Source organism: Pituophis catenifer, unplaced genomic scaffold (genome assembly GCF_029215685.1).
Source record: "Pituophis catenifer annectens isolate HBS135680 unplaced genomic scaffold, rPitCat1.0.hap2 SCAF_15, whole genome shotgun sequence".
Lineage (NCBI taxonomy): Eukaryota > Metazoa > Chordata > Lepidosauria > Squamata > Colubridae > Pituophis > Pituophis catenifer.
In genome coordinates this window covers 8112269-8184357 of record NW_027256895.1, presented here as the reverse complement: position 1 = coordinate 8184357, position 72089 = coordinate 8112269, and the positions used below count along the sequence as shown (strand labels likewise).

Below are 72089 nucleotides of genomic sequence, written 5' to 3'. Positions count from 1 at the left end.
CTATGACTGTGTTCCATGCCCAGAAGGGAAGATTTCAAATCAAAATGGTAGGGTTTTAGCAAACTTTAATATATTACTTTTATAATTTCTAATAATTTGGAATACCTAGATGACAAATTCCTTGACTTTTCTTACAGATATGGATGACTGTTTTGAATGTCCAGAAGATCATTATCCAAATAAAGAAAAGAATGGATGTATCTTGAAACTGGTTGTGTTTCTAACCCTTGAAGAAACTTTAGAAATCAGTTTAGCCTCAGTAGCTCTTTGTTTCTTCTTCTTGACCTCTTGGGTGCTTGGAACTTTTATTAAGTATCGGGATACTTCCATTGTCAAAGCCAACAACAGGTTCCTCACCTACACCCTGCTTGTCTCTCTTCAGCTCTGTTTTCTCTCCTCTTTCTTCTTCCTCAGCCAACCTGGCAAAGTGACCTGCCTTCTCCGACAATCAATGTTTGGCATCACTTTCTCAGTGGCCATTTCTAGTGTACTGGCCAAAACCATCACTGTGGTTGTGGCTTTCATGGCCACTAAACCAGGATCTCAGATGAGGAGATGGGTGGGGAAAAGATTGGCTTTTTGGACTGTCCTTTCTTGCTCTCTTTTCCAAGTATGTATTTGTATTCTTTGGTTGTCAACATATCCCCCATTCCCTGAGTTGGACATGCATTCAGAGCTCCAAGAAATGATTTTACAATGCAATGAAGGATCAGCTTTCTTCTTCTACTGTGTCTTGGGCTGCATGGGTATCTTGGCTATTGCCAGCTTTATTGTGGCTTTTCTTGCGCGTAAATTACCTGACAGCTTTAATGAAGCCAAGTTCATCACCTTCAGCATGTTGGCCTTTTGCAGTGTGTGGATCACCTTCTTTCCAGCCTATCTGAGCACAAAAGGAAAAGCCTTGGTAGCTGTGGAGGTCTTCTCCATCTTGGCCTCCAGTGCTGCATTACTGGGATGCATATTCCTCCCAAAATGCTACATCATTGTTTTACGGCCTGAGCTAAACCACAGGGAGCAACTCATAAAGAGGAACTAATACCCCATGTGATCTTTCTGATTTAGCAAAACTTTAAAAAAAAAAGAATAGAAAGACTGCTGCCTACAGGAAAGTTATATACAAGTTTCAAAACATAGACATTTTTATTTCTGTTAAAGGAGGATTTATATAGGATATTTGTGATTATTAAGTTTTATTATGTTTGGCCATTCCAAAGTAAGTTCTCATGTTGCTGCATTTCCATCATATTCCAAGTTTCCTTAACCTTTATCCTTTCCCGATTTCAACACTCCTGTTGAACTTGACTTTGATCTAGTTTTCTTAGTTGCTATTAGGATATTTCAGATATTGACTCAAATGATGTCCAATATTTCCAGTGACATTTTCATGGTTTTTATACTTTCAATTCGTAGAGCACTATATAAATATAATGAATCTGATTACCATTTTGTGAATATATATTTAACACAGTATTAAAGGATCATAGTTTGGATTTTTTAGGGTTCTTTGAAAATATACGTTTAGTATTAAAATTGTTGAAAGCCACCACATTTATTTTCTACCAGTTTTTCACAAATAGAACATGAACATATCCAGCAGATGTCAATCTTTCAATGGATGTATGTTATGTGAGGAAGGACCACACAGAACCTTTTAAAAAAAATTACCTTAATCTCACTTATTTATTTATTTATTAGTTAGATTTCTATACCGCTTAAGTGTTTTACAGCCCTCTCTAAGCGGTTTACAAAGTTAGCATATATTGACATTTGCATATTGCATTAGTATATTGCCCCCTAACAATCTGGGTCCTTATTTTACCTACCTCAGAAGGATGGACGGCTGAGTCAACCTTGAGCCTAATGAGATTTGATCTGCTGATCTGCTGAATTAGCAGTCAGCTGAAGTAGCTGCAGTACTGCACTCTAACCACTGCGCCACCTCGGCTCTTAAGACTTAAAGTCTTCAAAAGATTTCTTGCATCAAAGTCTTTAATATTCTACTGCTAATAGTTTAACATACTCTAAAGACTATGATTTCTTCTCCCTAAACTAGGAACATTTGAAAGAAAGAGTGGCTAACATTAGATAGAAGGAATATAGATATAAAGCCTATACAAAGGCTGAAACATGTGTGTGTGTGTGTGTGTGTGTGTGTGTGTGTGTGTGTGTGTGTGTTTACGTATGTATATTTGAAATAAAGGCTGTTCCTTAATTTCAATTCATAAAGTAATAAACCACGCCATCAATTATGAGATCACCAGCTTACATGGGGCACTCTATGGGGCTTTCCCAGTGGTGGGATTTAAATAATTTAACAACCGGTTCTCTGCCCTAATGATTTCTTCCAACAACCAGTTCACCAAACTGCTCAGAAAGTTAACAACCAGTTCTCCTGAAGTGGTGCGAACTGGCTGAATCCCACCACTGGGCTTCCCTTGAAAAATATCCAAAAGCTCTAGTCGGTTCAAAATTCAATCACTCATATGGTTATATTTTTATTTTTTTTAAATATTTTTTATTTAGAATACAAATAATACAAACATAATGTCAGGTTTCGAGGTCATCTCAAATAAATTGCATTTCAAACAAAGTCTTTGTAGAAAAACTCCAATTTATTAAGCACGACATTCTAATTCCGACTCCATCGCAGCCAACACTGACTTCCAGACCCCAAAACCTCCCTTTCCGTTCCCCACTCCCCTGCACTCATTTGCCATCTTCCAAGTCACTCTACCCCTAATCTACTGCTCCAGCTCAAAGGAATTTCCCCCCTCCCATCCCATCTCCTAGGGGATGTTATCTCCAGGGAAAATAAGTAGGTGAAAAGTCAAACGTCCCTTTCCAGACGCCTCCGCTTCTCCTTCTTATGTCAGCACTAGAGTAAATGCAGCTTGAAGTGCTGACCCATAATACATATAAATCTAAATACAAAAAATAGATGAAAAAAAATGCAAATATTACCATGCACACACACCCAACCCCGGAGATCATCTTTATTATTTATATTTCTCCTTCTGTAACTATTAAAAGATATACAATATCTTCCAATTGTGCCCTTATCCCCTCCAAAACAACATATATTCTTGAGAAGGTTTATTCCCTTTGCTTTCCACCAACGCTGTTTTTATAAAAATCCCCCCTATATTTCATTACATTTATTTACTTTAATCATCTCTTTTTTAAATTTTATTTCTGTTGTTAATTTATCACTTTTTGGTTGATTTATCGCTTTTCTAATTTTTTCCCCCAAAACCTAACTTCTCTATTAATATCTTCAATGTTGGCCATTCCACACAAAGGCCTTAAATAAATCTAATGCTCATAAACATTTTGATAGTGAAATGTTTTCATCTAGAAAGTAATGTTTTTGTCTCTTTTCCTTATTCGTTTTTTGCTGTATAGGTGATCATTAATCTGCGGATATATGCTTTTGCTGTATCCCAGCGGTCTGCAACCTTAAACACTCAAAGAGCCATTTGGACTTGTTTCCCACAGAAAAGAAAGCACTGGGAGCCACAAAACCAGGGGTAAAATCCAGCAGATTCTAATAGGTTCTGAAGAACCGGTAGCGGAAATTTTGAGTAGTTCGGAGAACCAGCAAATACCACCTCTGGTTAGTCCCAGAGTAGGGAGGGAATGGAGATTTTGCAATACCCTTCCCCTGCCACACCCACCAAGCCACACCCACAGAACAGGTAGGGAAAAAAATTGAATTTCACCCCTGCACAAAACCCTTCCCGTGCCTGAGTATTTCTTGAGCAGCCACAAAACTAGCAAATGTAGTTGAATTAAACATTCAGTTTTCTTCTGAAACTTTTCTTTTCTTGGATTTATCCATGGCTGGGCTGTTGGGGGTTGAAAAGCTCAATAAATTGCGTGCTGGCGGGTGTCGCACATTGGAGGTTGTAACAGATATTTTGAGTGACAGGGAGCCACAGCAGAGGGGTGAAAGAGCCACATGCGGCTCCAGAGCCACAGGTTGCTGACCCTGCTGTATTCCATACATTTTGTAGTGAAGTCTCATCTTTTTTATTCTCCTTGAAAAAGAAGTCTATTTCTTTCTCCATTATTTGTATAAACTCCTTATCATTTAGTATGGCTTGATTCAACACCCATCTCATTTTTTTTCCTTTGACCTTTCCATTTTATTTTCATTGGGTTGTGAGCTGCCCAAAACTTATAAACGAATGGTTGCAGGATTTGGGTTTGATTAGACTAGAGAAAAGAAGGACTAGGGGAGATATAATAGTAATGTTCCGGTATTTGAGTGGCTGTCACAAAGAGGAGAGGGTCAATTTATTTTTCAAAGCACCAGAGGGCAGGGCAAAAAACAATGGATGGAAACTAATCAAGCCGAGAAGCAACCTGGCATTTAAGAGAAACTTCCTAGCAGTGAGAACAATTAACCAGTGGAACAGCTTGCCACCAGAAGTGGTGGACACTCCATCACTGGAAGTTTTTAAGAAGAGACTGGACAGTCACTTGTCTGAAATGGTATGAATGCTTGAGCAAGAGGCTGGACTAGAAGACCTCCAAGGTCCCTTCCAGCTCGATTCTGATTCTGATTCTGATTCTGTCTGTCTTTCTGTTTGCCTACCATCCAACCATCCATCCATTCATCCATCCATCTATCATCTATCTATCTATCTATCTATCTATCTATCTATCTATCTATCTATCTATCTATCTATCTATCTATCTCTGGTTTATCTATCTATCTATCATCTGTCTGTCTGTCTGCCTATATCTATCTATCTATCTATCTATCTATCTATCTATCTATCTATCTATCTATCTATCTATCTATCATCTATCTATCATCTATCTATCTATCTATCTATCTATCTATCTATCTATCTCTGGTTTATCTATCTATCTATCTATCTATCTATCATCTATCTGTCTATTTGTCTGTCTGTCTGTCTGCCTATATCTATCTATCTATCTATCTATCTATCTATCTATCTATCTATCTATCTATCTATATTTATCTATCTATCTTCTCATCTATCTCATCTATCCAATCTATCTACATATCTGTCTACGTGCCTGTATACCTATCTATCACCTCCATCTAACAGAATACTCAAAATTTTCCTCCAGGTATTTTTGTCTTTCTAGTCCTTCCCTCAGTCAGAGAAGGGTGTGGCTGTTTTTTGTTTTTTGTTTTTTTAGAATTTGGGCTGAACTTCATCTTTGATTTTCTTGTAAAATACCAGACTTCTTATTTTAATCAAATCAAATCAAATCAAATCAAATCAAATCAAATCAAATCAAATCAAATCAAATCAATCTTTATTGTGGTCATTGATAAGGATACACTTTGAATTAAGGATGAGACAGAAGGAAGAATACTGTTGCAATATTTTCAGGATCAGACTCAATAAATTTAGTAAGAGTTAAAGGTTTAAATATTTCTCCTTTTATTTACATTAGGCATTCTATATTCACTGAATATTCACAGATAGAAGCAAGGAAAATGGGTGCATACAGCTCCTTATATATACAATGGGTGGAGCTATATATATGGGAGTGGTGAATTATGAATACATTAAGAAGTGAAGAATAAATTAACCCCTGATACCCCGTTCATATACTATTTACACATTAGAGAATAAGGCATTTACATCTGACAAATCCCCCTCTAAATGCCGATTCGTTATGCTACAACAATTACATTCAGATTCAGGACAGTACAAAACATATAACTTAGAGGTCAAGTATTTATGCTGCTTAGAAGGTAAAGGCTTTGTCAATATGTCAGCTAATTGTTCTGAAGTTTCACAATGCACTGCTTTAATAAATCCATCTTGAGATAATTGTCTCACATGTTTAAATTTTATATCTATGTGTCTGGACCTTTGTCCAATGGCGTCAGATCTAGATATTTCAATAGCTGCTTTATTGTCTTCATGCATAACAAAAGGTAAAGCAGGTTTTTTCCAAACATCTGAAATTAAATCATTAAACCATACAAGGTTATTTGCAGCTTTAGATAAACAAACATATTCTGCTTCTGTCGTTGAAGTGGCCACTAATTCTTGTTTACCAGTGTACCAGTAAACTGGACAGTCATTTAAGAGGAATATATAACCAGATGTACTTTTTCTACATGAGGTGTCTCCAGCCCAATCCGCATCTGCGTAACATGTGAGCTTTGGTTCTCTGTTATTGTTAGGTTCTAACATTAAACAAAAGTCTAATGTATTTTTCAGATATCTTAATATTCTTTTAACAGCTTCCCAGTGGTACATTGTTGGCTTGCTGACATGTCTGGATAATAAATTGAGGGGTAAAGCGATATCAGGTCTTGTCCAATTAGAGATATAAAGAAGTGAACCTATGACTGATCTATAAAACGTGTTATCTTTGAATTCAGGGGATGATTCATCAGCATTTCTTAGAAAGTCAGTCTGCATAGGAGTATCACAAGGTTTGGCATCACTTAGATTGCATTTGTTTAAGAGCTCTATGATCTTATCTCTCTGAGTAAGTTTGAATCCTCTTTTAGTTTTATTAATTTGAACACCAAGATACTTATTTACTTTGCCTAAAGATTTCAATGAGAAATGTTCATTTAGCTTAGTTACAAATGTTTCTCTTCTCTCTTTATGTTTTCCTATGTATAAAATGTCATCCACATAGATCAATACAAACTCTATGTAATCATCACCCTTTTTGACAAAGAAACAGTTATCAGCGGTGGTAGCATTGAAGTCCATAGTTTTAAGTACTTTTACTAAACAATCATACCATCGTTTACCAGATTGTTTTAACCCGTATAAACTCTTGTTTAACAACCAAGTCTCATTCTTGTTTGTGTATTGACTGTGAGGTGCTCTTACATATATTTCCTTATCTAGTTTTGCGTGTAGATATGCAGTCTGTATGTCATATTGGAATACATCGAGATTGAGTGCTGATGCTACTACTAGAGCTGTTTTGACACTCTCAGTTCTTACTGTGGGGGAATATGTGTCAGTATAGTCCTCCGGATATTTCTGTGCATAACCTTGTGCAACTAGTCTAGCTTTGTATAGGGTATTGCCTCCCTCTAAGTTTTTAATTTTATATATCCACCTAGTACCAATAATTGTTTTATCTTTTGGTGCAATTGCAGGTGTATATACGTTTAATCCTTGTAAACTTTCCATCTCTTTTTTCATTGCTAATTCCCATTTTTCTTTTTCTTTACGAGGAAGTTTTAACACTTCCTCATATGTATTAGGTGTAGTTGACTCACCATCCATATGCATTATGTAATCTTTGTATTTATTTGGCATCTGATTTCTGGTGTTTCTAATTGTCTTTTCAGGTTTACTATTATTATCATGCAAATATCTTGCTTCCTTTTTTGTTAGTGTATCTGTCTTTATTTTGTGTTGGCTATTTGTCCATGTTTTGGTTTTGTTTCTATGTTTGTTGATATTTTGCTTTTCTATAGTCCCTTTCTCTTGAGATTTTGTATCTTTGTTGTTACTTGGAAATATTTCATTAAGATGTATTTTAGACCAGTTGGCCTGCTCATGGAACACAGCTGTTCTGGAAACTATAAATTTGTTATTATTATCAATGAATCTGTACCCTTTAGTGCCTGTCTCATATCCCATAAATCTGAGTCTTCTGGACACGTTTTCTCCCTTTCTTCTTAATTGCTTAGGTATGTGTACGTCTGCAGTGACTCCAAATATGTGCATGTGTGCCAATTTTGGTTTCCTATTATACATCACTTCATATGGTGTCTTATTTACAATGCTGGACCAGGTTCTATTCTGTGTGTAATTGGAATAATGTAGGGCTTCTGACCAGAATTGTTTGCTTAAGCCAGCATCTTCCAATGTGCATCTAATCATGGTTTGTAATGTTGAGTTCTTCCTCTCTGCAATTCCGTTCTGAAACGCAGAAAATGGACTAGATGTGTAATGTAACATTCCTTTGTCCTTCAACCATTGGGAGAATTCTTTAGACATGAATTCACATCCCCTATCTGTCATGATTTGTTTTATTTTGATATTGTGTTGTGTTTCTATGCGTTTATAAAATTCTTTAAATTTCTGAAAGGTTTCATCTTTGTGTTTTAATGTATAAACAAATCCATAGCGACTATAATCGTCCACTATGGTCAAGAAGTAACGTTTTCTATAAGTGATTGATGGAGTTAGTGGACCAACTAAGTCCATGTGTACTAAATCAAAAATTTTGTTGGTTGACCTAGTAGATTTTCTTGGCCTGGGGCTAGTTTTTAGTTTTGTAGATTTACATACTGAGCATTCCAAATAGTTTTCACAATTTTTTATTTTAACACCTTCTGCGTGTTCAGTCATTTTTTGTACTACAGGAAAACTGGCATGTCCTAACTTCCTATGTAAGATGTGAGCACACTCATCATGAATTGGCTTACCTATTTTTGGTTTTTTTTCATTATGTGCATCTTTGTGATCATGAGATATTTTACATTCATCATTGTCACTGTTGCTAATGTTTTCATCATCTACTTCAATACAATCTTCCATATTTGAATCAATGTTGTGCAACCATTTTTCCTTTGTTATTAGATAAGGTAGGCCTCCTTTAATCATCACAGTGCCTATATCTATTTTATTTTTCTCCAAAGTCGCTTTTCCTTTAGAAAAAACAATGTTAATATCAGAATCCCTGCTTAGTTTTATGGCACTTAGTATGTTATGAGGTATTTCAGGTATTAGTAATACCCCCTCTATTTTTCCTAGGCCAGGTAAGGTTACATTCCCTCTACCTAATACTTGAACCTTTTCTTGGTTAGCTACCTTTATTACAAATTTATCTTCTACAAATGAATAAAATATATTTTTGTTATTAGTGGTGTGATTAGTTGCTCCAGAATCAATAAGCCAATTATTGTTCTCATTCTGCTGTATGTTAATGTTGTCTTGTTTATTTAACCCATTCAGTGAACCAGATTTTCTATCCTTTGAATTATCTCTGCCCCCTCTATTCTCTTTGTAATTTGGTGGGCTTCTATATCTATGTCTATCCATGGAAGACTGTCTATAATTGTATTTGTTTCTATATTCTGACCTATGTCTTTCTTTTGAAATTTTGGGGCAATCTCTTCTATTGTGTTCCCTGGATCCGCAGTTGTGACATCTAAATGTCTCATTATATTTTTCTTGAAAAGCTACTTTTCTATATGGTTTGTGTTCTATGTGATTGTTAGAACGATTCCTTCTTGAATTGTCTTCTGCTATTAACTTATTGGACAGACTTTCTATGGATAAGTATCCTAGATTGATTGTGTCTAAGTGTGACATATAATTATCCCATGATGGGTCAAGTGAGTTGATGATAACACTTTTCATTGTTTGGTCTGAAATCACCTCCCCCCTTAAATGCAGTTCAGCTCTTATTTTGTTTAAAGATATTAAGTGCTCACTTATGGAAACCCCTGGTTTTATCCTAGATGAAAAGAAATCTTTAGACATCCTTGTGGTAGTAGCTACACTGTCACTGTGAAACAAATTGAACATGCATTGAATAATTTCTGAAACAGTCAGATTTTGCTTAATGCTGTGATACATTGCAGGAGATACACTAGAAATTAATAAGAAAAATGCTCTATGGTGTAAACAGTCTAATTTTAGAGTCCAAGGTCTTTTTGGGGGACTAGTGATAAAAAACAGTAAGTTTTCTTTCATAAAGACAACCTGGAGCTGCTGATACCATTCTTGTAAATTAATGCCATCTATCCTCAGCTTTGGGAAGTCACTGGGTAAATTTCCGACACTATTAGGTCCATTACTTACAACCTGAGGTAGTCCGTGGTCTCGTAAATGCTGAAAGTTACAGAACGGCGTGGGGATGCTCGCAACGAGCCTGCACGGTCTTCTCAGCAATTCATGTCTTCCCGGACCGTCTGCGTAGTCTCGCGCATGCGCGTTGTCCATTTCGTCCCTGGAGTCGTCGTGAGAGGTTCTCGTCGTTGCGGCTCGCTCGTTCTGTTCCTCCTCAGACGAATCGGTCTCTGGCTCGATCTTTGGAGTCCTGACGATGGTGGCTGCTCTTCCTCTCCTTTTGAGAGCGTTGGTGCTTGCTTCGGTCTGTGGCGTGGGGCGGTATCGGCAGGGCTCTCTGGGTTCGGGCGTCGGCTCTCTTGTAGTCAGGATGGGAGCGGGTAGGTCTTGAGGCACTGGCTTGCTCGCTCGCTTCTTAGTTAGCTTTTTGGTAATTTTTAGTTTTGGCCCAAATGCAGCAAAAAGCGTTTTCATTGCTGATTTTATCTGATTATTTGTTGAATCACCTTCACTTTCCGATTCTGATTCTTCTGAGGTGTTTGAATCTTCTTTTTCGTTTTCGTTGTCTGATAATGTTTTTGGCGCCAGAAATTTTGAATTGAGTTTTCTGATTGGCTCTGCTTCGCTCACCCTGGAGGTCTGTTGAAACCAAGATGGCTGCCATTCAAAATTTCGCGCGGGATCACCGTTTTTCTTCTTCACAGTATTTTTTTCTGCAGTCATATCACTCACTATTTTTGGGTCTTTTGGTTTTTCATTAGTGATGTGCTTCTCTCTCGCTGCTCTGCTGTTCTTCAGCATATCTTGGAGGTTCGCGATGAGGCTTTCATCATTCTTCTGGCTCTTTAATAGTTTTAATATCTCTGACCTGAGTTCGTTGTTTTCTATTTCGATTTCCTCCCGATCATCATTTTCATCTATTATTTCTTCGTCTTCAGTGGTATATTCTTCGGATTCTCTCGAAATCGCGTTTGTGGATTCGTCGATTATTTCTTGGTCCGTTTCCATTTCTTTGCAGTATGCCCTGGTGTTGGGCCTATCTCTCTTAGACATTTTTAAATTTTTTATTGAGTCAATTAACCATCCTCTGCTACCAGATTGTTGCAATATTTTCAGGATCAGACTCAATAAATTTAGTAAGAGTTAAAGGTTTAAATATTTCTCCTTTTATTTACATTAGGCATTCTATATTCACTGAATATTCACAGATAGAAGCAAGGAAAATGGGTGCATACAGCTCCTTATATATACAATGGGTGGAGCTATATATATGGGAGTGGTGAATTATGAATACATTAAGAAGTGAAGAATAAATTAACCCCTGATACCCCGTTCATATACTATTTACACATTAGAGAATAAGGCATTTACATCTGACAAATACATTTCATATAATTTCACTAAATGTCCCATATTATTAATACCTGATAACAGGTTACATCCCTTCAACCCCATCACAGCTTATTTGTGGAATCTTCAAGAAACCTATAATTTCAGCAATGTAACATGATGTATCTTATGTACCTGCTTTTCAAATCCCAGAAATTTGTCCCTAACTACAAATGAGATAGTCAGAAGAATCTCATGGCCATCATTGGAACCCTGGTTTCAATGATGGGATTCAACTAATTTAACAACCGGTTGTTCCTAATGAATGGGTGGACGTGACTGGGAGGGTGGGGTGTTTTGTGACTGAGTGAGCGTGGCTAACTCAAAGTCACATATGGCACACTACTTCTGGCCTTTCTTGGTGCAGCTGGGCATGACTCTGCCCCGAGACACTGGCCTGCTGCCACCATCACCTCTTTGTCGGTGTGAATGGCCTGCAGCTGCTGCCTCTTTGCTCATACAAACAACCTGCTGCCATTGCCTCTTTACCAGCATGAATGGCCAGCAGAAGAACTGTGGCAGACTTCTTTACAACTATTTGGAACTCATCTGTGAATGAACAGAGAATAAACAGGCTCTGAATGAGCAGAATTCACAGCCATTGAAATAAAAATAAGAGCCTTGATAGTACAGGGGTTTAGTGCACCCTGTTATTAACACAGCTGCCTGCAATTTCTGCTGGTTCGAATCTCTCCAAGGCTCAAGGTTGACTCAGCCTTCCATCCTTTCTAAGGTAGGTGAAATGAGGACCCAGTTTGTGGGGGCAATAAGCTGACTTTGTATAAATATACAAAAGAATGAAGGCTATTGCTTAACACATTGTAAGCCACCCTGAGTCTCCGGAGAAGGGCGGCATATAAATCAAATTAAAAAATAAAATAAAAAAAATAGGGTTTTAGGAACTCATTGTGTGCTTTTACTGTATCAGGAAGCCTAAGTCAGAACAGGGAGGGAGAGAGATGTCCAATGTCTGCAGAGACATTTTTATGGTTTTTCTACTTTCAATTCATAAAACACTACATAAATTTAATAAAAAGCTTATTATCATTTTATGAATAGGTATTGAACACAATATTATATGACATCAGTTTTGGACTTGTTAGGGTTCTCTGAAAAGTCAAATTTATTGAGTTTGTTAATCATGTGCATTTACATCTATTTATTTATTTATTTAATTTTATTTTATTAATTTTATTTCTATACCGCCCTTCTCCCGAAGGGCTCAGGGCGGTGTACAGCCTAATTAAAAACACAAAGACAGACAAAATTTAAAAATAATTAAAATTATTAAATAATAGGCCCAATTTGTAAAACCCCAAATTTAAAATCCCATTTAAAACCAATTAAAATCTTTACATTGATAGCCCAGCCTGGCGGAACAACTGAGGGCACAGCGAAACACACGGAGATCAGAGATTTTACGAATTTCTGGGGGCAGATCATTCCAAAGGGCAGGGGCTCCCACAGAGAAGGCCCTCCCCCTGGGTGTCGCCAGCTGACATAATTTGGCCGATGGCACCCTGAGGAGACCCTCTCTATGGGAGCGAACTGGCCGGTGGGAGGCTACTGGTGGCAGAAGACGGTCTCGAAGGTATCCAGGTCCAATGCCATGGAGCGCTTTAAAGGTGGTAACCAACACCTTGAATCGCACCCGGAAGACCACTGGGAGCCAGTGCAGCTCGCACAGGAGGGGTGTCACGTGGGCAGAATGAGTTGCGCCCATAACCACCTGCGTGGCCATATTCTGGACCAGTTGGAGCCTCTGGGTGCTTTTCAAGGGGAGCCCCATGTAGAGAGCATTGCAATAGTCCAGTCGGGAGGTAACAAGGGCGTGAGTGACTGTGTGCAGGGCGTCGCGGTCCAGAAAGGGCCGCAACTGGCGGATCAGGCGAACCTGATAAAAAGCCCCCCTGGCCACGGCCGTCATATGTTCTTCTAAAGACAGCCATGCATCGCGACGCCGGGATTTAGAAAAAGGGTTTTGTATTGAATGATAACTATTCACTCTCTACCCATCAATCTATTTCCAGAGCAACCTGTTATCAGATATTAACCATAGGGGAAATTTAGTGAAATGAAATGAAATGTATCCTGCCTTCTGTTTCATGCTTTACTCAAAGTGTATGCTGATCATTAGAAAGAGTGATTTCAATTAGTTTACAATAATTTACAATTGCTCAGACTCAACCCTTTCAAGACCGAATGGCTGTGGTTCCCGGCGTCCGGTATAGTCAGCTGGTTCCATCACTGACTATTGGGGGCAAGATCTTGGCTCCCTCAGAGAGGGCTCGCAACTTGGGTGTTCTCCTGGATGCATGGCTGTCTTTGGAAGATCATATGACGGCCGTGGCCAGGGGAGCTTTTTATCAGGTTCACCTTATACGCCAGCTGCATCCCTTTCTGGACTGGGATGCCTTGTGCATGGTCACTCATGCCCTCATCACATCCTGTCTGGACTACTGTAACACTCTCCAACTGGTCCAGAATGCAGCCGCGCGTGTGATTATGGGGGCGACACGGCGCACCCATGTAACACCTTTCCTGCGCGAGCTGCACTGGCTCCTGGTGGTCTTCCGGGTGCGATTCAAGGTGTTGGTCACCAACTTTAAAGCGCTCCATGGCTTAGGACCTGGGTATATACAAGATCGCCTTCTGCCATCGATAGCCTCCCACCGGCCAATACGCTCCCACAGAGAGGGGCTCCTCCGGGCACCATCAGCCAAACAATGTCGACTGGCGACACCCAGGGGGAGAGCCTTCTCTGTGGGGGCACCAGCCCTCTGGAATGAGCTGCCCCTAGAGGTTCGTATGATCCCCAACCTGCGTACCTTTCGCCACGCCCTTAAGACTCTTTTGTTCCGACTTCCGGTTTGCTGCTTGTCCCCGCTGGACGCTCCTTCGGGATCGTCGAACCCACCGCCTGTAAGAGCCGCCTTTTTCAGCGGAATGGCAGCTCGAAAAAACTCCGTTTCCATTAGGAAACGGAGATAGAGCCGGCTGGGGTGGGTAGAGTCCTCTACCTAATCCCAAAAGTTTTTTATTTACTTTTGGGAGGGAGCGGAAGAGACTCCCCGTATCCCCAGCCGATGCTCCGGGCTCTGGGAAATCTCTGCTACACGCAGAGCTAGGGGGCAAAAGCAAGCCTGTAAATCTGTCAAATAAATTAATTAAAGAAGATATGAGCTGGACCTCTGATCCTGAAGCGCAAGTATTCTTTTTATTCTATTTTGCCTAAGAAGTGAAGTGAAGGGAAAAAAGTTTTTTTTTAAATGGCGATTGCTGCTGCGGCTTGAAGAGAGGCTGAAAGGGAAACTCCTTCCGTTTTCAATTACAAAGTAGCGGAATGAATACTTTTGGCTGTAACTGAAGGCAAAATCTCACTCTCACTTCTGTTTTTTTTTTTCTTTTTTTTCTCTTTGAGGATCTGATATTGATCTTGGTTGGAAAAAAGTTTTTTTTTCTCTCTTTTCCAGTAAATTTTGTCTGCGTGGAAAAATGGCACTGAGACTTATAAAACTAGACAAACAGGCAGTGGGGGGGGATTCCCCCATTAATAAATTACATCAACAAGTTTTAACTCTCCAGTCTCAGAAACCTGACTTTAATATAATAGAATTTCTTCTTGAGGAGATTGTAAGAAGGGATGAGATTGTGAATCAGCAACTTGAAAAATTTAAGTTGGAAATCAAAGAAATTGGTGAATTGGTGAAATCTAAGTTTGGCTTTTTGGATCGAAAGATTTTAAAAGTAGCTAATGGCTTAGCAGACTTTATGACTCAGTTGGAAGCAAATACTAACTCTAAAATGAAAGAAACTGAGGAGAATTTGGATGACAAGATCCAAAAAATTAAAAAGGATTTGGCAAACATTCAGGATAATAGTTCAGAAGACAAACTTAAAATGGAGGCTGATCAAAAGACTGTTAATGAAGAAAATGTACAACAGAGGATTGAAAGAGAAGTTTTAATGATCCAATACAATTTTACAGAATATGCAATTAGACTGAGAGGTTTGCAGGAAGATGACAGAGATGATTTAAGGAAGATATCTTCTGAAATTCTGGCTGGGATTTTAAAGGTTCAACCTGATGAAGTGTTTTGCAGGATTGATAGAATTTATAGAATAAACTCCTGGTTGGCAAAACAAAGGCAATTGCCTAGAGATGTGGTGATTTATTTTACAGACAAAGAAATTAGAAATAATATTGTCCAGAATTCTTATGATTCTGCTTTGCAATTTCGTGGAAGAAAGATTTGGATTTTTAAGGAACTCCCGCCCAAGATGTTAATGGAGAGGAAAAAATTTGGTTTTCTAGTGAATGAGTTAAAAAAAAGGAATATTCTATTTAGGTGGGACGTCCCAGTTGGTTTAATATTGAGACACCAAGGAGTAAGATACCAACTGAATACTGTCGAAAAAGCGGAAGAATTTTATCAAAAAATTTTAAAAATAAATCTAACATCTTTAGGCATAACACAGGACAAGCAAAAGGAGTTGGAAATAAAGGGAAAACATCAAATTACAGAGGCTGTGGTAGATAAACTGTCTTTGGACTCCTTGGATACCCCAGCTGGACTGTCTATAAATTTGAGAGCAGTGTCATCTGATTCTAATGTGATGAACTATCAACTTACAGACAAGTGCGTAAATCAACCAGTTGATATACAAGTGATGGAAAAGACATATGAGATAATAAAACAAAACCAACAAGATCAATTTACAAAGCAGAATGACAACCGATCAGCTGATACACAACTTGTAGGAAGGAAATCTGGATGGAAATGCAACCCGCAAAAGAAAAAGAAAAGAAACAGATCTTGTAGAAATAGTAGTTTCTAAACCAAGCAACAGTGAAGCCAGGGATTTTAAAAAAATAAATGAATATGTGAAAAGATATTGGAGGCGAATTATCGTTTAATACTATCTTGAGGAAAGTGGCAGATCTCTGCAATGCCGTGATTTTGGGATGTGGAAAGAGCCTTACATTGTTGGATTTGAACTATCTATTTTGGATTTCTTTTACCGATAAATATATTATATCTATTTTGAGTTACAAGGCAAGAGAGTCATGCTGGGGCATGCAGAAGATCTGGCTGTTACCCACTAAGATGATGGGGATTTATAATCCTGATGAAAACCACAATTACAACTATATGGAATATAATTATAATGTCACTCGGGTGGTTGTTTTTACTTTTATATATACATGAGGATATTCATTATTGATGGGGGCAGAAGATGACTGAAGATTTTGAATAAACTGTTGCACCAGGATGCTATGTCACCCTATTATGGATGACGGATTTAACAATCTAGTGGAAAGACATCAAAGAAGATACTAAATGAATTATAAATTTAAAGTTATTGTCTTTTCTCTTTTTATAAAATGGAATGTATATATAGACATATGTATATTTTAGCAGAGTGGGCAGTGGATTATATTTAGAATTGTAGTGCATGGTAATCTTGCAGGAAACTGGGTTGAAATAGGCTAGTTTAGTGATTGATTAGTTTAAGAAAAAGGATTTTTAAGTCATATATTTTGGGGAGTGGAAGAATTGGATAGAACTGAATAAATGTTAAATTTGGAGAAGGCTGCTTTGAAATGTTAAATTAATATATATAAAAGTAAAGGTTATGTTGTTGTAATAATAATAATATTTTATAAGTTTGGGGGAGGAGAAAAAGGGTAGATTGTGAAAAGCGGAGTTATAAGAATACTATGCTAAGGGTCAGTACTTTGAGGAGTGAGTAAGGGCATGGTAAAATATTATGTAATTAATTATGAATTAGCTTATTGTTGTGAAGAAGAAGTCACAGGGGGTATGGGTGGTGAGGGGGGGTTAGGGAAGAAGGGAGGAAAAGGGGGAAAAACTTGTATTTGAAAAACTTTTTCAATAAAAAAAAAAAGACTCTTTTGTTCCAACAGGCTGGGCTGCCTTAATATGAATTTAAGTTGGGTGTTTGTTAGCTTTTAACTTTGTGGGTCAAATTTTATATATTCATTTTAAATTGTTTTTAAATTTTGTGAGTTTATATGTGTTTTAATATGGCTGTACACTGCCCTGAGTCCTTTGGGAGAAGGGCGGTATAGAAGTTCAATAAAATCTAAATCTAATCTAATCTAATAAAAAGTCTGGCATTTTTCAAGAAAGTCAGCTGAAATTCAGCTCAAATCCTAGAAAAAGTGTACACCCCTCTCTGATAGAGGACAGGATTACAAAGATGAAGAAAGTTTGAGGAACATTTTGACTTTTCACTAGATGGAGAGGATCAATAGGCATATAGTTATGAAAATAGACATGTAGATAGATAGATGATAGATAGATAGATTCGAGAGAGAGAAAGAAAGAGAGAGTAGTTAGGAGATGGAGGGAGGGTGGGAGGGATGGATGGACGGACGGACGGATAGATAGATGATAGATGATAGATAGATAGATAGATAGATAGATAGATAGATAGATAGATAGATAGATAGATAGACACACAGAGAGAGAGAGACAGAGAGAGAGAGACAGAGAGAAGGCATGTCACCCAAGTGGTAATGAAAGTGCAACCCTAATTCAGATAGAAACTAGTTATTCTGAGCTTCTCTGCAAGTGATACTTACTCTCTTCTCATCATTGGTGGCACAATATCCCATATAGTTTTCCCATATAGTTTTATAAACTGAAATTCAAAGAAGATCCTTGAATAAGAACTTATGACATACCATTGCAAGGAGTCTGTTCAGTCAGTGTCTCTCAGCTGCTTTAAAAAAAAAAAAACCCAATATACAAACAATAAAAATACATCCATAGAGATAACAATCAGCCAGCTGAGCCACTTGATGGGCTCCAACCCTTCTGGGTTCTACAGGTCTATTGGCAAAACCAGGCAGTGGTGGGTTTCAAAATTTTTTGCTACCGGTTCTGTGGGTGTGGCTTTGTGAACGTGGCAGGGGAAGGTTACTGCAAAATCCCCATTTCCTCTGATCAGCAGGGACTCGGGAGGCAGAGAATAGATGGGCGCATGGCCAGACAGAATAATTACTATCGGTTCTCCGAACTACTCAAAATTTCCGCTACCCGTTCTCCAGAACTAAAATAATGCTGAAACCCACCTCTGAAACCGGGTGCTCGGGGCTTTGCAAAGGAGTGAGCACCTGGGTCTGCACAAAACCATAGAGGTGGCTGCATTTTGAACCAATTGGAATTCTGGATATTTTTCAACTACATTCCCATGTAGAGTCCCAGGTCAACTGGTGATTTGTTAATTGGTGGTATGGTGTCCTGCATAGTTTGTCACTTTTATGAATTGAAATTTAAGGAACATCCTTAAGTAAAACTATAAGACATCCCATTGTAAAAGTATTTTTTTTCCTTTTTATAATCTTAGCCAGTTCCCCCAAAATTTCTTACATGAATAAAAGGTGTTTGTGCAAAAATGTAGGCTTTATTTCTAATCTATAACTTCTCTGCCTTTCAAATGCTTCTAGATGTGGGGAAAGAAATGACGTTCTTTAGAATATATGAAAGTGTTTGTCAGAGAATGTGCAAGACATTTTTTTTGAAGAGTTTTATAGAGATTAAGGTAATTTGTTAAAAAAGATCTGTGTTGTTACTCCCCAGAAAACATCCTTACAATAAATGATTGAAACCTTCTGGATCTGTTCATTTTCTATTTCGTGAAAAATTGGTAGAAAATAATTGTGATATCTTCGGGGGGGGGGAGCTTCTATTTTTATTTCTATAATTATAATAATTAGATATACATTCTATTGCAAATCTCCCTTATACTACTTTTGTTGGCATTTGCTCATTTTAAAAAAAAATAGCTGAACCACCTCATCAAAACAAAATAATTACATCCTAGAGGAATTACTGCAGGCCAAAACATCAAAGGCTGCACAGAAGGCTATTGAAATTCAACAACAATGAAGGTGTCTTTTGGGTTATAAAGTGAGTCTTGAACCATAAAGAGTTTGGTACAAGGGACAGTAATGTCTCTGTCAGATTCATTACTTCAGGTATCCACCCTCTGTTCTCTTCTGCCAGAATATCTGTTCAAATCCTTGTGATAGTCAAGATAAAAATTTGTACTCACATGGATGTTCAAACAGAAAATGATAGATTTTCTCATTAGATGTATTCTCAAATATAAACCTTAGATCTACCTTTAGATGAAGTATTGGATTATATATGCTTCCCTATGGGTAGGATGGAAGGCAAAACATTTCCACAATAACAAGACCATCAAGATGTTCCTTCTGATGTTTTTGGTGCATAAAGTAGGTACTCTGAGCTGCCCTGCAAATGATGCTTTCCTTGTTCCACATGAGTGGTACCAGCCTGGGGACTCCATCATTGGTGGGATGGTGTCTCACATCCTTTACCACTTTATTGAAAGTAAATTTAAAGAAAATCCTGCCATAACAGCTTATGACATTCCAATGTAAGAATTTTTCTTCGCTATCTAATCTTGGCCAATCTCGAAAATCCCTTATATGAGTAAAAGCTCTGTGTGCACAAATCTTTTTTTTTTTTTTATGTAATCTATGCTTTCTGTGTCTTTCAAATGCATCTGGTTCTGACAGAACAAATATTTTTCTTTACATTTTTTTAAAGACGCTCACTCACCTTGTTGAACATCTACTGAGGTTAAGGTAATTTTAAAACAGTTTGGCATTATCCCTCCTCACCAAACATACATACAGTAAATGAGTGACACATGTAGCATGTTCTGAAAATCTTGTAGAAAATATAGCATATATGTTGCAGTATATATTTGTTGCAAGTGATGGAAATATTGTGTAAGAAGTAATTTTGAACTCTGTAGAAATTACCAATAAAGGAGAATATTTGTAGCTCAAGGTTCAGATGAGGGGTCTTTGGTGCTCTCTGAGATTGGTTCTTTTCTTGCAGACATTTCGTTATCCAAACTAACAATGGTAACCAGTGATGATGTTACATACTTTGGATAATGAAACCTTTACAAGAAAGCCACCAAGCTCAGTGAGCACCAAGGATCCCTCTGTAGAAATTATTCATTAAAATTTTAGAAAAGTGACTCTTTACTACAGTCAGAGAAAGAAATGTTTGTTATTCATACCGAAATGATGAGAATTGTCAACTTACTTTTTCAACTGGGGTATTTAAAACATTTGCAGTGTAACCACCAAATTTCATCAACACGCCCTTGCCTTGGCTTTTGCTGTGAAGGAGATCAATGAAGACTCCCAGATCTTACCTAACATCACTCTTGGGTTCCACATCTATGACAGTTACCTGAATGCAAGGATGACCTATCGCACCACACTGGACCTGCTTTTCAAATCCCAGGAATTTGTCCCTAACTACAAATGGGATAACCAGAAGAATCTCATGGCTATCATTGGAGGATTGGATTTTGAAACATCGTCTTATATAAGTGAATTTATAGGTTTCTTCAAGATTCCACAAGTAAGTTGTGATGAGGTTGAGGAGGGAAATTCTATATTTTGTTGTTATGGAATATATAATGAGCTTCAAAGATTAGGCTTCGGTTTGTATTAAAATGCATGGCTAAAGGTCTACTAATTAGTTCTACTTTTCTGAAACGATAATACCAAATACCGGAAGTGAGTATCCAAAGACATTCCATACCTAAGGGAAGAATGGATTGTAGTACTCTGTGAACCCATTAAAACATATGTCTTTGAAGTAATTCCAAGAAACTCCTTTCTACAGTAATGTTTAGAAGAATTCTAGGGACAATGTTCCTTGGATGTATTTCATAAGAAAACAAGATAAGAGCAAAATAGATTTGATTGAATATTACAACAGAATACTATTCCACTTTCTTATAGCTGACATATGGCTCATTAGCCCAAGATGCATTTGAGACCAGTAAGGTGTCTTCACTTTATTTCATGGTCCCAAAAGAGGACCATCAGTACATTGGGATTATCCAGCTGCTTCACCATTTCAAGTGGACATGGATTGGGATTTTTGCTGTTGATAACAACAATGGAGAAAATTTCTTACAGAAAATGCAGCCCTTACTCTCACAGAATGGAATATGTTCATCATTTGTACAAAGGCTTTCCCAACTAATCCACATGGAAGACATCGCAGGACTTTATCAAACAGTCTCAGTTATCTCTATTAATATGATGAATAGCAAAGCCAATGCAATTCTGGTCTATGGAGAATCCTGGGCAGTTATGGGGCTAAGAGCTGTCACATTTATGATAGATCCTGAAAGCAAGGAAACCGCACTGTTTAGAAAGATTTGGATCATGACCGCACAGATTGATTTCATATTATCTGGATTTCAAGTCAGTTGGGATCTCCAGATGTTCCATGGGGCTATTTCCTTCACTGTTCATTCAACAGATGTTGCAGGTTTCAAGGAATTTCTTCAGACCATCAATCCTCTTTCAATCTCCAGAGATGGGTTTTTGAAGGATGTTTGGGAACAATTGTTTGATTGTTCATTTCTAAAACCAGAATTAGAAGAAATGCCTAGTAATCCGTGCCCTGTGCAGAAGAAGCTAGAAAATCTTCCTGCCCCTTTGTTTGAAATAGAAATGACTGGCCACAGCTACAGTGTCTACAATGCTGTTTATTCTGTGGCTCATGCTTTGCAGGCTCTGTTCACATTACGTTTCAATAGAAAAACAGCTATAATGGGTAAACCAATGGGCCATCTAGATCTCCAGGCTTGTCAGGTATTCTCTCTGCATTGGAAATTTCTTTTATTTCAATGAGCAGTTTGATGTAGAATTATCTTTTGAACCCACTGTGGAAAGTCTTAATATTTTCTTCATGTTATAAATAAAGAAAAATGTCCTGACAGTGCGAATAATTAATTAGTGGAAACCTTGTCCCTGGAAGTTGTGGAGACTCCAACACTGGAGATTTTTACAAAGTGATTAAGCAATGATTTGTCTAAAATGATATTAAGTGTCCTCCTGGAGCAGTATATTGGAGTAGAAGACTTCCAAGGACCCTTCCAACTCTTTTTCTTCTTCTGTATAAAATACAGTTTCTGTTTTCCCATTGTCCATATTCTGATCATTGAATCCCCTTCTTCTTTTGCCCTCTATCGTTCCCAGCATTAGGCTCTTCTCCAGTGAGTCCTTCCTTCTCATTAGGTGGCCAAAGTATTTGAGTTTCATCTTCAGGATCTGGCCTTCTAAAGAGCAGTCAGGGTTGATCTCTTCTAGGACTGACCGGTGTAATGGCCTTGCAACCTTCCTTATGGTCAAACTTTCACAGCCATACATTGCAACTGGGAAAACCATAGCCCTGAAGATACACACTTTTGTTGGCAGGGTGATGTCTCTGCTTTTTAGTATGCTTTCTAGATCTGCCATAGCTTTCCTCCCCAGGAGCAAGCATCTTTTAATTTCTTAGCTGTAGTCCCCATCTGCAGAGACCTTGGAGCCTAGGAAAATAAAATCTGTCACTACTTCTATTTCTTCCCCATCTATTTGCCAGGAATAGAGAGGGCTGGATGCCATGAACTTATTTTTCTTAATGTTGAGTTGAGCATCCATAATTTCTGGGTGCATAATTTCTCATTAATTGTTCTGTCAGGAAATTTCTCCTTAGTTCTAGCTTGGTTCTCTTCTTTATTAGTTTCCCTTAATTTCTTCTCATCCTTCCTTCAAGTTCTTTGGGGAACATGTTGACCCCCTCTTCTTTGTGGCACTTCCTTAGACATTTGAAGACTGCTATCATGTCACCTCTAGTCCTTCTTTACATTAAACTAGACATTCCTACAACCATTTTTTGATATAGTTCATTGGTTCTGAGATAATATTTTCAACTTCCTTCTGAACTTTAGGGTGTAATCCATTTGGTCTTGGTAATTTGAACTTGTCTAGACCAGGTAGGTGTTCTCCTACCATTTCCTTGCTTATTTTGACTTGCATTCCTCATCTGCATTTTACGTGTGTGTGTGTGTGTGTGTGTGTGTGTGTAGATAGGTTGGACTGTTTTATGTAAAGCAAATTAGTTTTCTCCCATTAATGAACAAATTGTTTCCTTGACCCTTTTCTTGATTTTTACATGTTGAAAGATGCTTTTTAAACTTATTTTTTACTTTAGTAGCAAGCCTTAGTTTATTTCGAGCTGAAGCTTTCCTGACTTCATTGTTGCAGGTTCAAGCTATTTCCTGATATTCTGCCTTAGTTATTTGTTCCTCTTATACTTGTCATTTGTGTCTTTCAGTTTATCAGAGTGTTCTTTGTTCAGCTATGCTGATTTCTTTTGCGATCTCTTGTTTTTCTTCTTCATTGGAATTGTGTTAGACTAGGCTTTTATAATCTCACTTTTCAAATTTTCCCAAGTTTCTTCGGTTCTTTTCTCCCCTTGAGAATTTTAATCCATGGAATCTTTCATAAACTCTCTCTAATGATATTGAAATGAGCCCTCTTGAAGTCCAAGACTCCAAACTGATTTTTTCCTTTTGCTTCTGCTTGCATAATATTAAATTCCAGTTATTGCACGGTCTCTCACACTGAACATTCCTGTAACTTCAACACCTTCTTTCATTTTATCTTAGTGAGAATTACAATAAATCCAGTATGGGTGACCCTCTACTTCCTGTCTCTACCTTTTATCAGGTATCAGTAGGAATTAGGTAGGAATTCATTATAGCTTGTACAATACAATATATTTAAAATGATAATTTAGGTTACTTTTCATTGTTTCCTCCAAAAACAATCAATTCTCCAAATACTTCTTCCTGGCTGATGAATTTTGCAGATTGAGAAACTGAGCTTTCTGTCCTTATCAGAATTCAAGGGAAATGAATTAAAAGACGGTTCTTTTCAGACGTGGCATCCATGCTTTGGAACAACCTTATGTTTGCAACAATTTCTATCTCATATCTATCTATTAAATAATGAGTCTCAAATTTTCAAATCTGGCTAAAGGAAATTTGTCTTATTTCAACTATCAAATACCTTTATGCCATTGAGGGAAGATTAGCTATTGTCCTGGTTTCATTATTATTTAAGAAATGAACCTGAATCAGAATTGAAGAAATTTAATTTCCTATCCAATAGCCTATTTTCATTCTACTTTAGTTCATTCTTATTTTTCCTTAAAATAATATCAAATTAATAATAGAATAGCTATGTACGGTACATTTCTATGAAATATCAATTCTTAAATTTGTAACTGAAAACATTTAATAACTGTTGTAGGACCAGGAAGAACAAGTAAAAAAAAACTTGAATATGGTGTTCTCCTCTTTTCTACATTGTATTCAACTCCCTTTCTCTTTCATTCTTTTTCAAGTAGCTCCATTCATTTCTTCAAGGCATTGCTTTTAACAATTCAGCTGGGGAGAGAGTGTTCCTGAATGAGAAAGGGGAAGCAACAGGTGGATTCGACATCACCAACTTGATCACTTTTCCAAACAGATCCTTTCAGAGACTTAGAATTGGAAAGATGGATCTCCAGGCTCCAAAAGGAAAAGAATTATTCATTGATGAAGATGTGGTTGTCTGGAACCCAGCTTTTAACCAGGTATTGAACTACTGAATTGGCTATAATTATTCCATTATGATCCCATATTGAATGCAGTCTGTTTACAAATCTGATTTCTGTCTTTTTTAAAATAAACAATGGCATATTCTTTTCAAAGCTTGTGATGATCAGGCATTCCTCAAATTGACAATATGATATTACAATGTAAAAGGCACGTTTGCATTTTTGTTTTGGATTTGAATCTAAAATCACGAGAATTGCCACTTTTCCATGAGATTGTCATTATGGTGGGTGGGAGTGTGTTTGGGGATTATTTGTGTGATTTTTAATAATTTGGAAGGGACGCGGTGGCTCAGAGAAGGGACATGGTGGCTCAGTGGTTAAAACGCTGAACTTGTCGATTGAAAGGTCAGCAGTTCAGCGGTTCGATTCCTTAGTGCCGCATAACAGGGTGAGCTCCCATTACTTGTCCCAACTTCTGCCAACCTAGCAGTTCGATGGCATGTAAAAAATGCAAGCAGAAAAGTAGAGAAGGTAACAGCATTCCGTGTGCCTTTGGCATTTAGTCATGCCAGCCACATGACCACGGAGACCTCTTTGGACAGTGCTGGCTCTTCGGCTTTCAAACGGAGATGAGCACCGCCCCCTAGAGTCAGGAACGACTAGCATATACTGTATGTGCGAGGGGAACCTTTACTTTTTTAATAATTTGGAATGCCTAGATGACAAATTCCTTGATTTTGCTTCCAGAAATGGATGACTGTTTTGAATGTCCAGAAGATCATTATCCAAATAAAGAAAACAATGGATGTATCCTGAAACTGGTGATGTTTCTAACCTTTGAAGAAACTTTAGGAATTGGTTTAGCTTCAGTAGCTCTTGGTTTCTTCTTCTTGACATCTTGGATACTTGGAAATTTTATTAAGTATCGGGATACTCCTATTGTCAAAGCCAACAACAGGCTCCTCACTTACACCCTGCTTGTCTCTCTTCAGCTCTGTTTTCTCTCCTCTTTATTCTTTCTTAGCCAACCTGGCAAAGTGACCTGCCTTCTCCGACAATCAATGTTTGGTGTCACTTTCTCAGTGGCCATTTCTAGTGTACTGGCCAAAACCATCACTGTAGTTGTTGCTTTCATGGCCACGAAACCAGGATCTCAGATGAGGAGATGGGTGGGGAAAAGATTGGCCTTTTCTATTGTCCTCTCATGCTTTCTCTTACAAGTATGCATTTGTATTCTTTGGTTGTCAACATCTCCCCCATTCCCTGAGTTGGACATGCACTCAGAGCTCCAAGAAATAATTTTACAATGCAATGAGGGATCAACTTTCTTTTTCTACTGAGTCTTGGGATACATGGGAATCTTGGCCATTGCCAGCTTTATTGTGGCTTTCCTTGCCCGAAAATTACCCGACACCTTTAATGAAGCCAAGTTCATCGCCTTCAGCATGTTGGCCTTTTGCAGTGTGTGGATCTCCTTCTTTCCAGCCTATCTGAGCAGAAAAGGAAAAGCCATGGCAGCTGTGGAGGTTTTCTCCATCTTGGCCTCCAGCGCTGCATTACTGGGGTGCATATTCCTGCCAAAGTGCTACATCATTGTTTTGTGTCCTGACCTCAACCACAGGGAACAACTCACAAAGAGAAATTAGTATATCATGTGATCTTTCTGACTTACCAGAACGTTTCAAAAAAGGAATAGAAAGACTACTTCCTACAGGAAAATTATATACAAGTTTAGAAACTTAGACATTTTTATTTCTGTTAAATGATTTATATAGGATATATGTGATTATTCAGTTTTATTATGGTTGGCCTTCCCAAAGTTAGTACTCGTGTTGCTGCATTTCAACCTCAATAATATTTGTCCATGTCATACTGTCCCCATTTATTTGTACTTATTGGCTGAGTGTGATTGGACAGACAGAAATTTGTCTTTGCCACATGTGCTCTCAGTGTACATAAAAATAAAATAAATACATTCATCAAGATTCATAAGAATCATAAGATACAGCATTTAGTGATAGTCACAGGTTACTAATAAGCAATGAAATCATACTAAGAAACAATTAAAACAATATAAGTTGTAAAGATAGAAGCAACATGGTTATAGTCATAAGTGGGAGGAGATAGGTAAAAGGAAGGATGAGAACAATAACATTAATACAATCTTAGTAAATAGTTTGACAGTGTTGTGGGAATTAGTCTTTTAGCAGAGTGATATCCTGGTTTATAACCATTCACTCTCTATTCATAAATCTATTTTCATTGCAACCTTTTACCAGATTTCAATAATATTGGAAATTCGGTGAAATGGAATTAAATGTATTTTTCCTCTGTCTCTTCCTTTATTCACAGTTGTGCTGAACAAAAACTATAATAAAGAGTGGTTTCACTCTTTATTTATTTCCATACATCTCAGTATAGAATTAGACGGCATTTTTCAATAAAAGCAAAGGTGAAATATAGTGAAAATCCTAAAAAAATATGTACACTTGTCTCTGATAGAGATAGCGATTTCAAAAATGAAAATTTCTGAGGGAAAAAAATTTGAATATTCCCCGAGAGCAGGGGTGTCAAACTCAATTTCAATAAAGGCCATACCAAGGTTGTGTTTGACCTTGGGGTTCCTGGTGGACGTGGTCAGCTTGACATCACTCATGTTGGGAGCACCGTTTTATCCGGCACAGGGCTGCAGGAGGACATAGAGGACAAAAACATGTGTAGGCCCCCCGGGGTCCATATTTTGCTGGAAGAAACACCGCAGGCCACTTCTTTGCTGTTTCCAGGGTGGCCCCGTGGACAAATCTAAGCACCCCATGGGCCGGATCTTGCCCACAGGCCTTGAGTTTCACACCCCTGCCCTAGATGGAGATGATAGATAAAGATTACAGGTATATAGAGAGGGTTTAGGTATTGAACACAATATTATATGATGTCAGTTTTGGACTTCTTAGGGTCGTTTGAAAAGTCAAATTTGTTGAGTTTGTTAACTTTTACGTTTTCATGTATTTAGAAAAAAAGGTTTTATATTGAGTCATAACCATTCACCCTCTACCCATAAATCTATTTCCTGAACAACCTGTTATCAGATGTTAATAATAGGGGAAATTTAGTGAAATGAAATGAAATGTATCCTGCCTTCTGTTTCATGCTTTACTCAAAGTGTGTGCCGGTCATTAGAAAGAGTGATTCAAATTAGTTTAAATTAAAAAGCCTGACATTTTTCAAGAAAGTCAGCTCAAATTCAGCTCAAATCCTAGAAAAAGAGTACACCCCTTCTTTGTCGGGCGAATGGACGGACGGACAGACAGACAGACAGACAGACAGACAGACAGATAGATAGATAGATAAAAGAGGGAGGAGATATTCTATGGGCAGGTTAAAAGGCCCAAATTATAAAGAAACTGCAACTCTCATTGCAGATATGGTGGTGCAGTGGTAAGAATATTGCAGTATTGCAGGCTAACTTCTATGGTCAAAAATGAAGTCTGGAAATCTAAGGCTCAAAATGAACTAAGGTTTGCAACAAAAGTCAAAAATAATAACCAAAAGAAAATCTTCTTTCAATATGTATAAAAGCATGCAACTATGTGTATGGTGTCCCATGTAGTTGATCACTTTTGTGAATTGAAATTTAAAGAACATCCTTATAAAGAGGGCTGCAAAGCACAATAAGTAATTGGCATTGCTATTGCTATTGCTATTGCTATTTCTGCTACTGATCTAGGTTATCTCTGTCTTTCAAATGTTTCTAGTTTTTGAAGATGAAATATATGTCAGCTGTCCCAACTGGTCAGTCAGAAAAGAAAGACTCTTAGGCCCTTGGTTAGCCAAAGATATACTTTACTAAAGACAAATGGTCACAGAAAAGGCAAAGCTGGATCTGAGATTTTCATGCCCAAAATATATGGTAAAGTTTTCCCTGTTCCCTTCCACCCTGTGATTATGAAGAAGTGTCCAACTATGTGCTAACAAATTGTTTGAGTAGCAGTCACTGTCTCCTCAGCTGGCTGCATTCCTTTGCTTGATTTTGGAATGGCCAGCAATTTTCAGAGGATAGTATGAGGCTGGGTTTCGTGGAATAGAATAGAATAGAATAGAATAGAATAGAATAGAATAGAATAGAATAGAATAGAATAGAATAGAATAGAATAGAATAGAATAGAATAGAATAGAATAGAATAGAATAGAATAGAGTAACAGAGTTGGAAGGGACCTTGGAGGTCTTCTAGTCCAATCCCCTGCCCAGGCAGGAAACCCTACACCACTTCAGACAAACGGTTATCCGACATCTTAAAAATTTCCAGTGTTGGAGCATTCAATAGTATGAGGACCCAGATTGTTGGGGGCAATATGCTATTTAGTATACTGTCTTTGGTGTAAGCCACCCAGAATTATCTGGTCCCAGATAATTTAAGACATCTCAGTTTAAAACAAAATTAAAAGCAATATAAAGGGAAAGTTAGGCCAGGCCGGCCTGCTGAAACAGGAATGTTTTGAGGGCACGGTAGAAAGTACGCAGATCAGGGATCCTCTGTATCTCTGGGGAAGCTCGTTCCAGATGGTGGGTGCCCCCACAGAAAAGGCTCTCCCCCTGGGGGCTGCCAGTTGACACTGTTTGGCTGACGGCACCCTGAGAAGCCCCTCTCTATGGGAGCGTACTGGGCGGTGAGAGGCTATTGGTGGCAGAAGGCAGTCTCGTAAGTAACCCGGTCCTAAGCCATGGAGCGCTCTAAAGGTGGTAACCAAGACCTTGAAGTGCACCCGGAAGACCACCGGGAGCCAGTGCAGCTCACGCAGGAGGGGAGCCACATGGGAGCGCCATGCTGCTCCCATAACCACCCGCGTGGCCACATTCTGGACCATTTGGAGCTTCCGGGTGCTCCTCAAGGGGAGCCCCATGTAGGGAGCATTACAGTAGTCCAAGCAGGAAGTGACGAGGGCATGAGTGACCGTATTTAACGAGTCCTGATCCAGAAAGGGACACAACTGGCGAATCAGGCGAACCTGATAAAAAGACCTCCCGGCCACAGCCGTCAAGTGCTCTTCGAAAGACAGCCGTGAGTCCAAGAGGACGCCTAAGTTGTGAACCCTCTCCGTGCGGGCCAACGACTCACCCCCAATAGTCAGAGATGGCACCAACTGACTATATCGGGACGTCGGAAACCACAGCCACTCGGTCTTGGATGGGTTGAGCCTGAGTATGTTCCTCCCCATCCAGATCCGCACAGCCTCCAGGCACTGGGACATCACTTCAAGGGCATCATTGGGCATTGGCATCATACAAATAAATGTATATATAAATATGTATATATAAATCATACAAATAAACTTTGGTGCAAGAAATCTTTTGAAAATTTTTAAGTGAACTTAAGGTAATTCTTTTAAAAGGTTTTGCATTGTAACTCCTCACAAAAAATACAGACAATAAACAACTGACATCTGCTGGATCGGTTCATATTCTATGTTGTGAAAATATTGGTAGAAAATAAATGTGGTATCTTGAAAAACAGCACTATTTTTATTTCTACAGTTTCAACACTTTAATATATATTCTATTACAAATCTTCCTCGTGCTACTTTCATTGGTCTTTGCTCATTTAAAATAAATAAATTATTTTTTTAAAAAAATAGCCGAATCATCAGCCACTTACTATCTGATCAAAACAAAATAATTATCTCCTAGAGGAGTCACCATATTTTCTTCAACTGGCCTAAACAGCAAAGGCTGCACAGAAGGGTATTAAAATTCAATAACAATCAAAGCGTTTGTTTGGCTATAAAGTAAATCTTGAACCACTGGGAGATTGGTACAAGGGGTACTAAGAGCTCTGTCAGATTCCTTGCTTCAAGTTTCTATGCTCTGTTCTCTCCTGGCAAAATATCTATTCAAATCCTTGTGGTATTCAAGATACAAATTTGTCCTCAGATGGATCTTCAAGCAGAAAATGATAGATTTTCTCCTTAGATGCATTCTCAAATGTAATCCTTGGATTAATACTTAGATGAACTATTGGAATATATATACATTCCTATGGATAGAATAGAAGAGAAAACATCCCCACAATAACAAAAGCATGAAGATATTTCTTCTGATGTTTTTCGTGTACAGAGTAGTTACTTTGAGCTGCCCTGCAAGTGATGCTTTCCTTGTTCCACATGAGTGGTACCAGCCTGGAGACTTCATCATTGGTGGGATGGTGTCTCACATCACTTATCACTTTTATGAAATGAAATTTAGGGAACATCCTGCTAGAACACCTTACGATGTACCAATGTAAGAATATTTTCTGCTATCAAATCTTAGTCCATCTCCAAAATTCCCTTATATTAGTAAAAGCTGTTTGTACACAAATCTTTTCTCTCTCTCTATGTAATCTATGCTTTCTGTCTCTTTCAAATGTTTCTGGTTCTGGCAGAAGAAATAATTTTCTTTGCATTTTTTTCAAACGTTCACACATGTTGTTGAACATCTACTGAGGTTAAGGTAATTTTAAAATGGTTTGGCATTATCTCTGCTCACAAAACATACATAGAGTAAATGAGTGACACCTGCTAAATGTATTCACACAACATTTTCTGAAAATCTTGTAGAAACTAGAGTACTTTGGGGAAAAACGTCAATAGTTGTATATGTTGTAGTATGTATTAGTTGCAAGTAATGGAAATAATATGTAAAAAGTAGATTTGAACTCTGTAGAAATTACCAATAAAGGAGAATATTTGTAGCTCAGGATTGAAATGAGGGGTCTTTGGTGCTCTCTGAGATTGATTCTTTTCTTGTTGATATTTCATAATCCAAACTATCAGTGGAAGCCAGTGATAACGTTACATACTTTGAATAATGAAATGTTTGCAAGAAAGCCACCAAACTCAGACAGCACCAAGGATCCCTCTGTAGAAATTATGAAGAATAAGAGAAAAAGTGATGATCTCTTTACTATTGTCAGAGAAAGAATTGTTTGTTATTCATACCGAAATGATGAGAATTGTCAACTTACTTTTTCAACTGGGGTATTTAAAACATTTGCAGTGTAATCACCAAATTTCATCAACACGCCCTTGCCTTGGCTTTTGCTGTGAAGGAGATCAATGAAGACTTCCAGATCTTACCTAATGTCACTCTTGGGTTCCACATCTATGACAGTTACAACACTGCAAGGATGACCTATCGCACCACTCTGGACCTGCTTTTCAAATCCCAGGAATTTGTTCCTAACTACAAATGTGACAACCAGAAGAATCTTATGGCTATCATTGGAGGATTGGATTTTGAAACATCATCTTATATAGGTGAAATTATAGGTTTCTTCAAGATGCCACAAGTAAGCTGTGATGAAGTAGAGGAGGGAAATTCTACATTTTGTTGTTGTTAATGTGGTTGTTATGGAATATTTCATGAACATCAAAGATTACGCTTAGTTTTGTGTTAAAATGTTCTGCATTTCTAAAGGTCTACTAATTAGTTCTACTTTTCTGAAACAATAATACCAAATATCGGAAGTGAGTATCCAAAGACATTCCATACCTAAGGGAAGAATGGATTTTAGTACTCTGGGAACCCATTAAAACATATGTCTTTGAAGTAATTCCAAGAAATTCCTTTATACAGTAACGTTTAGAAGAATTCTAGGGACAATGTTCCTTGGATTTATTTCATTAGAAAACTAGATAAGAAAAAAAAAAGATTTGATTGAATATTTCAACCGAATACTATTCCACTTTCTTATAGCTTACATATGACTCATTAGCCCAAGATGCATTTGAGATCAGTAAACTGTCTTCACTTTATTTCATGGTCCCAAAAGAGGACCATCAGTATATTGGAATTATCCAACTGCTGCACCACTTCAAGTGGATATGGATTGGGATTTTTGCTGTTGATAACAACAATGGAGAAAATTTCTTACAGAAAATGCAGCTCTTACTCTCACAGAATGGAATATGTTTATCATTTGTAGAAAGAATTTCCCAACTAATCCATGTGGAAGACCTCTCAGGACTTTACCAAACAATCTTAGTTATCTCTATTAATATGATGAATAGCAAAGCCAATGCATTTCTCGTCTATGGAGAATCCTGGGTAATTATGGCACTAAGAGCTTACACATTTATGATAGATCCTGAAAGCAAAGAAACTGCATTGTTTAGAAAGGTGTGGATCATGACTGCACAGATTGATTTCATTTTATCTGGATTTCAAGTCAGTTGGGATCTCCAGATGTTCCATGGGGCTATTTCCTTCACTGTTCATTCCACAGATGTTGCAGGTTTCAAGGAATTTCTTCAGACCATCAATCCTCTTTCAGTCTCCAGAGATGGGTTTCTGCAGGACCTTTGGGAACAATCATTTGATTGTTCATTTGTAAAACCAGAATTAGAAGAAATGCCTAGTAATCCGTGCCCTGTGCAGAAGAAGCTAGAAGATCTTCCTGCCCCTTTGTTTGAAGTAGAAATGACTGGTCAAAGCTACAGTGTCTACAACGCTGTTTATGCTGTGGCTCATGCTTTGCAGGCTCTGTACACATTACGTTTCAATAGAAAAAAAGCTATGATGGGTAAACCAATGGGCCATCTAGATCTCCAGGCTTGTCAGGTATTCTCTCTGCATTGGACACTTCTTTTATTCCAATGAGCAGTTTGATGTAGACTTATCTTTTGAACTCATTGTGCAATTTAATATTTAATATTTCCTACATATTAAGTATGAGAAACAACCTATAAATGAGGACAAATTTCCTGACAGTGAGAATAATTAATTAGTAGAAACCTTGCCCGTAGAAGTTGTGGAGACTCCAACACTGGAGATTTTTGCAAAGTGATTAGGCTGTGATTTGTCTAAAATTGTTTTAAGTCTCCTCCTTGAGGAGTATATTGGAGTAGAAGACTTCCAAGGTCCCTTCCAACTCCCTTTTTCTTCTTCTGTATGAAATAGATTCAGAAAAACTAGGTTCTGTTTTCCCATTTTCCATATTTTGATCATTGAGTCCCTTTCTTCTTTTGCCCTCAATTGTTCCCAGCAGTAGGCTCTTCTCCAGTGAGTCCTTCCTTTTCATTAGGTGGCCAAAGTATTTGAGTTTCATCTTCAGGATCTGGCTTTCTAAAGAGCAGTCAGGGTTGATCTCTTCTAGGACTGACCGGTGTAATGGCCTTGCAACCTTCCTTATGGTCAAACTTTCAGAGCCATACATTGCAACTGGGAAAACCATAGCCCTGAAGATACACACTTTTGTTGGCAGGGTGATGTCTCTGCTTTTTAGTATGCTTTCTAGATCTGCCATAGCTTTCCTCCCCAGGAGCAAGCATCTTTTAATTTCTTAGCTGTAGTCCCCATCTGCAGAGCCCTTGGAGCCTAGGAAAGTAAAATCTGTCACTTCTTCAATTTCTTCCCCATCTATTTGCCAGGAATTGAGAGGGCCAAATGCCATGAACTTATTTTTCTTAATGTTGAGTTGAGCATCCATAATTTCTGGGTGCATAATTTCTCATTAATTGTTCTGTCAGGAAATTTCTTCTTAGTTCTAGTTTGGTTCTCTTCTTCATTAGTTTCCATCAATTTCTTCTTGTCCTGCCTTCAGGTTCTTTGGAGAACATGTTGACCCTCTCTTCTTTGTGGCACTTCCTTAGGTATTTGAAGACTGTTGTCATGTCACCTCTAGTCCTTCTTTTCATTAAACTAGACATTCCTACAACCATTCTTTGGTATAGTTCAGTGGTTCTGAGATCATATCTTCCATTTCCTTCTGAACCTTGGGGTGTAATCCATCTAGTCCTGGTAATTTGAACTTGTCTAGAGCAGATATGTGTTCTACCATTTCCTTGCTTATTTTGACTTGCATTCCTCATCTGCATTTTACGTGTGTGGGTGTAGATAGGTTGGACTGTTTTATGTAAAGACAGATAGAAAAAAAGATCAGTTTTCTCCCATTCATGAACCAATTGTTTCCTTGACCCTTTTCTTGATTTTTACATGTTGAAAGATGCTTTTTAATTGGTTTTGTTTTTTTTACTGTAGTAGCAAGCCTTAGTTTATTTTGAACCTTAGCTTTCCATACTTCATTGTTCCAGGTTCAAGCTATTTGCTGATATTCTGCCTTAGTTATTTGTTCCTCTTATACCTGTTATTTGTGTGTGTTTCAGTTTTATCAGAGTGTTCTTTGTTTAGCTATGCTGATTTCTTTTGAGATCTCTTGTTTTTCTTCTTCATTGGAATTGTGCTAGAATGGGCTTTTATAATCTCACTTTTCAAATTTTCCCAAGTTTCTTCCATCCCCACCCCCCACTTGAGAATTCTAATCCATGGAATTCTTCATAAGCTCTCATTAATGAAATTGAAATGAGCCCTCTTGAAGTCCAAGACTCCAATCTGAATTTTTTCTGTTGCTTCAGCTTGCATAATATTAAATTCCAGTTATTGCATGGTCTCTCGCACTGAACATTCCTGTAACTTCAACACCTTCTTTCATTTTATCTATGTTAGTGAGAATTACAATAAATCCAGCATGGCTGACCCTCTACTTCCTGTCTCTACCTTTTATCAGGTATCAGTAGGAATTAGGTAGGAATTCATTATAGCTTGTACAATACGAGATATTTAAAATGATAATTTAAGTTACTTTAAATTGTTTCCTTTCCCAAAACAATCAATTCTCCAAATACTTCTTCCTGGGTAATGAATTTTGCAGATTGAGAAACTGAGCTTTCTGTCCTTATCAGAATTCAAGGGAAATGAATTAAAAGACAATTCTTTTCAGAAGTGGCATCCATGCTTTGGAACAACTTTATGTTTGCAACAATCTCTATCTCACATCTAACTACTGAATAATAAGTTTCAAATTTTCAAATCTGGCTAAAGGAAATTTGTCTTATTTCGACTATCAAATATCTTTATGCCATTGAGGGAAGATTAGCTATGGTCCTGGTTTCATTATTATTTAAGAAATGAACCTGAATCATAATTGAAGAAATTTGAGCAATCCCAATAGCCTATTTTCATTCTGCTTTAATTCATTCTTATTTTTCCTGAAAATAATATCAAATTAATAACAGAGTACCTATTTACTGTACATTTCTAGGACATATCAATTCTTAAATTTGTAACTGCATACATTTAATAATTGTTATAGGACTGGGAAGAACAAGTCAAAAAAACTTGAATATGGTGTTCTCCTCTCTACTAGATTCTATTCAACCCCCTTTCTCTTTCATTCTCTTTCAAGTAGCTCCATTCATTTCTTCAAGGCATTGCTTTTAACAATTCAGCTGGGGAGAGAGTGTTCCTGAATGAGAAAGGAGAAGCAACAGGTGGATTCGACATCATCAACTTGATCACTTTTCCAAACAGATCCTTTCGTAGACTTAGAATTGGAAAGATGGATCTCCAGGCTCCAAAAGGAAAAGAATTATTCATTGATGAAGATGTGATTGTCTGGAACCCAGCTTTTAACCAGGTATTGAACTACTGAATTGGCTATAATTATTCCATTATGATCCCATTTTGAATGCAGTCTGTTTACAATCTGATTTCTGTCTTTTTTAAAATAAACAATGGCATATTCTTTTCAAAACCTTGTGATGATCAGGCATTCCTCAAATTGACAATATGATATTACAATGTAAAAGGCATGTTTGCATTTTTGTTTTGGATTTGAATCTGAAATCACAAGAATTGCCACTTTTCCATGAGATTGTCACTCGCCTGGACTACTGCAATGCTCTCTACATGGGGCTCCCCTTGAGGAGCACCCGGAGGCTCCAGCTGGTCCAGAATGCGGCCGTGCGGGTGGTTATGGGAGCGACGTGGCGCTCCCATGTGACCCCCCCTCCTGCGCGAGCTGCACTGGCTCCCGGTGGACTTCCGGGTGCGCTTCAAGGTTTTGGTTACCACCTTTAGAGCGCTCCATGGCTTAGAACCGGGCTATTTAGGAGACCGCCTTCTGCCACCAGTAGCCTCTCACCGACCAGTACGCTCCCATAGAGAGGAGCTTCTCAGGGTGCCGTCGGTGAAACAGTGTCGACTGGCAGCCCCCAGGGGGAGAGCCTTCTCTGTGGGGGCACCCGCCATCTGGAAGGAGCTCCCGCCGGAAACACGGAGGATTCTGGATCTGCGTGCTTTCCGCCGTGCCCTGAAAACATTCCTATTTCAGCCGGCTGGCCTGGCCTAACCTTTCTTTTAAACTGTTTTTTAAATTTTAAATTTGTCTTATAAATTGGGGTGTTTTAAATTTGTTTTTTTGTCCAAATTATTTAATTGTATTTTAAACGATTTTTTTAAAATGTTTGTATTATATGTATTTTATCTTTTGGCTGTTCACCGCTCTGAGTCCTTCGGGAGTATGGCGGTATATAAATTCAAATAATAATAATAATAATAATAATAATAATAATAATAATAATAATAATAATAATAATAATAATAATAATAATAATAATAAGCAATTATTTACATGCCCTGCCCTTCAAACAGGACCGTTCCTACATCATTGCAATTTCCACATCTTTTTAATTCGATGAAGTTGAAAAATTCAATATATTTTTGGGAAGTCAAAAACTATTATAAACTGTTTGCAATATCTCCAATTACAAAACCAGGTTCTTCCACTTTCTCGATGCAATGACCCTTGTTTCTCTGGATACTGGAAGAAAGGGATTGAAGGGGAACAGTTCTGCTGCTATGACTGTGTTCCATGCCCAGAAGGGAAGATTTCAGATCAAAATGGTAGGGTAGGAATTCTACCATCTTTCATTACACTTTACTATACTAGTTTGGGATTCAAAAAATTAATAAAGTGATTTTTAATAATTTGGAAGGGATGTGGTCGCTCAGTGAAGGGACGTCATGGCTCAGTGGTTAAGACACTGAGCTTGTCGATTGAAAGGTCGGCAGTTCAGCAGTTTGAATCCTGAGTACCGCGTAACAGGGTGAGCTCCCGTTACTTGTCTCAGCTTCTGCCAACCTAGCAGTTCGATGGCATGTAAAAAATGCAAGTAGAAAAGTAGAGAAGGTAACAGCATTCCGTGTGCCTTTGGCATTTAGTCATGCCAGCCACATGACCACGGAGACCTCTTTGGACTGTACTGGCTCTTCGGCTTCGAAACGGAGATGAGCACCGCCCCCTAGAGTCAGGAACGACTAGCATATACTGTATGTGCGATGGGAACCTTTACCTTTTTAATAATTTGGAATGCCTAGATGACAAATTCCTTGATTTTGCTTCCAGAAATGGATGACTGTTTTGAATGTCCAGAAGATCATTATCCAAATAAAGAAAACAATGGATGTATCCTGAAATCGGTGGTATTTCTAACCTTTGAAGAAACCTTAGGAATTGGTTTAGCTTCAGCAGCTCTTGGTTTCTTCTTCTTGACAACTTGGGTACTAGGAACTTTTATTAAGTATCGGGATACACCTATTGTCAAAGCCAACAACAGGTTCCTCACTTACACCCTGCTTGTCTCTCTTCAGCTCTGTTTTCTCTCCTCTTTATTCTTCCTTAGCCAACCTGGCAAAGTGACCTGCCTTCTCCGACAATCAATGTTTGGTGTCACTTTCTCTGTGGCCATTTCAAGTGTACTGGCCAAAACCATCACTGTAGTTGTTGCTTTCATGGCCACAAAACCGGGATCTCAGATGAGGAGATGGGTGGGGAAAAGATTGGCCTTTTCTATTGTCCTCTCATGCTTTTTCTTACAAGTATGCATTTGTATCCTTTGGTTGTCGACATCTCCCCCATTCCCTGAGTTGGACATGCATTCAGAGCTCCAAGAAATGATTTTACAGTGCAATGAGGGGTCAGCTTTCTTCTTCTACTGTGTCTTGGGCTACATGGGTATCTTGGCCATTGCCAGCTTTATTGTGGCTTTCCTTGCCCGTAAATTACCTGACAGCTTTAATGAAGCCAAGTTCATCACCTTCAGCATGTTGGCCTTTTGCAGTGTGTGGATCTCCTTCTTTCCAGCCTATCTGAGCACAAAAGGCAAAGCCATGGTAGCTGTGGAGGTCTTCTCCATCTTGTCCTCCAGTGCTGCATTACTGGGATGCATATTCTTGCCAAAGTGCTACATCATTGTTGTACGGCCTGAGCTAAACCACAGGGAGCAACTCATAAAGAGGAACTAATACCCCATTTGATCTTTCTGATTTAGCAGAACTTTTCAAAAAAGGAATAGAAAGACTGCTGTCTACAGGAAAGTTTATACAAGTTTAGAAACATAGACATTTTTATTTCTGTTAAAAAATTATTTATATAAGATATTTGTGATTAAGTTTTATTATGGTTGGCCATTCAGTTCTCATGTTGCAGCATTTCAACCTCAATAATACTTGTCCAGGTCATGCTGTCCCCATTTATTTGTACTCATATCCTAGGTTCCTATCCATGTTTATACATATACCTGTTATCTTGTACACGTTTGACAAATAAATAATAAATAAAATAAAATAAATTTCCATCCTTTTCCAAGATTCTTTAACCTAATCCTTTCCCATTTCAACCTTCCTGTTGAACTTGACTTTGATAATCCAAGTTTCTTGGTTCCTGTTAAGATATTTCAGATATTGACTCAAACAATGTTCAATGTTTGCAGATATATTTTCAGTACTTTTATACTTGGGTGATTTCAACTTACCATCCATTGGTGAAACGTCTGAGATGGCTCGGGAGTTCATGGCTTCCATGACGGCCATGGACCTGATCCAGTTAGCTCATGGCCCCACTCACAGGGCGGGACATACTCTGGACATGATTTTTGTCTCTGGCCAGTGGTTGGGTGGTCTTCTTATAGGGGATATAGAAATGGAACCCTTGTCTTGGACAGATCACTTGCTCCTTCGCCTGGACCTTCAAACCACTACACCCCGCCGCAGGGAGGCGGAAGCAATTAGGTGGGTCTGCCCCAGGTGCATGATGGATCCGGATAGGTTCCAGATGGAGCTTGGGCCATTTCCTGAGGAGCTGGCACACGACTCGGTCAATGACCTGGTAGCTGCCTGGGATCGGGCGGCTGGGGGGGCTCTAGATCGAGTCGTGCCTTTGCGGCCTCTGACCCGGTGCCGATCCCGTGGGGCTCCATGGTTTACCGAGGAGCTGAGGGAGATGAAGCGCCGGAAAAGACACCTAGAGAGCAGTTGGAGGGCCAGTCTCGCTGAATCTGACTGAACACTAGTAAGGTCGCATATTAAGACCTACCTAGTGGTGATAAAGGCGGCAAAGTATAATTACTTTTCTGCCCTTATTGCATCATCAGATAATCGTCCAGCTGCCCTGTTCAGGGTGACCCACTCCCTGCTTCATCCGGGAGTGCGGGAAGACGTCCTGGAAGGCAGGGCTGAGGAATTTGGACAATATCTGTATGACAAAATCGCACAGATCCGGGGGGATTTGAATTCTAACTGGGTAGATTCAGGCAAGGTGGCGAGGAATAGTATTGAGAATGTTATCTGGGAAGAGTTTGACTCTGTGACCCCTGATGACATGGACAGGATTTTGGGGAGACTTAGTGCGGCCACATGTTTACTGGACCTGTGTCCCTCCTGGTTAGTACTGGCTTCCCGGGAGGTTACACGAGGCTGGCTCCAGGGAATTATCAATGCTTCATTGAGCAAGGGTTACCTCCCCATGGCCTTGAGAGAGGCAGTGGTGAGGCCTCTCCTCAAGAAGCCTTCCCTGGACCCGACAGTTTTAGCCAACTATCGTCCCGTCTCCAACCATCGACCATTGTATCATGCTGCGCCGGTTGGAAGAGTTGGGGATGGGGGGCACAGTATCACAGTGGTTCTCCTCCTTTCTCTTGGACCAGTCACAGTTCGTGTTGGCAGGGGGGCAGAGGTCGACCTCGAGATGCCTCATATGTGGGGTGCCTCTGGGGTTGGTTCTCTCGCCCCTTTTGTCCAACATTTATGTGAAGCCGCTGGGTGAGATCATCCGTGGCTTTGGGGTGAAGTACCATCAGTACACTGACGACACCCAGCTGTACATCTCCACCCCGGGCCACCCCAATGATGCCCTTGAAGTGATGTCCCGGTGCCTGTAGGCTGTGCGGATCTGGATGGGGAGGAACAGGCTCAGGCTCAACCCATCCAAGACTGAGTGGCTGTGGTTCCCGGCATCCCAATATAGTCAGTTGACTCCATCACTGACTATGGGAGGTGAGTCGTTGGCCCCCACGAAGAGGGCTCGCAATTTGGGCGTCCTCCTGGATACAGGAGTATCCAGATGTCCTTGGAGGAACATCTGACGGCTGTGGCCAGGGAGACCTTTTATCAGGTCCGCCTGATCCGCCAGTTGCAGCCCCTCCTAGATCGGGATTCCTTGTGCGCAGTCACTCATGCCCTCGTCACCTCTCGCCTGGACTACAGCAATGCTCTCTACATGGGGCTCCCCTTGAAGAGCACCCAGAGATTCCAGCTGGTCCAGAATGCGGCTGCACGGGTAGTGACGGGAGCTGCATGGCACTCTCACATAACACCTCTCCTGCGTGAGCTGCACTGGCTCCCAGTGGTCTTTCGGGGGCACTTCAAGATGTTGGTTATCACCTTTAAAGTGCTCCATGGCATAGGACCTGGATATATTTCAGACCATCTGCTGCCACCAATGACCTCCCACTGACCAGTGCGCTCCCACAGAGAGGGCCTCCTCAGGGTGCCATCGGCCAAGCAATGTAGACTAGTGGCCCCCAGGGGGAGGGCCTTCTCTGTGGGGGCACCTGCCCTCTGGAATCAACTGCCCCCAGAGATATGAAGAATTCAAGACCTCGGTGCCTTCCGCCGTACCCTGAAGACCTTTCTTTTTCAGCAAGCCAGGCTGGCTTAACACTTTTTTACATGTTTTTTAATATGTTTTGTTACTGTTTTTTAACCTGGGGCCAAACTTATATATATCTTTTTAAATTGTTTTTAATGTTTGTATTTATGTTTTTTACCTTGGCTGTACACCGCCCTGAGTCCTTCGGGAGAACGGCGGTCTATAAATGTGAGTAATAAATAAATAAATAAAATAAATACTTTCAATTCCTAAAACACTATATAAAAATAGTAAAAAGCTACTTACTATTTTATGAATATATATATCAAACATAGTATTATAGGACATCAGTTGCATTTTTTGGGCTTCTTTAAAATGAAAATTTATTGAGTTTGTAAATCCCACACATTTAGAATGGGATGGGATGGGATGGGATGGGATGGGATGGGATGGGGTGGGGTGGGGTGGGGTGGGGTGGGGTGGGGTAGGGTAGAGTAGAATAGAATAGAATAGAATAGAATAGAATAGAATAGAATAGAATAGAATAGAATAGAATAGAATAGAATAGAATTTTTTATTGGCTGAGTGTGATTGGATAGACAGGAATTTGTCTTTGCCACATATGCTCTCAGTGTACATAAAAATAAAATAAATACATTCATCAAGATTCATAAGAATCATAAGATACAGCATTTAGTGATAGTCACAGGTTACTAATAAGCAATGAAATCATACTAAGAAACAATTAAAACAATATAAGTTGTAAAGATAGAAGCAACATGGTTATAGTCATCAGTGGGAGGAGATACATAATAGGAAGGATGAGAATAATAACATTAATACAATCTTAGTAAATAGTTTGACAGTGTTGTGGGAATTAGTTTTTTAGCAGAGTGATATGCTGGGTCATAACCATTCACTCTCTATCCATAAATCTATTTTCATTGCAACCTTTTACCAGATTTCAATAATACGGGAAATTCGGTGAAATGGAAATAAATGTATTTTTGCTCTGTCTCATCCTTTATTCACAGTTGTGCTGAACAAAAACTATAATAAAGAATGGTTTCACTCTTTATTTATTTCCATACATCTCAGTATAGAATTAGACGGCATTTTTCAATAAAAGCAAAGGTGAAATATAGTGAAAATCCTAAAAAAATATGTACACTAGTCTCTGATAGAGATAGCGATTTCAAAAATGAAAATTTCTGAGGGAAAAAATGTGAATATTCCCCTAGAGCAGGGGTGTCAAACTATATTTCAATAAAGGCCATACCAAGGTTGTGTTTGACCTTGGGGTTCCTGGTGGACGTGGTCAGCTCAACATCACTCATGTTGGGAGCACCGTTTTTTCTGGCAGAGGGCTGCAGCAGGACATCCAGGCCGAAAACATGTATAGGCCCCCTGGGCTCCATATTTTGCTGGAAGATGCACCGTGGGCCACTTCTTTGCTGTTTCCAGAGCCTCCCCATGGGACAAATCTAAGCCACCCCGTGGGCCAGATCTGGCCCACAGGCCTTGAGTTTCACACCCCTGTCCTATATGGAGATGATAGATAAAGATTATAGGTATGTAAGTAGGTATGGAGAGAGGGAGGGGGTGAGGGAGGAAGATATCCAATGTCTGCAGAGACATTTTTATGGTTTTTATACTTTCAATTCATAAAACATTACATAAATTTAATGAAAGGCTAATTATCATTTTATGAATAGGTATTGAACACAATATTATATGATGTCAGTTTTGGACTTCTTAGGGTTGTTTGAAAAGTCAAATTTATTGAGTTTGTTAACCTTTACGTTTACATGTATTTAGAAAAAAAGATTTTATATTGAGTCATAACCATTCACCCTCTACCCATAAATCTATTTCCCGAACAACCTGTTATCAGATGTTAATAATAGGGGAAATTTAGTGAAATGAAATGAAATGTATCCTGCCTTCTGTTTCATGCTTTACTCAAAGTGTGTGCCGGTCATTAGAAAGAGTGATTCAAATTAGTTTAAAATAAAAAGCCTGGCATTTTTCAAGAAAGTCAGCTCAAATTCAGCTCAAATCCTAGAAAAAGAGTACACCCCTTCTTTGTCGGGTGAATGGATGGACGGACGGACAGACAGACAGACAGACAGACAGACAGACAGACAGATAGATAGATAGATAGATAAAAGAGGGAGGAGATATTCTATGGGGAGGTTAAAAGGCCCAAATTATAAAGAAACTGCAACTCTCATTGCAGATATGGTGGTGCAGTGGTAAGAATATTGCAGTATTGCAGGCTAACTTCTATGGTCAAAAATGAAGTCTGGAAATCTAAGGCTGAACTAAGGTTTGGAACAAAAGTCAAAAATAATCTTCTTTCAACATGTATAAAAGCATGCAACTATGTGTATGGTGTCCCATGTAGTTGATCACTTTTGTGAATTGAAATTTAAAGAACATCCTTATAAAGAGGGCTGCAAAGCACAATAAGTAAGTGGCATTGCTATTGCTATTGCTATTTCTGCTGCTGATCTAGGCTTTCTCTGTCTTTCAAATGTTTCTAGTTTTTGAAGATGAAATATATGTCAGCTGTCCCAACTGGTCAGTCAGAAAAGAAAGACTCTTAGGCCCTTGGTTAGCCAAAGATATACTTTACTAAAGACAAATGGTCACAGAAAAGGCAAAGCTGGATCTGAGATTTTCATGCCCAAAATATATGGTAAACTTTTTCCTGTTCCCTTCCACCCTGTGATTATGAAGAAGTGTCCAACTATGTGCTAACAAATTGTTTGAGTAGCAGTCACTGTCTCCTCAGCTGGCTGCATTCCTTTGCTTGATCTTGGAATGGCCAGCAATTTTCAGAGGATAGTATGAGGCTGGGTTTCGTGGAATAGAATAGAATAGAATAGAATAGAATAGAATAGAATAGAATAGAATAGAATAGAATAGAATAGAATAGAATAGAATAGAATAGAATAGAATAACAGAGTTGGAAGGGACCTTGGAGGTCTTCTAGTCCAAACCCCTGCTTAGTCAACCAACCCTAGACCACTTCAGACAAATGGTTATCCAATATCTTCTTAAAAATTTCCAGTGTTGGAGCATTCAATAGAATGAGGACCCAGATTGTTGGGGCAATATGCTATTTAGTATACTGTCTTTGGTGTAATCCACCCAGAGTCCTCGGAGAGTGGGCAGCATAGAAATATGAAAATAAATAAATAAATAAATAAATAAATAAATAAATAAATAAATAAATAAATAAATAAATAAATGAATAAATGAATGAATGAATGAATGAATGAATGAATGAATGAATGAATGAAACTTTGGTGCAAGAAATCTTTTGAAGATTTTTAAGTTAACTTAAGGTAATTCTTTTAAAAGGTTCTGCATTGTAACTCCTCACAAAAAATACAGACAATAAACAACTGACATCTGCTGGATCAGTTCATATTCTATGTTGTAGAACATATATATTTTCATATTGGTAGAAAATAACTGTGGTATCTTGAAAAACAGCACTATTTTTATTTCTACAATTTTTAGTTTTTTTAGTTTCAACAATTTAACATATATTCTATTGCAAATCTTCCTGATTCTACTTTCATTGGTCTTTGCTCATTTAAAATAAATAAATTATTTTTAAAAAAAAAAATAGCCAAAGCATCAGCCACTTACTATCTGATCAAAACAAAATAATTATTTCCTAGAGGAGTCACCATATTTTCTTCAACTGGCCTAAACAGCAAAGGTGCACAGAAGGGTATTAAAATTCAACAACAATCAAAGTGTTTGTTTGGCTATAAAGTAAGTCTTGAACCACTGGGAGATTGGCACAAGGGGTACTAAGAGCTCTGTCAGATTCCTTGCTTCAAGTTTCTATGCTCTGTTCTCTCCTGCCAAAATATGTATTCAAATCCTTGTGGTATTCAAGATACAAATTTGTACTCAGATGGATCTTCAAGCAGAAAATGATAGATTTTCTCATTAGATACATTCTCAAATGTAATCCTTGGATTAATCTTAGATGAACTATTGTACTTTCTTATGGGTAGAGTAGAAGAGAAAACATCCCCACAATAACAAAAGCATGAAGATGTTTCTCCTGATGTTTTTGGTGCACAGAGTAGTTACTTTGAGCTGCCCTGCAAGTGATGCTTTCCTTGTTCCACATGAGTGGTACCAGCCTGGAGACTTCATCATTGGTGGGATGGTGTCTCACATCGTTTACCACTTTTATGAAATGAAATTTAGGGAACATCCTGTTAGAACACCTTACGATGTACCAATGTAAGAATATTTTTTGCTATCAAATCTTAGTTAATCTCCAAAATGCCCTTATATTAGTAAAAGCTGTTCGTATGCAAATCTTTTTTTTCTCTCTCTCTATGTAATCTATGCTTTCTGTCTCTTTCAAATGTATCTGGTTCTGGCAGAAGAAATAATTTTCTTTGCATTTTTTTCAAACGTTCACACATGTTGTTGAACATCTACTGAGGTTAAGGTAATTTTAAAATTTTGTTGCAAGTCATGGAAATATTATGTTAGAAGTAATTTTGAACTCTGTAGAAATTACCAATAAAGGAGAATATTTGTAGCTCAGGGTTGAAATGAGGAGTCTTTGGTGCTCTCTGAGATTGGTTCTTTTCTTGTTGAGATTTCATCATCCAAACTATCAGTGGAAGCCAGTGATGATGTTACATACTTAGGATCATGAAATGTTTGCAAGAAAGCCACTAAACTCAGAGAGCACCAAGCATCCCTCTGTAGAAATTATTAAGAATTAGAGAAAAAGTGATGATCTCTTTACTACTGTCAGAGAAAGAAATGTTTGTTATTCATAGAGGTATGATGAGAATTGCCAACTTACTTTTTCAACTGGGGTATTTAAAACATTTGCAGTGTATTCACCAAATTTCATCAACACGCCCTTGCCATGGCTTTTGCTGTGAAGGAGATCAATGAAGACTCCCAGAACTTACTTAACATCACTCTTGGGTTCCACATCTATGACAGTTACCTGAATGCGAGGATGACCTATCGCTCCACACTGGACCTGCTTTTCAAATCCCAGGAATTTGTTCCTAACTACAAATGTGACAACCAGAAGAATCTCATGGCTATCATTGGAGGATTGGATTTTGAAACATCATCTTATATAGCTGAACTTATAGGTTTCTTCAAGATGCCACAAGTAAGCTGTGATGAGGTTGAGGAGGGAAATTCTACATTTTGTTGTTGTTAATGTAGTTGTTATGGAATATTTCATGAGCATCAAAGATTAGGCTTAGGTTTGTGTTAAAATTTTCTGCGTGGCTAAAGATCTCCTAATTAGTTCTACTTTTCTGAAACAATATTAGCAAATACCAGAAGTGAGTATCCAAAGACATTCCATACCTAAGGGAAGAATGGATTGTAGTACTCTGTGAACCCATTAAAACATATGTCTTTGAAGTAATTCCAAGAAATTCATCTCTACAGTAATGTTTAGAAGAATTCTAGGGACAATGTTCCTTGGATTTATTTCATAAGAAAACTAGATAAGAAAAAAAAATATTTGATTGAGTATTTCAACCGAATACTATTCTACTTACTTATAGCTGACATATGACTCATTAGCCCAAGATGCATTTGAGACCAGTAAGCTGTCTTCACTTTATTTCATGGTCCCAAAAGAGGACCATCAGTATATTGGAATTATTCAACTGCTGCACCACTTCAAGTGGACATGGATTGGGATTTTTGCTATTGATAACAACAATGGAGAAAATTTCTTACAGAAAATGCAGCCCTTACTCTCACAGAATGGAATATGTTTATCATTTGTACAAAGGCTTTCCCAACTAATCCATGTGGAAGACCTCTCAGGAGTTTATCAAACAGTCTCAGTTATCTCTATTAATATGATGAATAGCAAAGCCAATGCTTTTCTCGTCTATGGAGAAGCCTGGGCTATTATGGCCCTAAGAGCTTACACATTTATGATAGATCCTGAAAGCAAGGAAACGGCATTGTTTAGAAAGGTGTGGATCATGACTGCACAGATTGATTTCATTTTATCTGGATTTCAAGTCAGTTGGGATCTGCAGATGTTCCATGGGGCTATTTCCTTCACTGTTCATTCAACAGATGTTGCAGGTTTCAAGGAATTTCTTCAGACCATCAATCCTCTTTCAGTCTCCAGAGATGAGTTTCTGCAGGACGTTTGGGAACAATCGTTTGATTGTTCATTTCTAAAACCAGAATTAGAAGAAATCCATAGTAATCCGTGCCCTGTGCAGAAGAAGCTAGAAGATCTTCCTAGCCCTTTGTTTGAAATAGAAATGACTGGACAAAGCTACAGTGTCTACAATGCTGTTTATGCTGTAGCTCATGCTTTGCAGGCTCTGTACACATTACGTTTCAATAGAAAAAAAGCTATGATGGGTAAACCAATGGGCCATCTAGATTTCCAGGCTTGTCAGGTAGATTCTCTGCATTGGACACTTCTTTTAATTCAATGAGCAGTTAGATGTAGAGTTATCTTTTGAACCCATTGTGCAATTTAATATTTAATATTTTCTACATGTTAAGTATGAGAAACAACGTATAAATGAGGACAAATTTCCTGACAGTGAGAATAATTAATTAGTAGAAACTTTGCCCGTAGCAGTTGTGGAGACTCCAACACTGGAGATTTTTGCAAAGTGATTAGGCCGTGATTTGTCTAAAATGATTTTAAGTCTCCTCCTTGAGCAGTATATTGGAGTATACTGCTTTTCTTCTTTTGTATGAAATAAATTAAAAAAAACTAGGTTCTGTTTTCCCATTTTCCATATTTTGATCATTGAGTCCCTTTCTTCTTTTGCCCTCTATCATTCCCAGCATTAGGGTCTTCTCCAGTGAGTCCTTCCTTTTCATTAGGTGGCCAAAGTATTTGAGTTTCATCTTCAGGATCTGGCTTTCTAAAGAGCAGTCAGGGTTGATCTCCTCTAGGACTGACCAGTGTAATGGCCTTGCAACCTTCCTTATGGTCCAACTTTCACAGCCATAAATTGCAACTGGGAAAACCATAGCCTTCACTATACACACTTTGATTGGCAGGGTGATGTCTCTGCTTTTTAGTATGCTGTCTAGATCTGCCATAGCTTTCCTCCCTAGGAGCAAGCGTCTTTTAATTTCTTAGCTGTAGTCCCCATCTGCAGAGACCTGGGAGCCCAGGAGAATTAAATCTGTCACAACTTTGATTTCTTCCCCATTTTTTTGCCAGGAATTGAGAGGGCCGGATGTCATGATCTTATTTTTCTTAATATTGAGTTGAGCATTCACAACTTCTGGAGGTAAACCATTCATTAATTGTTCTGTCAGGAATTTCTCCTTAGTTCTAGCTTGGTTCTCTTCTTTATTAGTTTCCCTTAATTTCTTCTCATCCTTCCTTCAGGTTCTTTGGAGAACATGTTGACCCCCTCTTCTTTGTGGCACTTCCTTAGACATTTGAAGACTGCTTTCATGTCACCTCTAGTCCTTCTTTACATTAAACTAGACATTCCTGCAAACATTTTTTGATATAGTTCATTGGTTCAGAGACCATATCTTCCCCTTCTTTCTGAACCTTGGGGATTAGTCCATTTGGTCCTGATAATTTGAACTTGTCTAGACCAGGTAGGTGTTCTCCTACCATTTCCTTGCTTATTTTGACTTGCATTCCTCATCTGCATTTTACGTGTGTGTGTGTGTGTGTGTGTGTGTGTGTGTGTGTGTAGATTACCTTATGTTTGCAACAATCTCTATCCCACATCTAACTATTGAATAATAAGTTCCAAACTTTCAAATCTGGCTAAAGGAAATTTGTCATATTTTGACTATCGAATATCTTTATGCCATTGAGGGAAGATTATCTATGGTCCTGGTTTCATTATTATTTAAGAAATGAACCTGAATCAAATAAGGGAATACCACTCAAGGACACAAAAATGAGGAACCAAAATTAATATCACTACATAAATATCGTTATATAATGAAGGATATATATAGAGAGATATATGGATATACAAATTACCGATGTAGCTCCATTCACATGGTGTTCTCCTCTCTACTACATTGTATTCAACCCCCTTTCTCTTTCATTCTTTTTCAAGTAGCTCCATTCATTTCTTCACAGCATTGCTTTTAACAATTCAGCTGGGGAGAGAGTGTTCCTGAATGAGAAAGGGGAAGCAACAGGTGGATTCGACATCACCAACTTGATCACTTTTCCAAACAGATCCTTTCAGAGAATTAGAATTGGAAAGATGGATCTCCAGGCTCCAAAAGGAAAAGAATTATTCATTGATGAAGATGAGATTGTCTGGAACCCAACTTTTAACCAGGTATTGAACTACTGAATTGGCTATAATTAATCCATTATGATCCCATTTTGAATACAGTCTGTTTACAAATCTGATTTCTGTTTTTTTTTTTAAAATAAACAATGGCATATTCTTTTCAAAACCTTGTGATGATCAGGCATTCCTCAAATTGACAATATGATATTACAATGTAAAAGTCATGTTTGCATTTTTGTTTTGGATTTGAATCTGAAATCACAAGAATGGCCACTTTTCCATGAGATTGTTACTATGTGCAATTATTTACATGCCCTGCCCTTCAAACAGGACCTTTCCTACATCATTGCAATTTCCACATATTTTTAAGTCGATGAAGTTGAAAAATCCAATATCTCTTTGGGAAGTTCAAAAACTATTACAAACTGTTTTCAATATCTCCAATTACAAAACCAGGTTCTTCCACTTTCTCGATGCAATGACCCTTGTTTCCCTGGATCCTGGAAGAAAGGGATTGAAGGGGAACAGTTCTGCTGCTATGACTGTATTCCATGCCCAGAAGGGAAGATTTCAGATCAAAACGGTAGGGTAGGAATTCTACCATTTTTCATTACACTTTACTATACTAGTTTGGGATTCAAAAAATTAATAAAGTGATCTTTAATAATTTGGAAGGGACGCGGTGGCTCAGAGAAGCGACGTGGTGACTCAGTGGTTAAGACGCTGAGCTTGTCGATTGAAAGGTCAGCAGTTCAGCGGTTCGATTCCTTAGTGCCACATAACAGGGTGAGCTCCCGTTACTTGTCCCAGCTTCTGCCAACCTAGCAGTTTGATGGCAGGTAAAAAATGTAAGTAGAAAAGTAGAGAAGGTAACAGCGTTCCGTGTGCCTTTGCATTTAGTCATGCCAGCCACATGACCATGGAGACCTCGTTAGTCAGTGCTGGCTCTTTGGCTTTCAAACAAAGATGAGCACCGCCCCCTAGAATCAGGAACAACTAGCATATACTGTATGTGCGATGGGAACCTTTACCTTTTTAATAATTTGGAATGCCTAGATGACAAATTCCTTGATTTTGCTTCCAGAAATGGATGACTGTTTTGAATGTCCAGAAGATCATTATCCAAATAAAGAAAACAATGGATGTATCCTGAAACCGGTGGTGTTTCTAACCTTTGAAGAAACCTTAGGAATTGGTTTAGCTTCAGCAGCTCTTGGTTTCTTCTTCTTGACATCTTGGATACTTGGAACTTTTATTAAGTATCGGGATACTCCTATTGTCAAAGCCAACAACAGGTTCCTCACCTACACCCTGCTTGTCTCTCTTCAGCTCTGTTTTCTCTCCTCTTTATTCTTTCTTAGCCAACCTGGCAAAGTGACCTGCCTTCTCCGACAATCAATGTTTGGTGTCACTTTCTCTGTGGCCATTTCTAGTGTGCTGGCCAAAACCATCACTGTAGTTGTTGCTTTCATGGCCACGAAACCAGGATCTCAGATGAGGAGATGGGTGGGGAAAAGATTGGCCTTTTCTATTGTCCTATCCTGCTCTCTCTTCCAAGTATGTATTTGTACTTTTTGGTTGTCAACATCTCCCCCATTCCCTGAACTGGACATGCATTCAGAGCTCAAAAAAATGATTTTACAATGCAATGAGGGGTCAGCTTTCTTCTTCTACTGTGTCTTGGGCTACATGGGTGTCTTGGCCATCGCTAGCTTTATTGTGGCTTTCCTTGCCCGTAAATTACCTGACAGCTTCAATGAAGCCAAGTTCATCACCTTCAGCATGTTGGCCTTTTGCAGTGTTTGGATCTCCTTCTTTCCAGCCTATCTAAGCACAAAAGGCAAAGCCATGGTAGCTGTGGAGGTCTTCTCCATCTTGGCCTCCAGCGCTGCATTACTAGGATGCATATTCTTGCCAAAGTGCTACATCATTGTTTTCCAGCCAGACCTAAACCACAGAGAGCAACTCATAAAGCGGAACTAATACCCCATGTGATCTTTCTGAATTGTTCAAAAAAGGAATAGGAAGACTGTTGTTTATAGGAAACAAATATACAATTTTAGCAACATTGACATTTTTATTTCTGTTAAGGAAGAATTGATATAGGATATTTATGATTATGAAATTTTATTATGGTTGGTCATATGAAAATATATTCTCATGGCTTTTATAAATTCAGTTCATACAACACTATATAAATATAAACAACTCACAAAGAGAAATTAGTACATCATGTGATTTTTCCGACTTACCAGAACGTTTCAAAAAAGGAATAGAAAGACTGTGCCTACAGGAAAATTATATACAAGTTTAGAAACATAGACATTTTTATTTCTCTTAAATAATGATTTATATAGGATATTTGTGATTATTAAGTCTTATTATGGTTGGCCTTCCCAAAGTAAGTACTCATGTTGCTGCATTTCAACCGCAATAATACTTGTCCCCATTAATTTGTACTGATATCCTATGTTCCTATCCATGGTTATACATATACCTGTTATCTTGTACATGTTTGACAAATAAATAATAAATAAAATAAAATAAATTTCCATCCTTTCCCAAGATTCTTTAACCTAATCCTTTCCCATTTCAACATTCCTGTTGAACTTGACTTTGATAATCCAAGTTTCTTGGTTCCTGTTAAGATATTTCAGATATTGACTCAAACAATGTTCAATGTTTGCAGATATATTTTCAGTGCTTTTATACTTTCAATTCCTAAAACACTATATAAAAATAGTAAAAAGCTAATTACTATTTTATGAATATATATTTAACATAGTATTATAGAACATCAGTTAGATTTTTTAGGCTTCTTTAAAATGAAAATTTATTGAGTTTGTAAATCCCATACATTTGGAATGGAATGGAATGGAATGGAGTGGAATAGAATAGAATAGAATAGAATAGAATAGAATAGAATAGAATAGAATAGAATAGAATAGAATAGAATAGAATAGAATAGAATAGAATAGAATAGATTTTTTTATTGGCTGAGTATGATTGGACAGACAGGTATTTGTCTTTGGCACATATGCTCTCAGTGTACATAAAAATAAAATAAATACATTCATCAGGAATCATAAGATACAGCATTTAGTGATAGTCATAGGTTACTAATAAGCAATGAAATCATACTCAGAAACAATTAAAACAATATAAGTTGTAAAGATAGAAGCAACATGGTTATAGTCATAAGTGGGAGGAGATAGGTAAAAGGAAGGATGAGAATAATAACATTAATACAATCTTAGTAAAGAGTTTGACAGTGTTGTGGGAATTAGTTTTTTAGCAGTGATATGCTGGTTTATAACCATTCACTCTCTATTCATAAATCTATTTTCATTACAACCTTTTACCAGATTTCAATAATACTGGAAATTCAGTGAAATGGAATTAAATGTATTTTTCCTCTGTCTCATCCTTTATTCAAAGTTTTGCTGAACAAAGACTATAATAAAGAGTGATTTCACTCTTTATTTATTTCTATACATCCATATGGAATTAGACTGCATTTTTCAATAAAAGCAAAGGTGAAATATAGTGGAAATCCTAAAAAAATATGTACACTTGTCTCTGATAGAGATAGCGATTTCAAAAATGAAAATTTCTGAGGGAAAAAAATGTGAATATTCCCCTAGAGCAGGGGTGTTAAACTCGATTTAAATAAAGGCCATACCAAGGTTGTGTTTGACCTTGGGGTGCCTGGTGGACGTGGTCAGCTCAACATCACTCATGTTGGGAGCACCGTTTTATCTGTCAGAGGGCTGCAGGAGGACATCCAGGCGGAAAACATGTATAGGCCTCCTGGGCTCCATATTTTGCTGGAAGAAGCACTGCAGGCCACTTCTTTGCTGTTTCCAGGGCGGCCCGGTGGGACAAATCTAAGCACCCCGTGGGCCAGATCTGGCCCACAGGCCTTGAGTTTCACACCCCTGCCTTAGATGGAGATGATAGATAAAGATTATAGGTATGGAAAGAGGGAGGGGGTGAGGGAAGGAGATGTCCAATGTCTTCAGAGACATTTTTATGGTTTTTCTAGTTTCAATTCATAAAACACTACATACATTTAATGAAAGGTTCATTATCATTTTATGAGTAGGTATTGAACACAATATTATATGATGTCAGTTTTGGACTTGTTGGGGTCCTTTGAAAAGTGAAATTTATTCAATTTGTTAATCCTGTACATTTGCATATATTTAGAAAAAAGGGTTTTATATTGAGTCATAACCATTCACCCTCTACCCATAAATTTTACAACTTATATTATTTCCCGAGCAACCTGTTATTAGATATTAATAATAGGGGAAATTTAGTGAAATGAAATATATCCTGCCTTCTGTTTCATGCTTTACTCAAAGTTTATGCTGATCATTAGAAAGAGTGATTCAAATTAGTTTAAAATAAAAAGCCTGACATTTTTCAAGAAAGTCAGCTGAAATTCAGCTCAAATCCTAGAAAAAGGGTACACCCCTTCTTTGTCAGACGAGTGGATGGATGGATGGATGGATGGATGGATAGATAGATAGATAGATAGATAGATAGATAGATAGATAGATAGATAGATAGATAGATAAGAGAGGGGGGGAGATATTCTATAGGCAGGTTAAAAGGCCCAAATTATAAACAAACTGCAACTCTCATTGCAGATATGGTGGTGCAGTGGTGAGAATATTGCAGTATTGCAGGCTAATTTCTATGGTCAAAAATGAAGTCTGGAAATCTAAGGCTCAAAATGAACTAAGGTTCGCAACAAAAGTCAAAAATAATAACAAAAAAAAAGCTTCTTTCAACATGTATAAAAGCATGCAACTATGTTCACGGTGCCCCACATAGTTGATCACTTTTGTGAATTGAAATTTAAAGAACATCCTTGTAGAGAGGGCTGTAAAGCACAATAAGTCAGTAAGTGCTACTGCTATCGTTATTTCTGCTGCTGATCTAGGCTTTCTCTGTCTTTCAAATGTTTCTAGTCTTGGAAGAAGAAATAAATGTCAGCTGTCCCACCCTGGTCAGTCAGAAAAGAAAGACTCTTAGGCCCATGGTTAGCAAAAGGTATACTTTATGAAAGACAAATGGTTACAGAAGAAGCAAGCTGGATCTGAGGTTTTCATGCCCAAAGTATATGGTAAACTTTTCCTTGTTCCCTTCCACCCTCTGATTATGAAGAAGTGTCCAACTATGTGCTAACAAATTGTTTGGGTAACAGTCACTGTCTCCTCAGCTGGCTGCATTCCTTTGCTTGATCTTGGAATGGCCAGCAATTTTCAGAGGACGGTATGAGGCTGGGTTTCGTGGAATAGACTAGACTAGACTAGACTAGATTAGACTAGACTAGACTAGACTAGACTAGAATAGAATAGACTAGACTAGACTAGAATAGAATAGAATAGAATAGAATAGAATAGAATAGAATAGAATAGAATAGAATAGAATAGAATAGGAGAGTTGGAAGGGACCTTGGAGGTCTTCTAGTCCAACCCCCTGCCGAGGCAGGAAACCCTACACCACTTCAGACAAATGGTTATCCAACATCTTCTTAAAAATTTCCAGTGTTGGAGCATTCAACAGACTTTTTGAAACTTTGGAGCAAGAAATCTTTTGAAGATTTTTAAGTGAACTTAAGGTAATTCTTTTAAAAGATTCTGCATTGTAACTCCTCACAAAAAATACAATAAACAAGTGACATCTGCTGGATCGGTTCATATTCTATGTTGTGAAAATATTGGTAGAAAATAAATGTGCTATCTTGAAAAACAGCACTATTTTTATTTCTACAGTTTCAACAATTTAATATATATTCTATTGCAAATCTTCCTGATGCTACTTTCATTGGTCTTTGCTCATTTAAAATAAATAAATTATTTTTTAAAAAAAAATAGCCGAATCATCAGCCACTTACTATCTGATCAAAACAAAATAATTATCTCCTAGAGGAATCACCATATTTTCTTCAAGTGGCCTAAGCATCAAAGGCTGCACAGAAGGGTATTAAAATCCAACAACAATCAAGGTGTTTGTTTGGCTATAAAGTAAGTCTTGAACCACTGGAAGATTGGCACAAGGGGTATGAAGAGCTCTGTCAGATTCATTGCTTCAAGTTTCTATGTTCTGTTCTCTCCTGGCAAAATATCTATTCAAATCCTTGTGGTATTCAAGATAAAAAATTGTACTCAAAAGGATCTCCAAGCAGAAAATGATAGATTTTCTCATTAGATGCTTTCTCAAATGTAATCCTTGGATTAATCCTTAGATGAACTATTGGAATATATATACTTTCCTATGGGTAGAATAGAAGAGAAAGCATCCCCACAATAACAAAAGCATGAAGATGTTTCTTCTGAATGTTTTTGGTGCACAGAGTAGTTACTTTGAGCTGCCCTGCAAGTGATGCTTTCCTTGTTCCACATGAGTGGTACCAGCCTGGAGACTTCATCATTGGTGGGATGGTGTCTCACATCAATTACCACTTTTATGAAATGAAATTTAGGGAACATCCTGCTAGAACACCTTACGATGTACCAATGTAAGAATATTTTCTGCTATCAAATCTTAGTCCATCTCCAAAATCCCCTTATATTATTAAAAGCTGTTTGTACACAAATCTTTTTTTTTCCTCTATGTAATTTAAGCTTTCTGTCTCTTTCAAATGTATCTGGTTCTGGCAGAAGAAATAATTTTCTTTGCATTTTTTTTAAAAATGTTCACACCTGTTGTTGAACTTCTACTGAGGTTAAGATAATTTTACAATATTTGTTGCAAGTCATGGAAATATTATGTAAGAAATAATTTTGAACTTTGTAGAAATTAACAATAAAGGAGAATATGTGTAGCTCATGGTTGAGATGAGGGGTCTTTGGTACTCTCTGAGACTGGTTCTTTTCTTGCAGACATTTCATTATCCAAACTAGCCAGTGATGATATTACCTATTTTGGATAATGAAATGTCTGCAAGAAAGCAAACAAGCTCAGTGAGCACCAAGGATCCCGCTGTAGAAATTATTCAGAATTTTAGAAAAGTGATGATCTTTTTACTACTGTCAGAGAAAGAATTGTTCGTTATTCATACAGAAATGATGAGAATTGTCATTTTACTGCTTCAACTGGGGTATTTTAAACATTTGCAGTGTAATCACCAAATTTCATCAATACGTCCTTGCCTTGGCTTTTGCTATAAAGGAGATCAATGAAGACTCCCAGGTCTTACCTAACATCACTCTTGGGTTCCACATCTATGACAGTTACCTGAATGCGAGGATGACCTATCGCTCCACACTGGACCTGCTTTTCAAATCTCAGGAATTTGTCCCTAACTACAAATGTGACAACCAGAAGAATCTTATGGCTATCATTGGAGGATTGGATTTTGAAACATCATCTTATATAGCTGAACTTATAGGTTTCTTCAAGATGCCACAAGTAAGCTGTGATGAGGTTGAGGAGGGAAATTCTACATTTTGTTGTTGTTGTTAATGTGGTTGTTATGGAATATTTCATGAGCATCAAAGATTAGGCTTAGGGTTGTGTTAAAATGTTCTGCATGGCTAAAGGTCTACTAATTAGTTCTACTTTTCTGAAACAATAATACCAAATACCGGAAGTGAGTAGCCAAAGACATTCCATACCTAAGGGAAAAATGAATTGTAGTACTCTGTGAACCCATTAAAGCATATATCTTTGAATTAATTCCAAGAAATTCCTTTCTACCGTAATGTTTAGAAGAATTCTAGGGACAAATACCGGAAGTAGAGTATTCCATACCTAAGGGAAGAATGGATTGTAGTACTCTGTGAACCCATTAAAACGTATGTCTTTGAAGTAATTCCAAGAAATTCATCTCTACAGTAATGTTTAGAAGAATTCTAGGGACAATGTTTCTTGGATGTATTTAATAAGTAAACTAGATAAGAGCAAAATAGATTTGATTGAATATTTCAACAGAATACTATTCCACTTTCTTATAGCTGACATATAACTCATTAGCCCAAGATGCATTTGAGACCAGTAAGCTTTCTTCACTTTATTTCATGGTCCCAAAAGAGGACCATCAGTACATTGGAATTATCCAACTGCTTCACCATTTCAAGTGGACATGGATTGGGATTTTTGCTTTTGATAACAACAATGGAGAAAATTTCTTACAGAAAATGCAGCCCTTACTCTCACAGAATGAAATATGTTTATCATTTGTACAAAGGATTTCCCAACTAATCCATGTGGAAGACCTCTCAGGACTTTACCAAACAATCTCAGTTATCCACATTAATATGATGAATAGCAAAACCAATGCATTTCTCCTCTATGGAGAATCCTGGGCAATTATGGCCCTAAGAGCTTACACATTTATGATAGATCCTGAAAGCAAGGAAACGGCATTGTTTAGAAAGGTGTGGATCATGACTGCACAGATTGATTTCATTTTATCTGGATTTCAAGTCAGTTGGGATCTGCAGATGTTCCATGGGGCTATTTCCTTCACTGTTCATTCAACAGATGTTGCAGGTTTCAAGGAATTTCTTCAGACCATCAATCCTCTTTCATTCTCCAGAGATGGGTTTCTGCAGGACGTTTGGGAACAATTGTTTGATTGTTCATTTCTAAAACCAGAATTAGAAGAAATGCATACTAATCCGTGCCCTGTGCAGAAGAAGCTAGAAGATCTTCCTGCCCCTTTGTTTGAAGTAGAAATGACTGGTCAAAGCTACAGTATCTACAATGCTGTTTATGCTGTGGCTCATGCTTTGCAGGCTCTGTACACATTACGTTTCAATAGAAAAAAAGCTATGATGGGTAAACCAATGGGCCATCTAGATCTCCAGGCTTGTCAGGTATTCTCTATGCATTGGACACTTCTTTTAATTCAATAAGCAGTTTGATGTAGAGTTATGTTTTGAACCCATTGTGAAAAGTTTTAATATTTTCTACATGTCAAGTATGAGAAACAACCTATAAATAAGGACAAATTTCCTGACAGTGAGAATAATTAATTAGTAGAAACCTTGCCCCTAGAAGTTGTGGAGACTCCAACACTGGAAATTTTTTCAAAGTGATTAGGCCGTGATTTGTTTAAAATGGTTTTAAGTCTCAACCTTGAGCAGTATATTGGAGTAGAAGACTTCCAAGATCCCTTCCAACTCCATTTTTCTTCTTCTGTATGAAATAGATTCAGAAAAACTAGATTCTGTTTTCCCATTTTCCATATTTTGATCATTGAGTCCCTTTCTTCTTTTGCCCTCTATCATTCCCAGCATTAGGCTCTACTCCAGTGAGTCCCTCCTTTTCATTAGGTGGCCAAAGTATTTGAGTTTCATCTTCAGGATCTGGCTTTCCCTCCCCTCCCCCTTCTCCCCCCCCCCCGACTTCCCAGAGTAAAATACAGGGTATTTCATTTAGCAATCTTAATCTAACATATGCTAACTAGCTATAAACTCTTTTCAAATCCAAATATTCATTCATATACTATTTGAAACTATTTAGTCCCATATTTGTTTTGAATATAATCAATCCATCTCCTCCAGTCCAAAATATATCTTTCTTGTGATTGGTCTTTCAAATATGCTGAGATTTTCGCCATTTCTGCTAAGTTCGATACTTTTAATGTCCATTCTTCTATAGTAGGTAAATCTTCTTTCTTTCAATATTGCACCAATAACAGTCTTGCTGCCGTTTTTAAATTTAACATCTAGTTAGTTTCAATAACAGTACAGTCTGAGATAATACCCAGCAAAAATAACTGTGGGGAAACTTATCTTTTTCTTAAAAGTCTTCTGAACAATCCACCATATTTTTATCCACAAAGCTTTAACTTTTTTACCCATCCACCATATATGATAATAAGTTGCATCATCACAATCACATCTCCAACACTTAGGTTGTTGGTTCAGATACATACATGTTAATTTTTTAGGATCTAGATGCCACCTATAAAGCATTTTATAAAAATTTTCTCTCAAGTTTTGTGCTTGTGTAAATTTCACATTTCTAACCCAAATTTTTTCCCAAGTGTCCATCATTATTGGTTCCTGGATATTCTGTGTCCATTTTATCATAAAATCTTTAACTAATTCAGTTTCTGAATCTATTTCTATCAATGCATTATATAACCTTTTTATATGCGATTGACCTTGATCTCTAATTTGTTTTAGCAAATTTTCATCAGTTTTTATGATACCAATTTTCTTATCCTCTTTCCATCTCGCATGTAACCGTCCGAACTGAAACCAAGTCTGGACTATCTTTTTTTCTCTTAATACATTTAAAGACTTTAATTGCAACATATTCCCATCCATTATAAGAAGTTCCTGATATGTAGTCTGTTCTAGTCTCAGAACAACGTGAGTCTTAAAAACATTATCCAACTTTTTATCATACAACAGATATGCATGCCATCCATGTAATAAATCATATCCCTCAATATTCAATATTCTATCTTCCGTTAAATTAAACCAGTCACTAATTGTTGATAAAACAGCTGCATCATAATATAATCTCAAATTAGGCATTTTAAAACCTCCTCTTTCACGTACATCTTGCATTATCTTAAGCTTTACTCTTGGTCTTTTCCCTGCCCAAATAAATTTATTAATATCTTTCTGCCATTCATTGAAGTTCGCATCTTTCTTAAGTATTGGTATCATTTGAAACAAGAATAAAAATTTTGGCAGGATATTCATTTTCACAGCTGCAATTCTTCCCAACAGGGACAACTGTAATTAATTCCATCTTTCAATCTTTTTTTGTACCTTTTGCCACAACAATTCATAATTATTTTTATATAGTTTCACATTTGAAGCTGTGATACATACTCCCAAATATTTAACCTTTTTAACTATTTCAAATCCCATTAATCTTTCTAGCACTTCTTTTTGTCTTGTAGTTATATTTTTTTACTATGACTACAAGAGAAATGCCAGATGCCATGACCTTATTTTTCTTAATGTTGAGTTGAGCATCCATAATTTCGGGAGGTAAACCACTCATTAATTGTTCCATCAGGAAATTTCTCCTTAGTTCTAGCTTGGTTCTCTTCTTCATTAGTTTCCATCAATTTCTTCTTGTCCTGCCTTCAGGTTCTTTGGAGAACATGTTGACCTCTCTTCTTTGTGGCACTTCCTTAGGTATTTGAAGACTGTTGTCATGTCACCTCTAGTCCTTCTTTTCATTAAACGAGACATTCCTACAACCATTCTTTGATATAGTTCAGTGGCTGTGAAATCATATCTTCCACTTCCTTCTGAACCTTGGGGTGTAATCCATCTAGTCCTGGTAATTTGAACTTGTCTAGAGCAGATAGGTGTTCTCCTACCATTTCCTTGCTTATTTTGACTTGCATTCCTCATCTGTATCTTACGGGGGTGTGTGTGTAGATAGGTTGGACTCTTTTGTGTAAAGACAGATGCAAAAGAAACCAGTTTTCTCCCGGTACTTCCTTGACCCTTTTCTTGATTTTTACATGTTGAAAGATGCTTTTTAAAGTTATTTTTTACTTTAGTAGCAAGCCTTAGTTTATTTTGAGCCGAAGCTTTCCTGACTTCATTTCTGCAGCTTCAAGCTATTTGCTAATATTGTGCCTTATTGATTTGCCCGTCTTATACTTGTCATTTGTGTCTTTCAGTTTATTGTTGTTTGTTGTTGTTTGTTCAGCTTTGCTGATTTCTTTTAAGATCTCTTGTTTTTCTTCTTCATTGGGATTGTGCAAGACTGGGCTTTTATAATCTAACTTTTGAATTTTTTTCAAATTTTCCCAAGTTTCTTTGGTTCTTTTCTTCCCTTGAGAATTCTAATCCATGGAATCCTTCATAAGCTCTCTCTAATTATATTGAAATGTGCCCTCTTGAATTCCAAGATTCCAATATGATTTTTTCTGTTGCTTCTGCTCGCATAATATTAAATTCCAGGTATTGCATGGTCTCTCCCATTGAACATTCCTGTAACTTCAACACCTTCTTTCATTTTATCGTTGTTAGTGAGAATTACAATAAATCCAGGATGACTGACCCTCTACTTTAACTACGAGATATTTAAAATGATAATTTAGGTTACTTTAAAATGTTTCCTCCAAAAACAATCAATTCTCCAAATACTTCTTCCTGGGTGATGAATTTTGCAGATTGACAAACTGAGCTTTCTGTCCTTATCAGAATTCAAGGAGAATGAATTAAAAGACGCTTCTTCTCAGACGTGGCATCCATGCTTTGGAACAACCTTATGTTTGCAACAATCTCTATCTCATATCTATCTATTGAATAATGAATCTCAAATTTTCAAATCTGGCTAAAGGAAATTTGTCATATTTCGAAAATATTTTTATTCCATTGAGGGAAGATTAGCTATGGTCCTGGTTTCATTATTATTTAAGAAATGAACCCGAATCAAAATTGAAGAAATTTGAGTAATCCCAATAGCCTATTTTCATTCTGCTTTAGTTCATTCTTATTTTTCCTTAAAATAATATCAAATTAATAATAGAGTGGCTATGTACTGTACATTTCTTTGAAATATCAATTCTTAAATTTATTTGAGACGACCTCGAAACTTGACAGGGTACACATTTAATAATACTTATTGGACTGGGAAGAATGAGTCAATGAAACTTGAATATGGTGTTCTCCTCTCTACTACATTGCATTCAACACCCTTTATCTTTCATTCTTTTTCAAGTAGCTTCATTCATTTCTTCAAGGAATTTCCTTTAACAATTCAGCTGGGGAGAGAGTATTCCTGAATGAGAAAGGGGAAGCAGCAGGTGGATTTGACATCACCAACTTGATCACTTTTCCAAACAGATCCTTTCAGAGAGTTAGAGTTGGAAAGATGGATCTCCAGGCTCCAAAAGGGAAAGAATTATTCATTAATGAAGATGGGATTGTCTGGCATCCAACTTTTAATCAGGTATTGTATTATTGAAGTAGCTAAGATTAATACATTATGATGGCATATTGAACATAGTCTGTTTAGAAAACTAATTTCTGTGTTTTTTTAAAAAAAAATAAACAATGACATATTCTTTTCACATCTTGTTGATAATCAGGCATTCCTCAAATTGAGAATATGACATTACAATGTAAAAGGCATGTTTGCATTTTCGGTTTGAATTTGAATCAGACATCACTAGAGTGGTAACTTTTGCATGAGATTGCCACTATGTGCAATTATTTACATGCCCTGCCCTTCAAACAGGACCTTTCCTACATCATCGCAATTTCCACATCTTTTTAAGTTGATGAAGTTGAAAAATTGAACAAAGTGATTTAAATATCACCAATTTCAAAACCTTTTATGCTTATCGCCAGGTTTCTCCACTTTCTCGATGCAATGATCCTTGTTTCCCTGGATCCTGGAAGAAGGGGATCGAGGGAAATCAGTTCTGCTGCTATGACTGTGCTCCATGCCCAGATGGGAAGATTTCAGATCAAAATGGTAGGTTATGCATTCTACCATTTTTCATTAGAGTTTAATATAGTTGTTTGGGATGCAAAAAAATAATAAAGGGATTTCTAATAATTTGGAATGCCTACTTGACAAATTCCTTGATTTTGCTTCCAGAAATGGATGACTGTTTTGAATGTTCAGAAGATCATTATCCAAATAAAGAAAAGAAAGGCTGTATCCTGAAACTTCTGGTCTTTCTAAATTTTAAAGAAACCTTAGGAATTGGTTTAGCTTCAGCAGCTCTTGGTTTCTTCTTCCTGACATCTTGGGTGCTTGGAACATTTGTTAAGTACAGGGAAACTCCTATTGTCAAAGCCAACAACAGGTTCCTCACCTACATGCTGCTTGTTTCTCTTCAGCTCTGTTTCCTCTCCTCTTTATTCTTCCTTAGCCAACCTAGCAAAGTAACCTGCCTTCTCCGACAATCAATGTTTGGTGTCACTTTCTCTGTGGCCATTTCAAGTGTACTGGCTAAAACCATCACTGTAGTTGTTGCTTTCATGGCCACAAAACCAGGATCTCAGATGAGGAGATGGGTGGGGAAAAGATTGGCCTTTTCTATTGTCCTCTCATGCTCTCTCTTACAAGTATGCATTTGTATTCTTTGGTTGTCGACATCTCCCCCATTCCCTGAGTTGGACATGCATTCAGAGCTCCAAGAAATGATTTTACAGTGCAACGAGGGGTCAGCTTTCTTCTTCTACTGTGTCTTGGGCTATATGGGTATCTTGGCCATCGCCAGCTTTATTGTGGCTTTTCTTGCCCGTAAATTACCTGACAGCTTTAATGAAGCCAAGTTCATCACTTTCAGCATGTTGGCCTTTTGCAGTGTATGGATCTCCTTCTTTCCAGCCTATCTGAGCACAAAAGGCAAAGCCATGGTAGCTGTGGAGGTCTTCTCCATCTTGTCCTCCAGGGCTGCACTACTGGGATGCATATTCTTGCCAAAGTGCTACATCATTTTTGTACAGCCTGAGCTCAACCACAGGGAGCAACTCATAAAGAGAAATTAATACCCCATGTGATCTTTCTGACTTAGCAAAACTTTTCAAAAAAGGAATAGAAAGACTGTGCCTACAGGGGGGACTTCCATTGGTGACGTCAGCGTGATAGGAACAGAGGGGACAGCGCTCCGTTCCCTAGGTCCCAATTTTCGGTCTGAAAGCTGAATTTTTTTTTGCTCTATTGACCACAAAGAGGTCAATAGATTAAAGGGAAAATCCTGAGGACCTCGGAGGTATCAAAAATTGCCCCGAAGGTTCAAGGAAAGTCCCTTAATTCAGCCCGGAAAAAACCCAACCTCTTGTCGGTTGGCCAGAATGCTGATTACTCTTATTCTGAAAAACTTTGAAAGACACAATATTTAAAACAACAGATACATAACTAAAAGACAAACTTCAAACTGATCGGCAAAGCAGAATTGTTAAGAAGAAATGGAGTGAAAGTATAACAGAGTGAGTTAACAAGGCTAATTGAAGTGTGAGGGGGCGAAACTGACAGGCAACGGAACTGAGGCGATTTTGAGGAAGCACAACGGAGAGGTGTGGATTGGTAATAAAACACATAGTTATAGATTTACCAGACAGAAATTGGGAAATAGACAAAGACTATTCATTTGGGGAAAGGAATACAGATCCAAGTGTTGGACTTATTTTAAAAAAAGAAACGGAGGTGGTGCGGAGACAATAAAGAAGAGATGAAGAAGAAACAGTATCTAGTTTTGGGAGTGACTGTGAGGGATTTAAAAACTTTGTAACGGTGGCAGAGCTTCAGTGAACAGACACTGTAACTATATTAGAGTATTAACTTGCAAATAAATAAAAAACATTGAGGCTCTGGAAGAGGTGTTTAAAATATTTTTAGAAGGCAAATTGAAGGACTTTGGAAACAATTACAAACTAGACGACTGAAAAGACACAAAACCAAGTGAGGATTGCAACGACTTCAATTCTGGAACCTAATACAACGAAAGAAATTTATTTTATTGTTTGAGAGACTTAATTTATTTGAATTATTTTAATATTTTAAGTACTTTTATCTATTTATTTGTTTATTTATGTAATACTTAATGTTTTAATATAGAATATAGTATATAATATTATAGCCCAAATAGCATAAGGTTTAGGATTACTTAAGTTTAAATGTAAAATAAATACTTTCTAATATATTCTGGAACCTAATACAACGAAAGCAATTTATTTTATTGTTTGAGAGACTTAATTTATTTGAATTATTTTAATTGAATTATTTTAATAATATTTTAAGTACTTTTAAATACTTTTATCTATTTATTTGTTTATTTATGTAATACTTAATGTTTTATTATAGAATATAGTATATAATATTATAGTCCAAATAGCATAAGGTTTAGGATTACTTAAGTTTAAATGTTAAATATATACTTTCTAATATAAGTAAGAAAAGTTGGAATATATAAGTTTTGAATAGATATAATAATATAACACATAGCATATCTGTTTTTTCTTATTTCTGTTTTATCTTATTTCCTATTCTAATAGTTTTTTATGTGACACAATTTAATATTAATTTAAAAATTGATATGGTGTTAAAAGAATGAATTGAAAATTGATTATTAATATTGACATATATTGATTTAAATAAGAATAAATATATTAAAATTGATAAAATTTAATAGAGATATAACTAAAGATTTAATAGAACTTAATAGAATTAATAATATATTTAAATAGAATATTTAATTTAGAAACTGAAATATGACTTGCTGAGATATCATATTTTATCCCTGCTCCTCATTTAAATTTAATTAATCCCTCATATAATGATATTATAGTTTGATTTACAGAAATTAGACTGTATTTGAAAACTAAACAAGTGATATTGGCTTCTGTAATTATCAGAAAGAAAATCTTACTATATACTACAGACAGTGCGTGAAAATTTGGGAACTATTAAATTAGAAAATTAAGATGACAACTACTGGCTCATCAATAATGACAAAACCAGGTAAAAAGGCAATAGCTAATCAAGCAATGTCTATTACGTCATCAGCACAACAGAAAACAATAGACACAATGTTACTTCCAGAAAAAGAGAAATCTCCTTAATCAATTAACATCAAAAACATTCACTCAGTATTAGCAATGATACAAGAGAGTATGAACAAAACACAGGAATCAATTGCTGATAATCATCAGGAAAGTAAGAAAAACCATGAGGATTTGAAAATGGACATAGGTGAAATTAAGGATAATCTAAAAAAAATGGATAATAAGATGGAGAAAATTCAACAAAATATTGCTAAAAATGAACAACGGATCCAAAATATTGAAGATAAGATGGGCAAAGTAGAAAAAAAGATAGAAGAGTCAGAATGTGATCAAACAACAATAAACAAAGAACTGGAAGATTCAATTTCATTTTTAGAAATGGAAAAGGCGTTATTTTACCTAAGATTTCAAAATATAGTGGAAAACAGAGAGGAAGATTTGAGAGATGTAATGGTGGGAATTCTGGCTGAAGCGACATTAAAGAATAAAGAAGAAATTAATAAGGAAATTGATGAAATCTATAGAGTATTCACAAATTACGCCCTAAGAAACAACTTACCAAAAGAGGTTCACATTAGATTTGCAAGGAAGTTGGTGAAAGAGGAAATATACAAAAAAATGAGAGAAAACCAATTATATATAAGGGAAAAGAAATAATTACATTAAAACAAATACCAAGAAGAATAAGAGAAACAAGGAAAAATTATAACTTTCTGACAACAGAATTACACAAACATAAAATAATGTTCCGGTGGTTAACACCAGAGGGATTGCTTGTTTCATGGCAAGATAAAAAATATAAACTTGATACACTAGAGAAAGCACAGCAATTTTTTGATAGCAATTTTTTTCCTGAGGAAGAACAAGAATCTGAAACACAGCAAGAAATTGCAAATCAGGAGGACAAACCGAGAAAAATACAGCAAGAAGGAAGAAAAAGAGGGGAGAAAGAAAGAATGGAAAGAGAGGGAGCAAGGGATAAAATACAAATTACAGAAAAAAACACTAGGAAAATAAGAACATCAAGAAAATAGAAATTTGAAATGGAGAAAGATTTAAAATTGATATCGATTAACATAAATGGACTAAACATTCCATCAAAGAGATCACGTATTTTCAGAAATTTACAAAAATTGAAGATAGATATTATAACATTACAAGAAGTTCATATTAAAAAACAACAGCGCAGTTTATTAGAAACAAACAATTAGGAAAACTTTATACGGCACTAACAGAACAAAAAAAGAGAGGTATAGCAATGTACATCCGGAATCATATAAAATCAAAGCAATTATTTGCAGATGAGGAGGGTAGGACGTTGATGGTTGAAATTGAAACAGAAAAGAAGAAGATATTACTAGTATCACTTTATGCACCAAATGGAACCCAAATTGATTATTTTAAAAAGATGCACAACAAAATTAAGGAATTGGAATACCAAAACATATGCATAATTGGAGATTTTAATGCAATTGTAAACATAGGGAAGGACTATAGGAGTTGTAAACATAATAAATCCAGGAAAAAAAACACTTCCAAAAACATTTTATGATATAGTAGAAGAATTTCAATTGCAAGATGCCTGGAGGGAACTCAATTATAATAAACAACAATACACATTCTATTCAATCGTGGTCCAGAATTGACATGGCTTGGATGACGGCAGAGCTTATAGCAGACATTAAACAAATAGAAATTACAACGAACACATGGGCTGATCATAGCCCCATTGAAATAACATGGAAGGGACACCAAAAGCATAAAAGATGGATGATGGATAGAGATATTATAAATGACAAACAATATGTGGATATGATCCAAAAAGAATTTACAATATTTCTACAAATTAATGTTAAAGAGCACACCAGTCTACAAAATCTATGGGACACAACCAAGGCATATATCAGAAGCTTAACAATTGCCTATACTGCACAAAAAAAATAAAAACAAACAACAAAAAAACAAAATTTACAGACAATATTACATCAATATGAATAGATCTACAGAAACAGCCATATAACCAAGAAATTAAGGAGAAAATAAATTTAACAAGGCATAAATTTGATCACAACAACAGAAATAGCAAGAAAAATAAAAATCGCTAAACAAAACCAATTTGAACATGCAAACAAAACCGGACGGTGGTTAGCATATAAATTGAAAATAGAAAAACAGAGGAATATTATAATACAGTTAAAAGATGTAGATGGCTGTTTATACCAGAATATTGAAGACAAAAAACGAATTGCAAAGGAATTTTTCAAAAACTTATACGCAAAGGAAGAGATTAGAGAAGAAATTATCATAGAATATTTAAATAAAATAAAGATTCAAGAATTAGAAGAAGAACATATAGAATTATTGAACAGACCAATCTCAATGTTAGAATTAATAGAAGCGAGGAAGAAACAAAAAAATAACAAGACACCGGGAACTGACGGTATACCGGCAGAGTTTTATAAGACATTCCAACAAACATTAGATGATATATTAATACAAGTTTTCAATGATGCATTAATGGAAGCTGAAATTCCGAAGTCATGGAATGAAACAATAATCACATTAATACTAAACAAGATTTGGATCCCACGGAAATTAAAAATTATAGACCAATTTCTCTTCTCAATGTAGATTATAAACTATTCACATCAATTATAACGCAGAGATTGAAAAACCTAATCAAATACTATATACATCCTGATCAAAATGGTTTTATTCCTGGAAGACAAATTCATAACAATACAAGAACAATTATTGACACTCTGGAATTCTATGAGCAAAGATCGGAAAACCAGTTAGCTCTAATTTTCCTAGATCCGCAAAAAGCGTTTGATAATCTCAACTGGACATTTCTATTAGCACAATTAGAAAAAATGAAATTTGGAGAAAGATTTATAAAAATGATTAAAAAAATATACAACACCCAAACAGCAAAAATACAAATTAATGGAGATACAACTGAACAATTTGATATAAAGAAAGGAGTGAGACAAGGATGCCCATTATCTCCTATATTGTTTATATTAACATTGGAAATATCACTAGAAGAAATCAGGAAAGATACAGAAATAACTGGACTAAAAATAAAAAATCAAGAATATAAACTGCAAGCCTTTGCGGATGATATAGTATTCATTTTAGATAAACCCATACAATCTGGACCAAAATTAATGATAAAAGTACAACAACATGGAGAAGTAGTGGGATTGAAAATTAATAAACAAAAAACTAAAATTTTAACAAAGAATCTTAACAAGCATCAAGAAGAAGAATTGGAAAATATATTAGGGATACAAATAGCAAAGAAAGTTAAATACTTAGGAGTATGGATTACAAACAAAATATCAACGTTGAAGGAAGACAATTATATTAAATTGGCTAAACAAATAGAAAAGGATTTGGAAAGATGGGCAAAACTCCACTTGTCTCTTTTAGGCAAAATTGCTACCATTAAAATGAATATTCTGCCAAGAGTGTTATACTTATTTAGGGTAATACCAGTAAACCCAGGAAGAACATATTTTAAAGATTTAGACAGAATGATATTAAAATTTATTTGGCAGGGAAAAAAAGCAAGAATCAAATTAAAACATCTACAAGACAAGAGAGAGAGGGGGGGAATGGGACTCCCTGATTGGCAGAGTTATTAGAAAGCCTCAGCGTTAATATGGTTAATATTTAATCTTAAATGAAGAAGGAAAATTAAAAACAAGAGAAGAATTGAGAATGCAAAATGTGGAAATAGAGTGGTGGTCATATTTGCAATTAAAATCCAGATATAAATCTGATATGGAAAAAACTGGAATTCAAATAGAACCAAATCAGTTGGATAAAATTTTATTAGGCCCCAATGAGAAATTAATAACCAAAATTTATAATTTTCTATTGGAATATAAACTAGCAGAGGAAGTAGTTAAAGAGAATATGATCACATGGGCGACGAATTTTGGGTATGCAATAGAATTAAATAAGTGGGAAAAATTGTGGAAAAGTATTAATAAATTAACATTATCTGTATCATACAAAGAAAATGCTTATAAATTGTTCTATAGGTGGCATCTACCACTGGCGCGAATTTCTAAAATGTTTCCCGGCACATCTCCACTCTGTTGGAAATGTAAAGCGCATAAAGGGACATACTATCACATATGGTGGTCATGTCCCAAAGCTAAAAAATTCTGGAACAATATAAAAATGCAACTGGAACAAATAATAACTCAAAAGGTGCCATTAAAACCAGAAACTCACTTATTAGGAATACCTACAAGCAAATATGAAAAAGAAATAATATATTTAATAACACACATTTTGACTGCAGCAAGAATTATATACGCCCAAAATTGGAAACAAGAAGAGGTCCCGACTCAAGAGAAATTAATATCCAAAATTATGGAATGCGCTGAGATGGATAGACTTAGCAAGGAGATCCAAGGAAAGGAAGAATCTGAATATTATCTGGTCTGGCAAAAATGGTATAAATGGTTAGAGGGAAGTGAAAAAAAAAGAGAAGAAGAAAGAAAGAAAAATTAAATAAAAGAAAAGATATCAATAGAGTAAAATAAATTTTTACATCAAATGAAATTTAAGAAAGAGACACGAGATATCAATAAAATAATATCATTATATAAGGTGAGAGAAATATTGTATATTGAAGAATATAGGATATTGATATTGTAACAATTCAGATATTATAGATAGATGTCATTAATATGATGCTTGTTGTAAATTGTTTTACTTGAATTTATAAATGTATTATGTGGTTTCTTAAATTAATAAAAGTTTAAAAATTAAAAAAAAAGACTGTGTCTACAGGAAAATTATATACAATTTTAGAAGCATAGACATTTTTATTTCTGTTAAGTAATGATATATATAGGAGATTTGTGATTATTAAGTTTTATTATGTTTGGCCATTCCAAAGTAAGTTCTCATGTTGCTTCATTTCCATCATTTTCCGAGATTTTTTAACCTAATCCTTTCCCCATTTCAACACTCCTGTTGAACGTGATTTTGATAATCTAGGTTTCTGGTTCCTGTTAAGATATTTCAGATATTGGAACTTCCGGGTTGGCTCCGCAGCGCCATTGACGGTCTTTTTAGACCGCCGCCCCCGTGATTCCGTTGAGCCGTTCTGACAGTGTTAATCAGCTGTCAAATGGCTTGAAAATCTCCCCTTCGGGAAAAGAAGGGGAGGAGAGCAGGTGGGTGAGGGTAGAGCTCCCCGAAAACCCCTGGATTAATTCCAGGGGTTAGGAGGGCAAGAGCTCCCCGTTTAGCCCACTGAAGCTCCAGATCCGGGGGGACTCTGTTTTTTTTTACAGAGCTAGGCGTTGCGTCCAATTTCTGCTGTCAAACAGAAGATTAAATGATTTCAAAAAAGCAGGCGGAACAGAAGCAGGAGGACAAGCTCTTTGCAAGTATAATACTTAACTCCGGGGATACAATGTTTCTAATTGGATTTTCTGAGCTGGAAGTTAAGATGGCGTTTCTTTGTTGCGATTTTAAAACTGAAAGTTAGAAAGGAAAGTCTTCGCTAATAGACTCGTGCTCAGAGACTGGCTTTAAGTTGCTGGAATAGATTTTGAAGAGCTGTTTGGGAAAAGATTATTTCGTTTGGTGATTTATAAAGAAATTGCTGAAAGCTGCTCAAAAGGATGGCTCTGATTTTATGATTTTATGGTTGTGGGAAGAAAGGAAATCTTTTTAAAATAAAATGGCTTCTAAGAAAGGAGATCTTGAAAGTGCTGGAAGCTATTTGGAGGTGTCAGAAACGAAACAGTTGTCTGATTTACAGAGTTATAAGGATTTTGATGCAGAATTTACAGAATTTATAAAAGAAGCCATGAATAATCATACTGCAGCTATAACTAATTAAATAGCAATTCTTAAAGGGATAACAACAGAAATGACTGAGGAGACTAAAACAAGTACGGAGCATGATGACAATTCAGGAGATATTCTGATTACAGCA

General features: G+C 37.0%; 2 protein-coding genes across 2 annotated transcripts in view; both read left to right on the top strand.

Annotated features, from left to right (window-relative positions):
- Nucleotides 1-1036, top strand: part of LOC139324642 (vomeronasal type-2 receptor 26-like) — an 8908-nt gene extending 7872 nt beyond the window's left edge. The window contains exons 5-6 of the mRNA XM_070954366.1: nt 1-47; nt 138-1036. The exon at nt 1-47 is cut by the window's left edge and continues 80 nt beyond it. Of these exons, the coding sequence (XP_070810467.1) occupies nt 1-47; nt 138-1036 (946 nt within the window). The remainder of the gene's footprint in view (nt 48-137) is intronic.
- A 46096-nt stretch (nt 1037-47132) lies between these two features.
- On the top strand, nt 47133-51635 carry LOC139324281 (vomeronasal type-2 receptor 26-like). The gene is made up of 4 exons (XM_070954000.1): nt 47133-47813; nt 49470-49697; nt 50109-50235; nt 50737-51635. Exons 1-4 carry the CDS (start codon nt 47133-47135, stop codon nt 51633-51635), a joined length of 1935 nt encoding a protein of 644 aa, XP_070810101.1.
- The last annotated feature ends 20454 nt before the right edge of the window (nt 51636-72089 follow it).

Excerpts from the sequence above, each read along its gene's own strand:
- LOC139324281 (XM_070954000.1), top strand. The coding sequence starts at position 47,133 with ATGCAGCCCTTACTCTCACAGAATGGAATATGTTTATCATTTGTACAA. Across the intron at positions 47,814-49,469 it reads TAGATTTCCAGGCTTGTCAG|CTCCATTCATTTCTTCACAG; the intron begins GTAGATTCTCTG and ends TTTTTCAAGTAG. Across the intron at positions 49,698-50,108 it reads GGAACCCAACTTTTAACCAG|GTTCTTCCACTTTCTCGATG; the intron begins GTATTGAACTAC and ends TTACAAAACCAG.